At 39.1% G+C, this 72,089-nt stretch overlaps 1 protein-coding gene across 2 annotated transcripts; it reads right to left on the reverse strand.

Moving 5' to 3' along the window:
* Positions 1-10,696: 10,696 nt before the first annotated feature.
* On the reverse strand, positions 10,697-56,602 carry LOC130923871 (mucin-2). 2 transcript variants are annotated; one of them, XM_057849967.1, is made up of 4 exons: positions 56,581-56,602; positions 24,687-25,804; positions 15,706-17,717; positions 10,697-14,081 (listed from the first exon to the last, which is right to left on the reverse strand). In XM_057849967.1, exons 2-4 carry the CDS (start codon positions 24,844-24,846, stop codon positions 12,831-12,833), a joined length of 3,423 nt encoding a protein of 1,140 aa, XP_057705950.1. In that variant the 5' UTR covers positions 24,847-25,804; positions 56,581-56,602; the 3' UTR covers positions 10,697-12,830. The 2 variants fall into 2 exon arrangements, with proteins under 2 accessions (XP_057705950.1, XP_057705949.1); XM_057849966.1 differs by lacking the exon at positions 56,581-56,602 and adding an exon at positions 32,938-33,069.
* Positions 56,603-72,089: the final 15,487 nt, after the last annotated feature.

Consider the following 72,089-nt stretch of genomic DNA (forward strand, 5'->3'; position numbering starts at 1 on the left):
ATTTTAATATGCGTTCATTTCATTTCATTTGTTTATTTCAGGCCATGAGTGTCCTTGTCAAGACAGCATATGTATACAGCTCATATAAACATATAACAAAATAGCAGCAAAACTAAGTAACATAGCAACATCAACTACTACATGCCTGAAAAGAAGTGGGAAGAAGAAAATGTATTTAATCCCACCCCGTTCTCATCTAATGAAGAACAAAAAAAAAAAAAAAAAAAAAAAAAAAATCTTGCTACTTCCTTCCAAACAACGTAGACAACCAAAAATCAGTTCAAACAGTTTTGTACAATTAATTTTTGTAACAAATGTTGTCCCTTGGCATGAAGTTATCACAGGTAACATACAAACCAAAAACAATGTCATACCAACATGGTAAATGAAAGTAAAAGCTTACCAACTATGGTAAAGGCTCCATACACGGGACAAACAAATTATAAATGGCAACAATAACTATACCAACAATGGTAACGGGCAATATACCAGCAATGGTAAGAAACAACCAGCACTCATACCAAGGCAACTTATTGATGTAATTAAGACGTTATATCAGTATACTGTGACCAGACCATAAGTTTGTATAACCGTTTAAAACTGTAGATAGTTTGGCATTGCTTGTGTTGCATTCCCAGATTATTCCAAAGTTTCACTCCACACACAGACACACAAAAACTTTTACGAGTTGTTCGCATTTTTGGTATTGTGAAGTCTCCATATCTTAAGTTATGAGGTATGAGTTATTGCAATGTTCGTGGCAGAAATGTAAGTGAATGAAAGGCACCCCACTGTAAAGTTTTTGCATTGGATGCCAAGTTATAGCATTATCTGCATTTTAATATGTGTTTGCCAAAAAATTTACTAAAGTAAGAGTAGTTTTACTACAAAATAATATTAATCAAGTAAAAGTAGTCATCCCCAAAAATACTCAAATATGGGAGACTGGGCAATGTGAGATTTAAAAAAAAAATTTTTTTTACGTTTGCTCTCCTCCAAGCAAGCTAAAACAACAGAGCAGTAAAGTTTACATATTTCCCATGATTTTAGGATCTTTCCTAGCTAGCAATGGAATTCGTCAGAATGTACTCGGGATGAACAGTATTGAAAATGTAAGTAGTTAAAAAAGAAGTGGTATTGTATCTTACTTTACCCCATGTAAAGTGCAAACTGAGACAGATTAAAAAAAAATACAGGGGTAGAGTGAAAAAAGCAATGAGGGGTAAACTGATTCAGATACTTGATCCATCTTAAAGGGGAAGTTCAGAATTTTTGACATTAGGTTTAATCTTCGAGTTAGCGGGGGTTTGATTAGTCGGTGGATAAATTCCGTGCAGTTAGTTCGTTAAGTATTAGTTTCATGGCTCCGGAGTGGCTAAGCTAGCGCGAGTCAATGTGCCTGTCCTAGCATGCCAAGAAAACCACAACATACTAGTGTGCACGCATGAAAATCACCGATGGCCCATGCAATCGATAGTGTTGGCTATGTTTTAAGGACTAAGTTATTAATACTTACCATTGCATGTAAATAACTGTAGTGTGAGCACAACATTTGTTATCCAGTAGCTCTGTAGGTAACAAGCTGCAGAGCGGAGTGATATTTTTTCCACCGGTGTGTTTATGTCGTAGCCAGCAGCAAGTATCTACAGTTTGTATTGTTCCTTGTTCTTCATAGGGAATTTGTGGATTTGCCCATTTCTTCTGTTTCCACAGCCTCTAAATGCTTGTTTCACTATGTTGCCGTTCTTTAGTCAAGACTCCGTAGACTGATGCTGCATTCGAGGAATTTTCCAACCTCCGACTAGGTTTAATATCACTGGAACACCACTCAAACTGGGAGAGCCTAGCCATGAAGTCAGGAAAAAAAAGTACACCAATTTCACGGGTTGCTTCAATCAGACGTCACTTGACAAAATGCGCTGCCCGTCGAAAAGCTGGCCGTCAAGAGTAAAACTAAAGAAGGCAGCTTAGAGTGTGGTCTATTTAACTAAGCTGTCGTTTTTCCTCCACTATTTGATCGCTTACGAATAGGCAGGTTTGCTGGAGGTCAACATGTCTTTTGATGGCCCAAATAAAAAACGCTTGGAACACTTTGAAGTCGCAGCTGGTACCATCCGAGTGGGATAAGTCAAACTTCCCACCAACCTCGAATGCAACATGAGCACGAGTCGCCGAAGCACTCCTCTCTATTGCGATCGCATTACGTATCTAAAAAAATTGTCCCGCAGAAATAAATGACTTACGACAGTTTGGGGTGACATTGTTTTGGCCGCATGGGTATTTTGAACAACGATCGGCATTTTGAATTTACTTGACTATGTTAGTCTGTTAATATTTTTATTGGCGTGCTAGGAAGGGACCATTGACTCACGCAAGCTTAGCCACTCCGGAGCCCTGAAATTAATAGATAGCTAACAAACTGCACAGAATTTGTTGAAATCAACTTCACGGACTAATTAAATCCCCGCTAACTCGAAGGTTAAGCCCAAGGTAAAAAATTCTGAATTTCCGCTTTAATCTAAAAAATCATGTAAAAGCTAGAATCCTAACAGGTAGCTTGACAATAGGACAATTCAGAATGAATGTCAGAATAGTAATAGGATCCTCGGGTTTGGTCGATTAACCACATTTATTAAACATCTGAACGCAACTCAAGATCTTCTAAACCATAATAGAATAATGTCATAATATGACAAAATTACCCATGACCAGATCTATGTTTCCTGCATCAGGTCTTTCATCGTCAGAACTCATCGGGCTCGCGGGACAAGGATATCAATCTCCTTAGAGCTGCTAACTACTGTTGGAGGCAGTCTTTCAGGTCCTCCGCATGTTCGTTTTCAATTCAGGTGAGACGGCTAGGCTGCATTGCACAGTAAAAGACTGGAGGCAAGAGATCATTACTGCACAGTTTTAATTTCAGAAATTTCTGGGTGCATTCAATGACAAAACAAAAGCTGTGTAGAGAAATGCACACCAAACAGAGAGCTTGGCGTTGCTTAAATGCTGTACTTAAAAGGAGGTGTGTCTGTTTGGTGATTAACTCATCTTATAAAATAGGTCATGAGCCTTGCTGGTTGGCAGTTAAAAGTCCATGATTATCTGAGGCAAAACTAACTGTCAGCGGTTTTCTGTGAAAAACAACTCCATTTATGGACATGATTGCGTTAGGGGAGATGTATACTGACTTCACTACAATTTTATTTGGTTGTTTTCTTTTTCGGGTTGGTCTTTTCTTTGCAACTTTGCCTTTTCCCAACCAATTTCTGACTGGGATTGGGTCATCTGAGTCAGCTGACCAGGCTTACCCAGGTGGACCATGTGCAGTTACTGAATTGTCTGAAGCAAGTAGTTCATCTACTGGTGGATATTCTGCACGGGCGGGCCACCCAGATCTTCTGCAGTGGCAGGCTGCAGCTCAGGGTTTCGCCTGTCTGACACGATGGATGGTGCAAATACTTAATCAGAGAAAATTCAGTAGCTCTAAATCCAGATGTGAAGTTGTGTAGTGTCACTGCTGACATGAAGGAGTGAAGTCAGACATCTCACTTTACCCCGCACCATTTGTGTCACTTTGCCCCATCGCCAAAATTTTGTAAAAAAAAAAAAAAAACTTCTAGTAACACAGGCTAATCTTAAACTAGGATTATCACATGGTTTTATATGTTGTTAGTTCAAACTAAACCAATTTGCTTTGGCACAACATCTGATTAAGTTAACAGAAAGACAATTTACTTTTACATGCAAAAAATATATGTTTATGTGGAAAAAACATTTTTACCCCAGTAGGAGGAGGATATCTTCTTCATGGACAAAGTGAATTGGTAGGAGCTTGAAAACATGGTATTTGCATGATCACAAATGTGCTCCTTCACTTAGATACAGGGGGTGTCTCACATTACCACAGTCTTCACTACATGTAAAAAAGTACCGTATTTTGTGAAAAGAATACCCAAATAGTAAATTTTCCCCTACAACAGTGTCTGATTTATTTAGACAAGTGTACTGTATATGTATTTTCTAAGCACAACGACATCTATAGTAGTTATTATTGTACTTTACCATAACATATCACACGACCATATTAAGCCAAAAAAATCATTGAATTCCAACTAAAAAAATCTACAGAAATTAAACATCGCCCGTCCAAAAAGCATGAGTGCTCTCAAATACTCAAGTAATGAGTAACTGCTTACAATGTCAGTTTTTTTTTTTGTAGTTAATGGTTTTTCAGTCATTTTTTTTCTCAGCAAAATGTTATCTATATGGACTGTTATTATTATACTGTACGATAACCTATTACATGACCATATTAGGCTAAAAAATTACACAAAAGTGCCCTCTAGTGGAGAAAACATCACTTCCCATTAAATTAAAACGATTATATATCCGTTTTTCCATGGTGCCAAATAAAAACTGGGAGAGAGGTTGAAATACGTGCTTTCAAGTGATGTTGACAGAAGCGCTCTCTGTGACTTTTTTTTTTTTTTTTTTCAGTCGTTAAGACGCCACGTGATTGAACAGGCCGGCGTCTATATAGGACTTCCGGCTACAAGCTTGTGTGTGGTCATGCGACTGTATTGATATGTCATGTGATAATTGTTGCATAGTCTCATTGGTAGAGCTGCTGTAGCCATCTCTGGCAAAAATGGTTTAAAATCTAGTATGTAGAAAATAGGAAAAATGTAACAACTCTTGTGTAGCCCAAAGTAGCGGAGTCAGAGAAGCGTTTGATCTTTACAAATCTAATCAAGTAAAATGTATGATGTGGTAAAGCTACTCTTAGAATGACATTTTTCTCAAAAAGTTACTCAAGTAAATATAGTAACGGAGTATATGTTACACGTTACAACCCAGCTCTGTATGATGTGTATCATAGACTCTCCATTTTCAGTTGCATTTGTTGTCTTCACAGGAATTCAGAATCACTCAGATCCACAAAAACACCTATGCACAACAGTCCTACCTAAAATCAGATTTTTTTGGGCAGATGAGGCCGAGGTCAACTTGAATCTGATTGATTAGAAGATAAAATAATGGAGAAGAAAAGGAAAGTTGATGTTCCAAAGCAATGCATATATTGCATTCTGCGTAAAATACGGTTAAAGCAGTGGGTTTTCGCAGGTCCAGACAATGCATTTATTGCCAGGGAACACACTGTAGCCTGCACTAAAATTTCCAATGGTGTGTAAAGTATTAGTTTTTTTAATGGCCGTGCACTAAATGCAAGAGTTTGGGATTAATATGGTACGTTGTCCGCAACCTCAGCGTATGTCAGCAACTTAATCAAAAAATGCATGGAAGATGGTTCATTTAAGAAGTGGTTGCCCCCCTGGTGAAAATAACAACAGTGCCTGATGCAAAGTAGGGATGTGACATTATATCGAAAAGGTGATATACATATATTGGTACTTTGTAGCCCAAAAGGTTATCGATATGCTCCCACTAAGAAGCGATATATAGTTGTTAAAAGGTGTCACTGTTTAAACAAACAAAAAAATGGAACCAACAGGTTGCTACCAAAATTTTCTACTAGAATACTGTCTATGTTGGCTGACTAGCTGCCGTTGACGGCGCTAGATGCCCAATTAATTTAGACTAGATTGAACGTCTAGCGCCGTCAATGGAACTAAAGTCAGAGCATTCAGAGCCAGTCTTTGTTGGTATTTACAGGTCACTTCATGTTCATTTTAGGGCATTTACAGGTTACTCCTTATTGATTTTGAGTCCCCTCCTATTCATTTGGGGACATTCTTGAGTTCCTTGCGTTTTAGTAACCCCAAATCAACAGGAAGTGACCTGTAAATGCCTCAAAATTAACTCGTTGTCTGGAATTGGCTGCCACGGACGGCCATAAATGTCCAATCCCTTTGAAGTGGGATGATGGCACTCCCCCACTTCAAATTGGATTGGACATCTGTTAGTGATAAACTCATTCCAATTCACAGAAAAATATGAAAAGAGCTTGTTTTTCTGTTTAGTTGTTTTTATCCTAGAATGATTTCCTGACCAATAAATCGATAATTGATGTACCGCCATATCATGAGATTATTATCATGAGCCTTGTATCGCAAATCGTATGGTATTGTGAGGTAGCCAAAAGTTCCCACCCATAGTGTAAAGTCTACAAAAATACTTTTTAGTTAAAGATAATGGGTGTCAAAGCCGTCGAGTCGCACATGAGAGAAGTAAAACACCAGTTACAGTGAAATTAGTTTTTTTCTTTATCAGAAATTGTTGCAGCATGTTTTGGTATTAGGTTATATTCTTAAGGTCCTAAAAAATGTCTTTAAAAAGCATTACATTTTACTTTTAAAATGGTGCAAGAACCCTGCATTATTGGCAGTTATTGATTATGTACTGTATGTCACTGTTTACTAATTCAACAATTTGGGGGGGAGATTTTATTGCTCTACTCCATGCACATTCATCAAATGCTATCCTTCCGTTAGGAATGCACCTCACATTACAGATGACTAATAAGATAACCCCAAACATGCTGAGAAAAGATACTCCAAACCAGTGACGTGCGGTAAGGTTCATGGTTGGTGAGGCACTGACTCCTTTAGTGTCAGATTTCCAAATATATAAACCAAAAAGGGTAGCTTATTCAATTGGCTACTGGTTATTTCATATCTCATCAGCATTCTTCACAAAACACGCGCACACGGTACATATTATCGATACGTAAAAGTAAGAAAATTTGCATTTGCTCTACACCCTCAGTGTGTTGGCCGTCGCAATTCTATAATTCATGCAACATAAATGAGAGTACAGAGTGGTGTACAAAACCACAGAATTCAATTCTGACCTTTAGTGAAATATTCAGTTGTTTTTAAAACTTTTAATTCTGATACTTTAATCAATTTATTACAGATTGCTAAACAAAAAGTGTGAAAAGAAAAACAAAGGATATTTTATTTAAGTCCAAAATTTAGTTTTTAAATATTCTATTGTATTTTTCTTAATCTAAGCTCTCTCTCTCTCTTTTTTTAAATTTTTTTATGAGATTGAAATGAAAACTGTTTGTGGTCTTGCGCCTGTCCTTCACCACAAAAACCGCCGTTGCTTTGGAAGAGCATAGGTTTGGTCTCAACTTTCGTAGGGACGATATAACAGCATAACCTGCATGTAGGCAGACTTTTTGCTGGGGACGGGACATTAATAAGACCAAACAGATTGGATGAAGGGGCAAAGGGCCACATTTCTCATGTATATGAACCTAATTCATTAATAGGCAAAAATGATCAATGCAAAAATAAATCCTTATCTACTGATAATAACTTTTACGTGCATTGGTTCAGATGATACACTGTTCGATTCAAACCTTTGTTTTCAAAAAATACTAAAGAAACATTTTGAAAACTTCCTGAATAAATGTCTGGTTTTTATTAGCAAACATAAACATAATGAAAATAATTCACTTAATAATGGTAGGGTCAATTCTATCCTTACAACATATGGAACTATTGAAAGATCTAAATTCTCTATATAACTGAACATTATATCAAGCAAAAAAGGCAAGGTTGCTTAAAAGTTGGTGGGGACAATTTTAGCATCCTGAAAAGTTGGTAGTGGTATGTCCCTACCGTCCCTATGCAAACCTACGCCCTTTTTGTAAAAGTCCTCCTTATTTTCCTTTACTTTAAAAAATCTCTCCGCCTCAATGGAGAGGATTGCTTCAATTAGATCGTTCTGTGTTCTATTTGACAAGCCAGAAAACACAGTGGATGGGTCCAAATGTCTAGCTAACCTTTCATCTTTCTCAGCAAAACCATGTAATCGTTCTACATATATGCCACGTTTAGAAGAGCTTACACGCTCATCGTTACCACGAAATGTTAACTCCTGTTTAGCTAGGATGCAGGTTGCATTAATAAGGTCTTTCAAACTCTTTCGGTTTTCCTTTACCTTGGGCGTTGTGGCTGCTACCGCCGAGCTTCCGCTGTTTGTCAAAGCCAAATCGATCCTTGAGCTTCCAAAAGTTTTTAAAGCAATCAGGCTTTAAATGTGAGTGGTCGAGCTCTCATGTTTGCTTAGCCTTCGTGGTAGTTTTTTAATGTCACAATATCTCGTGTTAGTCCAGACATTGGCACAAGTTGAGAAGAAAAGGCAGGGAAAGCAGCAAGGGCGATTTTTCGAAGGACAGCCACATAGCCAGTCTTTTCGGGTGTACCACTCCGTTTGAAAACAGCGAGTTATCTTAGACTGTCCCGTAGTTTGAAGCAAACCTTTTAGCTCCGGCGTTGGTCTACCTCTGTTAATCAGGTCCACTTTTGACTGAAAGTCCAGATTTGAGAAATTTTTAAGTTTGGATATATAATCCTCTTCCATTTTGGGAGTCCGATGTAGACGTAGTAAACAATACAAAACGGCTCGCGGCAGTGCACTTGACTCGCCTGGCGCCGCCCATTACCTGTTGGCTCACGTACGCCCCCCTTCTGTGCGGCAGCGTATTATCTGCCGCAACCTGTGCCTTTTCACTGCGGTTTTATTTCCCATCAGCAAAACTAAATATGTCGCTAACAAACATTAAACTTTAAGGGTTAAAGACATTAGCCAGACTGTGGAAAATCAGGTCAAATAAACGTATCTGGAAACATTATAATGACGACATGCAGATGTACGGCAACCAGCAAGCTCCAATTCCATGTATCAACCCAGTTTGTTATGGATTGCGCAATCAGAGGTGAGGCTTTACTCGTTGTTGCCGCACCTCTCGTTTCATTTCGTTATTTGAACAGGAAATGGGGAAATTCAGCGATTTTGACTACAAAAAATGTTTGAAATGAGTCATACATTAAGAGCAATGGACAAATATTAATATAAATTTGATGCTATAATTATTTTTTTTGTCATGATGACAGGTGAGGCTCTGCCTCCCCTGCCTCCCCTGACCGCACGTCACTGCTCCAAACCTTTTGAAGGCAAAGATATGAATTATTCCTCAATGGCCAAGTCTTAAGTGAAAGAACTTGCTTCTCACACCTGAAGGCAAAAGTGAAGGAAGCAGGACTAAAAAAAATAAACAAGTGCCTGTACTAAAGGGAAAACCTCATGGATTAAATGTTAAAGTATTAGAATAATATTATTACATACGTATTTTAAGCCATCAACTTAATTTTAGTGTTAGAAAATAAAAAATGTTTTCCAACATACCAATGGATTTTGCTTTGAAATTTTGAAGAAATTTCAAAGCAAAATGAGCAAATCAAATTTATTCATTCAAGCTTCGGTTTCTCCCGTCTGCCCTTTTCTTTTCGGGTTGAATTAAATCTAAACACATATGAATGCAGTATGCTTGTTTGGATTTGTCATGCCTGAAGGGAAAATAAAGAAATAAATAACGACATTCAAACTGGTGTTTTTTTGTATTCCAAGCAGTCAAAATGATAGCTCTGTCCTGGTTTTGGCTTTTTAGACTTCAAGAGCGGCCTCTTGTGTCTCAAATGAAACTCTCACTGTCATATGACTAATTCTTTGGCGGAACAGGCGTTACAACTCCTAGTTTCGTGACACTCAGAGTGATGTAATTCTTGGGTGGGATATAAATTGCACAACTTCACTTCATTGAAATATTAAGTTGTGTATTGAGATTGAGAAATTCTTGGAACCAGAACATTAGATGTTGGTCGTGTTTAGAATTATTTTTACTAGTATAAAAAGAACTAGTATTGTTGCCTGGACACAGGTTTTCGTGTTTCAAGGGGTTTCTTTTAGTACACTAGATTTAGTGAATGTTTGTTTCCATATGCCCAGGAATGAACTAGCAACCATTCCTTGGTGTAGCCTGGGTCTCGCACAAACTCAAATGGGTTTGGTCCAGCTTGCCTATGACCCTAATGAGGAAAATTTAAGTGCAATTGAAAATGGATAGATGGGTTAATAATGCTAAGAGCTACTTGCACATTATTCCTTAGGGATTTAGAGAAGTCAATACTATTCCCCTTCAAAGGATCATAATCTGTCAAATAGATTAGTTTAACAATTAGTGTTAATATATGTCCCTGTAATGAGGTGCAGCTCAACACTAATAGAATCTACAACTATAAAAAAAACAACCATTACATTGTATATTCATCAATATCCAATTGTCAAAAAAAAATAAAATAAAATAAATCAGTGTGTATGTTGCATTTAATTATTTTATCTAAGAATGCATTTGTGTTGAGGTGAGTCATTGATGATTGGGAACTTTCATATTCATTTGAACTTCTGTCCAAAGTCCTACAGATGGCAGTCTCGGAAACTTAGATGAATGTTAATTTGGACCTTGGAGGCTGACATTTTGGCAAAGCACTTTTCACAAAGTATGTAAACAACTTTGAAATGAAAATGGACACCAGTGTGTGTGGGGTCAATTTGTAGGTACCCGTATGCGCCTGATATTCCTACTTTACTGATTGCTAGTGGCAAATTGCAGGTTTTCATCTGTATCCAATTATTCCAATGTGATTCATTAGATAATAATTTTGGGGCTATCAAAGGCCTTCAAACCTTGTAATGGGCAACGTTAAATTTAATTAACTACCTGAACTCTGCAGTCAGACACAAAAGTCTAATAAATGTATAACAGATAAACTCACCAGAATAAATTTATATGCCACTAGTTGTTGAAACTGCATTTGAATTTTTAATAGAAACTACAAACGAATAATTGATTAGAGAACCCATAGTCTTGTGGAGAGAAATAACGTTTCAAAGCTGTGTATCACCACTTTATTATTCAGTGATTTCTATACATCATGCAATCATGGAATGTTAGTTTTGTAAAAATGCATTTGCACAATCACAGGGCCCTTAAAAACTTTTGCAAAAGTCCAAATGAAGGGTGTCAGCAAAGGTTGGCCGGTCCAAAGTCCTGCTGAAACCAATCTATTGACAGTGATAGGTTTAATCCTGCTGAAGGTCAACGCCAAACAGGTGTCCATGCTTCTCAAAAGACTCGAGTCTGTGATGTGCTGTTTGCTGACACAGGAATGGGGTAAAGATAGCTTTCAGAATCAACACTCAAAGTAGAAAGAGAAAGTGTTCATTTAAAGGCCACAACCAATTATGTCCATTTTGGCATTAACTTGGATTGTACAAAACACTATTAAGACAAGACTTAAATTGGATGGTTTTGTATGGGAAATGAATGAAATAGGCAAATAAGTGCAAATATGGTTGCTTATGAAAAGAAACTTTGAGAATATAAAACTGGAACATATTTTGCATTCAAAATACACTTTCTTTTCCACAAATTAATGAATAAAAAAAGCAACATTTCAAAATGTGTTCTACATGTTTGTCAGAAATTTTCAGAAATGTGTAGCCTACTAGTTTTCCTTAACAGTATGATCAGCCAAACAAAAGACGGACATTTCTCAACATGAATATAAAAATTGTGCTTCAAAATTGAATAACTGATTGTTAAGTACTTTATTTAATTGTGTAACTTTATGTTGGTTGCACTGCTTAGCTGCAACCAGCTGTTTGCTGGTGAAGTTACATCAGTTATAAGTTGAGCTACATTCATGCATTCTTCCAATATGACAAATCCTCTAGCCAGCATTAATTTGCTTAATATGACAATTGCACAGAAAAAGGGGTCCAGAAAATTCAGAGAAATTCACTCAACCCGTTAAACTCATTAGCAAAATCCACACTTATGTCTATTATTGAAGAAATTTGGTCAAATGCCCATCCTTACTTTAAACGGAGTCATTTTTAACCTTTGATTGTGTGCCAAGGACCCCCATCTCCCTTTCCTGTGTGTAATAAAGGTTTACATTCACTTCTGCAAATGCAATATATAAAGCAACGTATATACACCATGTTACAATGAGTATTGCACTATGTATTGATTGCAATTTGCCATGAGTTAAGATAGACATCTGTGACATACTGTAAACTGCAGCCATGTGTAAAAGTGTGTTGCATAGCATTATGAGCATTAATAATCTATGTGGTCATTGATAAATGTAAGAACATTTTAAAAGTATGTCTTTTGACCAGTAAACAACGATTACCACATTCAAAAGTTGGGGTGCACCGATCACAATTTTCTGGCTGATCAGTCAGCTTATTTTTGAAAAGCCTGATCTGCTGAGGAAATTGGTAAATTCAAACTTTCTGGGGAAGAGAATTATTAAAATTATATCAGGTCTCTTAAGTCTTTCTTTTCACGCATTTTAATACCTTTTAGTATTGGAACAGTTTGAATGTGACCCAAATGTGAGATTTCACTAAACAGGTATTATTTGACTGAATTCACAACCAAAGGAAAGCCAGTGTAATGAGGACATCTGGTGGCAGCAAAACAATTACCACACAGTGACTCCAATACACATTTTACTCTTTCCCACTTTAACACAACATAGAGTGGCATACATTATAATCGTAAACCTTTATGTTGGGGTCGCGGAAGTACGGAAATACCCAACAACTTATATACTCATATAAATGATTACGAAAGTCCGCGACCAAAGGCTAGCGGACTAATGTGGCTAACTCACTCAAGACACGAGCCCCAAAAAAGATATATTTTTGGTGATCGACCGATCCCCCCAAATTAATGAAATCGACCGATCAATCGGTGCACCTTTGTTCAAACGCAATTATCAGTTCTAGCTAATAAGCTATTAAAGCCATAGTATGCTTGTTGCGATACTGTAAAGTATAACATTTGAAGTGAAGTTGAAAATCTTTGGTTAGTTTGCCCTTTTAGTGTGCCGGATGTTTACAAGATACCACATAAATCTCATAAGATATTAACTGCATTATGAACCATTTTTTGATGGTTCAAGATCTCTGTTTACAAGGCGAATGAAAGCCAAAATGTAGCATCCTCACAGGTCAGTAGAGATGGTGCTTTTCTTCACTCTAAGGCTGCCACCCCAACCACGGGGATAGCTGTTGTAAGAATGCATTCCAGGTGAACGCAGGCCCGAGTCCTCTGACTCAATGGACGCATCAGAGTCAGTCAGGGAACGTGCGTTGTAAATCCTCACGGGAGAGCAAATCCGCTGTGTTGGGGTTTGGGGAGGAATGGTGACGGTTGGCGACTGGAATGGTTTGCAGTCATAGCCATGGTGGGAATATCCCACTGGTGAGATAGGTAAGCTGTGGCTGCTCAATGCACCTGGAGACGGGCTGTTTTTACGTTTGGCTGCATTGATTATGTTCTTTGCCAGCATTCGATGGTTAGCCTTTGACTCTAAATTATTATTGATTGGGGACATGCAGCGACTGTCCTTTGGCAGGGTAACAGGAGAGGAGGCAGAGGATATAGACAGACGGTGAGCAGAGGGAAACGACAAACTAGAATGAGAAAGTGCAGGAGATTGGCAACGTGAGCCCCAAGGTGGCGAGACAGGAGACGTTGTTGTTGGTGTTTTGGAAAGTTTGGAAGAGGAAATAGTGGAAGCATGAATAGTCTGAATTACCATTGGTGATTGACACCTTGGACTCCAAGGAGGCGAACGGTGAGGTGCAGTTGTGGTTGTTTGTGAAGATCTGGAAGAAGAAAGTGAGGAGAGGGTGGAATTCTCGTTACTTATGCTCACCATAGGAGACTGGCATCTTGATCCCCAAGGTGGAGACAGTGGGGAGGTGTTTGTCAATATTTTGGATGAAACGTGTGAAGAATTGGAAGATTGTAGGTTGACTAGTGGGGATTGGCATCTTGAACCCCATGGTAGTGTACGAGAGGAATTGGATGTTTGCAATCGCAAATCATGACCTGAGCAATTGGGGGATGATCGGGTATTTTGGGCTATCATTGGGGATTGGCATCTTGAGCTCCAATTAGCAGGGCATGGTGATGTGGATGTAGAGGTCTGGGATGGCCTGGTTACGGAAGGTGATAAAACTGTGGAAAGCTGGATATTTTGGTTGGCCACAGGAGATTGGGATCTGGTAACCCTAGAAAAAGGAACAGGGGATGTGACTGATCGGCTGGAGATGGTTGCAGACGGGTGCTTTGTTTGAAGACTGGAGGTCCACGTTGAACTGGCAAGACAGTCTGGACTGCTGTACTTCCTTGTAAGGCCAGGCCGAGTCTCACTGGGAAGTTCAACTGAACAGGACTCCATTGATTTCTGTTGGACCATAACAAATATAGCTTTTTTACTGTGTAATCATTCATACAATGCAACAGATGGTGTACCTGGCAGTAGCACATACTAATCTTTATTGATTGTATTGTTCATTACTCACTTATGAAAGAGATACCTTTAAATCAACACATTTTTAAATTCAAGAACTCTGTTCCGCCTAAAGAATATTCATTAGAATCGCAATGGCATTAAGGTCAGACTAACTATGAATTTTAATCCTCTGCATGTGTTTGTGCACTATCCTGGCCAATAGTCCATGTCGACCCAGTTTTATGTGCTGTTCTCAGGTTACTATGAATATGACCGGTCTTTGCAGGGATCTGAGGTTACTTGGCAGAACAACATGTAAACATCCCCGAATAAACATCTTACTAAATATTATCTCAATGGAATAAAATTATGAACTCCTTAACTCACTTGTATAAGTTAGGTTTATTTCTTTAAACATCTTAGCCCCTTATAACCAGCAAGACCATAAATGTTTCATATTCACAATGTGTAACAGATATTCAAGACAAACACAAAATATACGGTAATGCTTCATGTTATAAAATGTTTTCTTCACCTGTTACGTGAAAGTTATGTGATGTGCTGTATGTTATTTTTTTGTGGGATCAAGTGTTTGCAGGTCCAGCAAGAAAAGCAGGGAAGTGATATATACTCCAGAAGTGAAAGTAATGCACGAGTGATAATATGAAATTAGAAAAAGGAGAAGGAGGTCACAGATGAATGAATGCATAAAGCTTTAATCAGAGAGGAAGGTATTCAGGTAAAACACAAAAAGACAATTAGAACAGAACGTGAATGAAGATATTTGAAGTGAAACAGACATGCAAACTCTGGACAGAACTTTTTTTTTTTCTGTAAACGATCAATGTTGGAATTGCTTCTTCAAAACAATATCGAAGCAGGTCCTGGAAGCAAATTTGGATGCAGTCTGCAGATGGCAAACATCAAAGAATCCAAGTAAGCACTAAATTTTTAGTTAAAAAAAAAACAAAACGTGGTGAGCAGAGCAAATTACCCTTAAGATACGTATAAAGACATAAAAGGAATTCTATGGCAGCATTTTCACGTCATTGAGAAGCATTAAATTGCAAAGTGTAGCTCATAAAACAGATGCCACATCTGTCAAAGTGCTTTGTAACAGCATCACTCTCTTCCCCAAATAACGAAAACACGAGTGTGGAAAGGGAAGCCAAGTTGTTATTCATTTTATTTACATACTCAAGACGGAGGCATTTAGCGCTTAAGTGCTTCACAGCATCTGGCATGAAAACTCATCTGATCATGTTAACACACATTTTTCTTTTGTCTCAGGTTTAAAGCCTTAGGTGTTACCTGCGGATATCAGCAACTTAAATTAAGATTAACATTTTTGTTTTCCCTCATACAAAAAAAACAGGTGTAATGTGAGACATGATTTATGTGAACATTTCACATCAGTAATTTCGATTCAACAAGCGCTTAAAGAAAGCAAAGACAGAGAAAGATGAAACAGAGAGGTGCAGGTAGAACAAAAAATGGTTTAAATGTTTGTGAAATTAAGTTTGGCAATCACTAGGTTATTACGTAAAACCTCTTAAAAGATAAAAGGCCTCCACACCTGTGTTTCAATTCCTGCTTGCTTGGCAGAAAATCTTGGCCTCGGTGCCTGAACCCCAGGCCGGTGGGATGATACACGGGCTGGAGAAAAAACAGTTGATGGCTGACCACAAGCTGGACTTGGTGGATACTCTACTCTTGTGATGCCGCTGTTAGGAATCTGAGGAGATTGACACTGGGTTTGAAAGAGAGAGGCAGGGTTTTTAGGTAAGGAATTGTGTCTAGAAAAAGACTGAGGGGGCATCTGGTTTTTGGCTTGTGGTGCTCCTTTGGGTAGAGTACTTAACGGATCCTTGACTGGTTTCAGGATGAAGAGGGACGAGTTAAGCTGGTAAGGTCGGTGTCTTGACAGGTCCATCTCTATCTTGGAGCAACCATTCTCAAGAGGAGGTGTCTCTTCAACTTGAGTTGGTTGCATTGTTTGTCTTGGTTTTGGCTTGGTGGTTTGTTGGGCTTTCATGTTTTCAGCAAGTTGAGCACACATGTCAGAGTTTTTAGCCATAGCTTTGACCCTACCTGGCATGTTTGATGGGTAAACCCAAGATGGTGGCAAAGACATTGTTGGAGAAGGAGATCGAATATGATGACCTATATTTTGATTCTCTACTACGTATTTCTCCATTCTGGATCTGCGCTTGGCGAAAAGCTCTGCACCCTTGCCTGATGCATCATTGAGGGTCTGTTCTGGTTTATGTTCTACTCTTGTATAGGTTCTAGAGCTCTTAAGACATGATGTCCACTCTGGGACTTTGGCTTCTTCAGCTCTGTCTTCCTCTTTGGTCAGAAAGTTGGATGCCTCCGCACCCAGAGCTAGTAACTCCTCCTCAGATGTGGGTTCAGGCAGAGATCTTTGCCTCATTTTCTTCTTTTCATCCACCCCTTGCACTAAAGAAAGCAGCTCGGGATTTGGAGCTACAACTTTCTTCTCTTTGAAAGTGAACATCGACTTTTTACCCGGTCGTTTGGCAGCACTATCCTCAAGCAATCCGGTCTTTATCGGTGGTGTTGACCTACTTTCCACAAAAGGCTGGGGAACAAATGTAGGCTTTGGAGCTGTTGGTGGTCCATAATGGGGTAGGGGTGAAGCAGCATTCTGAGATGTATGAATGTTAGGAGGTGGTGGAAGAGAAGTGGGAGGTGTCACAGGTGGACTGAAGTCATCCTTCTTTGGTGGCTTGTTTGTAAAGGCTGGTAGGGCAGGTGTGGGATATGTTGGAGGAGGTGGAGTTGAAACTGCAACTGGGCGGGAAGCATTGAATGCGGAACGAGTAGGGACATTGTCCATTTCAGCATTGGCCGCTTCTTGAGACTGTACCGTCAGAGGGGAGAAAAAAGGCCTGGCAGTTCGATTGATGATGGTGGTCGGCTTTGATGTAGACACAGCAATCATTGGAGGCCCATGGCAGCCATTAGCAAGATTTTCAAGGGCAGGTGGTGCTGTGTGACCCCCATTCATTGCTGCATCATTCTCCATAAGAGTCATCACAATTGGATTACTGGTTTCTCTTTCGGGCGGAAGATCATCCTTGACTTTGTCTTCAAGTTCATGGACTGTATCGCTTTCTGGCTCCTCCTGCTCATCTATTTCCTTTACAGGGAGGAAATGTCTTTCTTGGATAATTTTGTGTTCAGTGACATCCTCTTTGCCACAATGGTCACCTTGTTCCTCCATGGTGTCACCTTTTGCTTGTATACTCCTAGTAGACACGAGTAGTGGGCTGGTAGTGCAATTCTTGTGGTTCAAGTCTCGGTCCTTTTCCTCACGACTTCTCTCTGCCCATGTTAGTTTGCTACATGACACATTGGGTTTTACATTCCCGGTTATGGCCTCCTTTGACCCCCCTCTACTGCTTTCCAGTGTAAAGGCGCTGACCCTCTGCTTGCGCCGGTTGAAAAGTTGCACACCTCTGGAGCTGGAGTTGCTTGGCACAGTGAGCTGAGCTGCAATGATGTGACTTTTCAGGCGGGCCTCCTTTAGCTCCTTCTCAGATAAGCTGACGCTCCTGGTTAGATCTAGATGGGAAAGAAAATGTAACAGGGCACTCGGTTTAGTAAAAGAAAAAAAAGAGGGAAAGATTATAAACAGAGGCACTCCCTGGCATCAAGTGAATTCTGACCAGATTACTTTGAAAAAACAAATCAAAAGAAAGGTATGATCAATTGATTTTGAACCCCATTTTTACCTTTTCTGACCAAATTATATAAAAGCCAGTGGTGTCCATTTGCTTTGTAATGCTTATAAATCATAATATTCAGCATGTCTCTGCTTAAAATTATGGTTTGTTTTCCGAGCTTATGAGTTCCATTCCAAGCAGCAAAGTTATTTCCTCTGCAATCTGGTCAAGTCCCTCCCTGAGCATTCTTCTACTGTGGAGAAAACCCCCTGCTTAAACATCCAACATGCCTTATTTCTTACTGGAAAACTTAAAAGTTAAAAACTCGACCAGTTTTACCATCTGGTAATTGTTGTCTGTCAAGTGCTATAAATCAAAATGTTCACATTTTAAAAATTAAAACATGAAAAGTGTTTCAAAGTGTATGAAAGTATTATGGAAGCTGCACATTATTAAGGAACCAGCCAAATAGTATAAATAGTGCAGATTCATTTAACTACTGATCCTGGTCACATGTTATACATTATTCATCCCCTTCATGTAATTCTGGGAAGAAATTTCACGTCCCTTCAGGAGGTTTCTATGACAACTGGAACAACCACGATTCATTCTTTGTTTAAGACACTGATTTATCCAGACAGCTACATTATTTCAAGTAATTATGTGTCATTCAAAATAATTACAGATTGGTGTAACATGTCAAAAATAGCTTTCATGGTAACCCATTCAATGTGAATTTAATGTTAGCATCTGAAATTGATTCTGGAGAGTTAGGTACTTGAGATGTTTTTTTTTTTTTTTTTTTTTTTGTGTTTGTTTTTTTGGAGTTTTAGATTTAGTTGGAAGTTTTAAACTTAAAGCAGTTGCTCTTTTTTCCTGTTTTAGTCCTTGTCCCCAAAATGACTTATTTAGGCGTTAACATGAAAATAATACATAAAAAATGTTGGCCTGTGAATTAAGCAGAATAAGTCAGAGCAGTGAAGCCTGAAATGAAATGTCCTTAATGTAAAGTTGGCCTCTCTCTGGTGCCAGCTTAGTTATCAGGTAACATGCAGGTGCAAACTCAGGCTCATGACATTCACATCATTAACAGCTCTCAAAATAGATGCTAACCTCCCTAGCAACTAAAAGAGTTTTTTTTGTTTGTTTATTGTTTGAATCAAATTATTATAGTCTTTAATAATGACATTGATTATAAAGTTTGCACAGGAGTTAATATACAAATTTTAAAATCAACGACTTAACATTAAATCTATTTTTCAACATGGCAAAATTTCTGAAAATGTTACAAACCATCCTTTATTAAACACATCTTTATCTTGAACCTGAAAACATCTGAATTCAAATCTATGAATGACTTTTCTGTAGTTTCTCCTCTTACCTTTCTATCCCCTGTCAATTTCTGAGCTCCGCCATTATGTACGTCCCAAAGAGTTTTCCACTGAACTGCGTCTTCTGGCCTCACACACCCCTTTCCCTCTCTGTACTGTGGCACAAGCTTCAATTTCCTTTTCTTAGCAAGTCCAGCAGCACGCAGAGAGGGAGGGTGTCTACAGCTGGAGCTTGCGCCGCCTGTCTGCCTGCCTGCAGCTATGTTGCACTACTTCAAATATGGCTTTGTTTCTTTGAAAAAAAAAACAAAGGACAAAACTCAGCAGGGCTTATGGCTTCTGCGGAGAAACTACAAGTGTCAGCTCTGACTTTTGTTTTGACAGTTTAGGAGAAATGTCCATTCCGTGTCAAGTACTGAGCTGCTTATCTAATGTCGAGTGACAGCAGAAAAATGTCTGACCCTTGTTAGAGTCATTGGAAAGGGATATACTCCAGTTTATGTGCATATGGATTAGTGCACTGAGACCACAGAGCCCCAGTGGCTGACCCCTGCTACCCTCCCTGTCTGCGTGTGTTTATTATGCACTCTCCGTGAGTGCTTGGCCTCTTTGAACCCTCTGAGCATAAACTCCAACCTGCAAGGGCAAGGATAGGAATTTCCTGTCCTCGAGCAAAGACAAAACTTGAAGCCCCGAGCCATGATATCACATTGTCTACACCCACTTTCTCCCACCACATCAAATTTCGCGACCTCATCCCTCTGCTATCAGTTCCGTCCCTTTCAGCCTTCTCTCAATGGAATAGAATACTCCCACACAGCGGGGGGATTTTTAAGTCAGAGGCTAACCCTGCATTTTGCGTATCAAAGGTCAGATTATCCTGTCGGATGTTATCTTTCATCAGGCACTGGCTGTGAGCTGAGCTGGATGACAGCACTGGTCCCAGTGGCTGTCGTATGAAGCGGGATGGAAAAACAAGGATTAACAGAGGTCCTGGGATCTAGCGGGCTGAATGTGACCTAAACTCCAGGTGGATCCCATAGGGGATAAGAGAACAGCCAGAGGTTAAAACCAACCCTATAATATTTCTGTGTCAAAGGTCTGTGCAGAGGTGTAGCCATCTTGAAATTGCTCTTACGCGGAGTTGCATTCTGTGTTTTGTAAGTGGAGAGCCAGCTTTTACCTACTGGACAAAACACTGGAGAGAGAAATTTAATTCCTCTGATTGTCGACAATGGCCGCAGAGTATTTTCAAATGCGAAGTAATTCGCATGAGACAATGTAATAATATATTTGCTTCTGAGGCAAAAAATGCCATTATTTGTTACTGCGTTAAACTTCTGGATGCCCCTTTGGAGGGTTGGTCCTATTCTTCAACTGCAACCAAAAGTTAGAGTAAGTCCTGGCAGGTGTAATTCCACATATTACAAGATGTAATAGCTTTCCCGAAGAATGGTAGACAAGAATAAAAAATTCCAAAAGCATGCTGCCTTGTAACAATGTGAGACTGGTTGTGTCACTGTTCCATCAGAGGAAGAGGACTTGTTCATTTTTACAGATGATCCTGAGGTTTTAGAGTCTTTTAGTAGATTGTACTGCATGTGAGGTAGCAAATAATTTCACAGTGGATTGTTTCATGAAATAGACAGAATGGTTCCCTAATGTCATAGGTGTTTTATGATGACTCACTAGTTTGGTATCATTGGATTATAATATTTAAGGCAGTGTTTTTCAACCAGTGTGCCGCGGCACACTAATGTGCCGTGAGAGATCGTCAGGTGTGCCGTGAGAAATGATCCAATTTCGCTTGTAACGTCGTCGGGCGGAGTTGCAGTAGGAAGGAAGGAGTAGGTAGAAGGTTTTGGTCGTGTGCAGATGAGCAAGGTATTGCTCGTATCGCGTTCAAGAACTGCTCGGATTTCTAACCATCAGCCAACTTGCAGTCCACGACGATGTGGACCAGAGCATGCCTACAGTACATCATTTGATTAGACTCGTCAAGAGTCGATACACACGAAAGTGTCCTTTCCATTTTATCCATATGTGACGACCGTGATTCCTCCACGTGTTTTATTCCAACACACTGTCGAGGACAACAAGGTGGCTGATGGCTAGAAATCCGAGCAGTTCTTGAACGCAACATGAGGAGCTATGGTGCCAAGCAAGTTTAAACGGCTTCAAAACAAGTCGATGGACTATTTCCTTCGCCTTTGTGAAAACATAGAAAAACAGGCAACTTTTTTGAGAAAGATAGCAAAGGTAAACGAGAAAGCCCTCAAAGCCAGTTACCTTGTTGCTGAACTTATTGCTACATCCAAAAAGTCCCACACTGTGGCAGAGACAAAACTACTTGCCTGCAAACCATTGCGTGCAAGATGCTTGGCCCTGATGCGGTAAATACCTTGCTAAAATCCCCCTGTCTGATAATTCTGAGCTGTTGACGAAGATTACTGCCAGGATATCGGTTTTGTGTTCATTTAAACGGGCTCAAGTTTCACACTGAGTAAGTATAAATATTGATAAATTATATTAACATTTAGTATAATGTACAGAAAGCAATTTTGGAACATTTTTGGATTATGGTGTGCCGCGAGATTTTTTCCAATGTAAAAACAAGCCGTGACTCAGAAAAGGTTGAAAAACACTGATTTAAAGTATAGATTGTTAAAAATACAACTGCCCATGTTTGTTTGTTCATGTGTAAAATCCTTTATCTGATATGTTGATTTTGGATGTGTGTGTAAAACAGAGAAAATGTTACCAATAGGAAAATTGCCTTTGAGAAGTACAGTTGTGGTCAAAAGTTTACATACACTTGTGAAGAACATAATGTCATGGCTCTCTTGAGTTTCCAGTTATTTCTACAACTCTGATTTTTCTCTGATAGAGTGATTGGAACAGATACTTCTTTGTCACAAAAAACATTCATGAAGTTTGGTTCTTTTATGACTTTATTATTGGTGAACAGAAAAAAGTGATCAAATCTGCTGGGTCAAAAATATACATACAGCAGCGCTAATATTTGGTAACATGTCCCTTGGCCATTTTCACTGCAATTAGGCACTTTTGGTAGCCATCCACAAGCTTCTGGCAAGCTTCTGATTGAATCTTTGACCACTCCTCTTGAGAGAATTGGTGCATTTCAGTTAAATTTGATGGCTTTCTGACATTGACTTGTTTCTTCAGCATTGTCCACAAGTTCTCAATGGGGTTCAAGTCAGGGCTTTGGGAAGGCCATTCGAAAACCTTAAATCTAGCCTGATTTAGCTATTCCATTACCACTTTTGATGTGTGTTTGGGGTCATTGTCCTGTTGGAACACCCAACTGCGCCCAAGACCCAATCTTCGGGCTGATGGCTTTAGGTTATCTTGAAGAATTTGAAGGTAATCCTCCTTCTTCATTATCCCATTTACTCTCTGTAAAGCACCAGTTCCATTGCCAGCAAAACAGCCCCACAGCATAATACTACCACCACGGTGCTTGACGGTAGGCATGGTGTACTTGGAGTTAAAGGCCTCACCTTTTCTCCTCCAAACATATTGTTGGGCATTGTGGCCAAACAGCTCGATTTTTGTTTCGTCTGACCACAGAACTTTCCTCCAGAAGGTCTTATCTTTGTCCATGTGATCAGCAGCAAACTTCAGTCGAGCCTTAAGGTGCCGCTTTTGGAGCAAGGGCTTCCTTCTTGCACGGCAGCCTCTCAGTCCATGGAGATGCAAAACACGCTTGACTGTGGACACTGACACCTGTGTTCCAGCAGATTCTAATTCTTGGCAGATCTGCTTTTTGGTGATTCTCGGTTGAATCTTCACCCTCCTGACCAATTTTCTCTCAGCAGCAGATGAAAGCTTGCGTTTTCTTCCTGATCGTGGCAGTGACAAAACAGTGCCATGCACTTTATACTTACAAACAATTGTTTGCACTGTTGCTCTTAGGACCTGCAGCTGCTTTGAAATGGCTCCAAGTGACTTTCCTGACTTGTTCAAGTCAATGATTCGCTTTTTCAGATCTATGTATGTATATTTTTGACCCAGCAGATTTGTCCACTTTTTCTGTTAACCCATAATATAGTCATAAAAGAACCAAACTTCATGAATGTTTTTTGTGACAAAGAAGTATCTGTTCCAATCTCTCTATTGGAGAAAAATCAGAGTTGTAGAAATAACTGGAAACTCAAGAGAGCCATGACATTATGTTCTTCACAAGTGTATGTAAGCTTTTGACCACAACTGTATGTATTTTAGAATACAAAATAAAGTATTTTGATACCGATACAGGCTGTGCATTTTGTAGTTTACTTTGACGCAAGTACAAACTAGGTATTTTGGATTGGAATTACATTTAATGTTTTTGCCCATTCATGATACAAGTACATGATCAAGAATAATTAAATTTATGATGATGAAGTGAGTGAATGATAACATGATTCAATAAGATGAAATAACTAGCTACAATTGGATTTTATCAAGTTTCTTTTAAGTGTATTTGACAAATTATGATCCAATGTTTTCCTTTATAATTATTTTGACAACGCTAAGTTTTTCAAATGGGGACTAAAGCGGTTTAAACAGACATGGCTGACAGTTACTGTGTTGTATATTTTTATTGATTACATTTCCATTGCGGACAGGCTTTGCCTGGATTTGGACTGTATGGAAACAGATGTTTTGGAGCATTTTTCCATCTCCAGTTACACAGAAGGCGGAACCTTTTTTTCTTCTTCTGACATTTGCCTTCTAAACCCTCTTTTCAACCCCCACCATTTGCACTCAATTTAAACACGCATACTCTAGTACATTGATGACAAACTCAGTTACAGACTGCCACATCATTTTTTTGTGGCCCTCAAAAGTAAATGATGCGCATTGACTCTGTTTTTCGCAAAAATAAAAATTCCAATATTGTTTCTAATCCTCAATGAAAGATCGAGGACTACAGAAATCACAGAATGTTTACTTATTTTTCCTTGTTTTATTTTTTGAAACATTTTAAATAAATAAATAAAAGATTTTTTTTTTCTTTTTTTAAATACAAATGAGTGTTTTTACGCTTTGTTTCTAATTTAAAAGAAATAACTAAATGTTTACCGTTTCAGGTTTACTCTTCATTTTTAATGAAAACATGTAAAAAATAAATAACATTGAATGAAAACTCAAAAATTAATTTTAAAAAAGAGATCTGCATTTTCCCCTTTCATGGTTTAATAATAGAGCAAAAATGTAAAAATAAAATAAAAATATATTAAAAATTAGGAAATATTTGCATTTAAGAATAGGGAAATATGGACAATTTTTAGGTGAACAAACTTAAAATGATCAATCAACCGTCAAAATAGTTGTCGATTTATTGTGGCAGTCCTAGTTGGCAGACATGTCCCTCTAATGGACACCCAAACGACGATATGACCTGTGCCAAAAATGAGTTTGACGCCCCTACTCTAGCACCACTTTTCGTACTCTTTGTTTGCTTAGGAAACTCACATTGCTCTTGCAAGAGCTACTTAAACTAGGTGAGAAAGTGCCAGATAAACACTCACTTGTTTTGCTTCTCATCTGTTCCGTGTTGAGTCCAGTGGTTTCATGTGTTGTGCACTCCTCCACAGTGGTGGCCTGTGCTGCCTGGATAGGTTTTGCCAACCCTCCTGCGCTCCAGCTCACTCCTCTACGCAAAGACGTGTGTCCCTTGTCGATCTCCATTGTTACTCCAAGTTATAATCACTCTTCTGCAGCCAAGCAAGATCCTCAATTTCTTTTGTCCCAGTTGGATCAGGGCTCCCTCTAGATTTTTTGTCCTCACTAGTATACAGGGAGAAAAAAAGTGTCAAGGCAAGTAGCTCAATTCTTCATTTGGCTACTAACCGCCATGGCTCCGCTTTCAACACAAATCCTTCCAAGTATTTTCATGTAGTCAACTGAAAAAATGTCAAAAAGATGTTTTCTCTGGCTTGTCTTCATCAAGTTTAATTCCCTATCTAACTGGACCTCCCTCTTGTGCTAGGCAAAATTCCCCAAGATGAGTTCCATTGGACTCCTGCCACATGAAAAAAATGCACAATTTTGACATAAAAAGCTGAGAAACAGCCAAGTGTTCTCTAATACTCCTTTTTCTTTTCCCAGACGTTGCTCTTCCTCCACCGCTATTTTTGGTCACCGACACATTCTCTCTGTCTACATCCAAATCTCCAGCCCCCAGATTATTTTTCTTTCAGTGAAAATATCTGCTCTTTATCTTGCCGATCATAACTCCAGTGTGACATGAAAAAGGAGCTGCACAATATGGCACTTCTGTTGTTTGCTTCTTGTGAGGAATTGCATTTCACTATACGAAGGTCATTCTAATGAAAGCTTTACATTCAGTTATAAAGGGAGCCTTTGTCAATTTTAGCATGTCATGACCAAACACAGTGTTATACACTGTAATTACTGCTCATTTGGACTATTACTAAAAACCAGTAAATCTATCCTCTTGAATTGAGTTAGACTGGTCGGCAACTCTTTCTGGCTTCCTTCGCTTTGTTTGTTTGTATTCTACTCCCAGTTTCCAAATGTTTTAGTTTGGTGGAGCCTGTTTTGGCTTAAGACAAAGTCTTGTTGAAAGGAATCTGGGGCAACTTTATCTAATCCTTCTATGAAACCATGTCCTGTCCAGCGTAACCTGCAAAACAAGAGAGAGATGTTTAATAGCTCTGGGGGAGCCCTTGGTACAGAACTAACAAGATAAAAATGTTCTTCCATCCTTGACAAAGCATGATTTTGAAGCTACTATTAGGTTTTGAATCAGAGTATTATGAAGTATTAACAGAGATTTCATGGAATTTTCGAGACAAGTAGTTTTTTTTTTACCAATTGTCATGCTGCTTTCAAGTTGGCGTCAAAGTCTTAAAATAAAAGTATGGGATTATGAAATTACTAGTACTATTCATGTCCAGAATGGAAAGTGTCAAAAAGGATATGAGATGCCTTAGTAAAATTTAAAGTATAATAAGTCAAAGTACTGGCAGAGAAAATTATTGGGACTTCTCTTTCTTCCATTCAGGATTTTAGACAGATCACTGCTTATCCCAAGCCACAAATATCATTATGGACCCCTCGAACCCACATCATGGACTGTTTACCTTGCTGGCCTCTGGTAAGTGGTTCTGCAGCGTGCGGTGCAGGACCACCAAGTTCATAAATAGTTTTGTCCCCGTGGCTATTAGACTGTTTTATTTTACTCTCAAACACTGTGCGGTTCAAATGCAACGACATTTTGTTATGTATTCACTTGCACATACCACAATGACATAATAAAGTTTTTCTATCTATCGATCAATCGATTGATCTCTGTGGTTACAAGGACAGACATTCTACAATAATGGTTTACAGAATTTGAAGAACGTTTTTAGGAACATAAATTACACATAATTTAAGGTAAAACACGCTTAATCCTGCATAAGGCACTCATTTAAATACCGTATTTTTCGGACTATAAGTCGCACCAGCCCAAAAACGCGCAACGAAGAGGAAAAAAAACATATAAGTCGCACCGGAGTATAAGTCGCATTTTTGGGGTAAATTTACCTGATAAAATCCAACGCATAGAAAAGATATGTCATCTCGAAAGGCAATTTAAAATAGAAAATACAATAGAGAACAACATGCTGAATAAGTGTACAGTATGATAATGTTGCATGATGCATGAACAAAGAAATGCGAACATGGCCGGTATGTTAACATAACAAAGCTATTAAGAGTTATTCAGATAAATATGGAATAAAAACATGCTAACAAGTTTACCAAAACATCAGTGTCACAAAATAACATGTGAAATGATATAATAATGTGTTAATAATTTCACACATAAGTCACTCCTGAGTATAAGTCGCACCACCAGCCAAACTATGATAAATATAGTCCGAAAAAATATGGTACTATGAATTTCAAAAATCATGGGAATTCCCCAAGATCAACAAGAAGTGACCCAGAAACGCCCCCCAATTAAGAGGAAATGACCAGAATTTAACTAAAAGCAACAGGAAGTGACCCAAAATTAACAGAAAGTGACCCATAAGTGCCTCAAAATTAACAGGAAGTGAGCCACAGGGGTTTACTGTCAAGCAAAGCAAAGCATTCCGACGCAATTTGTCATTGATGTTCTAGTAAATTTATTTTTTATAAACATACAACTTGTTTTTACTTCCTAGAATAGTCACATGGTCTACAAAGGGTTATATGCTGTGCTGTTGTTAAAAGTCAAATTAAAGTTGCTAAAATCACATAAACCATAACCTATTTTGAATACATACTCCATATTATATAGTACATTCTCTTTTTATATGCTGTCATAGGTACATAACATTTTTACTTTTTGAAATGACTAGATTAAATGTAGATTGTTCTAGCATTTGACGGAAGAAACATGCACAAGATAATGTGATTTCCAGCTGTTCAACAAATTAGTAAAAAATCATATTAGAATGTTAGTCTGGCCTTAAATGTGAACTAATGTCTTCTTAATCAGACTCATTGAAGAGACTTAAAGTGCTAATGACAGCAAAAAGCATGTTTATTTCATATTTCACGCGATATTTTATGCTCCTGAATGAAATGGACCGCTTTGATATGTGTGGAAGCAATTGATTTATATATTCAATTTTTATAAGCCCGCACCATGAAAATGAGTGACTTCCTGGATTGAGGAAGAATTCAAATGTGACGTCACACTGGTCAGCATCTCACAATACAGCATTGTTTTATAGCATGCGATTTTGCGGATTAATTTGTTTATTTTTCGAATCATTCTAGCCAAATGTGCTGCAGGTTTTTGTTGCTGCACCAGGCAGTGTGGTGTGTGAGCCTTTTTGGGGTTGCAAAAAGTTCCCATTCACTGCAGAGATTGCCAACAACAAGTCTGACAACTGTGGGACCATTGGACTTCTGAGAAGGTAAGTAAACTACGTGTTTTGTGTTATGTCAAATACAGTACTGGAATCATGGCACACATTTTAGTAAGAAGGTGGCTTGCATTTTGTGGCTGACAATGCTCCTTGACCACCAAGAAGGTCACTCGGCCGACTACCGGTGGCTTGTCGCACAACCCTCGGTCCTCTCCATGTGCCCGCCGGGCGAGGGCTATACTCGGCTTATACTCGTGCAGCCCCCCGCTCTCGTCTGCGGTTCTCCATATCGTCCAGTCTTCCAGCCCCCTCTGCCTCTGTGCCTGGCAATAGAACACTATCCTGGGGTTGGGCTCGGGCAGCTACGCGCTCCTCGGACGTCGGCCGGTTTGTCCTGCGGTCATTCTCCAGCTTCTTCCCCGGAAACAAGCACTCCTGCCCGTAGCATGGGAATGACGAGTCGAAACGAGCAGGAGGCTGGCCGATTGGTAAAGGCTGTCACCCTCGCCGCCGTGTGTGACATGCGTTGGGGTAGTTTTCTGCAATTTTTCGTTGTCGGAAGGCGAAACAGATTGGTACAGCCGCTCGGCGGTCATTTTCCACTGCTTCCCCGACTACGAGCACTCCTGCCTGCAGCAAGGAAGTGACGAGCTGTAACTTGCTCGCCGCCGTGGGTTTGGCCGATCAGTGAAAACAATCGACAACCCCGCCGCCAATTATGACATGATCTGGAGTAGTTTTGTGTGATTTTTCATTTTCGAAAGGTGAGAATAAGACTTGGAAATGCCGTTCGTTTCGGGTTAGCATGTCGGCTTGCTGTCACGCCTCCTGTTTTGTTTACGCTTTCCGAAGCCGGGGCAAGGAAATGACAAAAGCCGGACTAACTCCGGTGGCATAAAATACCGTTCGGGAGGTGCAAGAAGTCGACAGTTTTGACCATTATGCAATAATTTTGCCCTGTTGTACTGAATAAATGCATTTTCAATATTTCATATTCAACTTGCCACAAGACTGTTATTTGTCATGAACATATCATTTATTTAGCCAATTGGGGAAAAATACTTAGATGAAAAGAATATACTGTAAAAATATTGGAGTAGAGCGATTGAAACAGTGACATTTTGCTGCTCTTTTTGTCGCATTTTCCTCATTCTGAATCTTCCCCCTCAATGGGCTAGATTCTAAATCAGATGTAATCGTGACCCTGCAGCTGGGGACGCTAGAGCGCCATAATGACAGTCGGGGCAGCAGATTAAAAGACTAATTTCTCATCATCTGCGCTTTGCCAAATTGTTATATATAGTCGAATCGTCTCAAAATATGATTCTAATTCACATAACAATGCTATGTAAGATTTTTTTATGCTGTTACAGGTACTTTAAAGAGCATATGACACGAGAAAAAAAGTCTAAAATGTCATTATTATGTGAATTAGAATAATATTTGGAGACGATTCGACTATATACAACAATTTAGCAAAGCACAGATGACAAGAAATTAGTCTTTTAATCTGCCGGTTAGCCACGCCTACCATTATAGGGCTTTAGCATCCCCAACAGGTGGATGACGTCAGCGGTAGACTTGGCTCATCGATTTTACTATTCAGCCCATTGAGGGGAAATTATTCAGAAAGAGGAAAACGCGACGAAGAAAGCCGCAAAATGTCATTGTTTCAGTCTCTGTACTCCAATATTTTTACAGGATATTCTTTTTACCCAAGTATTTTTCCCCAATAGCTATATAAATGGCTTGAGAAGGACCAGTCAGCCCGTTGAGGGGGAATTATTCACAACGAGGAAAACGCGACGAAGAGAGCGGCAAAATGTCATTGTTTCTGTCTCTTTACTTCAATATTTTTACAGGATACTCTTTTTATCCAAGTATTTTCCCCAATTGCTAAATAAATGGCATGGTCATGACAAATAACAGTCTTGTGCTGAATGGAATATGAAATAATAAAAATGCATTTATTCAGGACGACATGGCAAAATTACTCCATAATGGTCAAAACTGTCGACTTCACCTTTACTGTCGCACCTCCCGAACGATATTTTATGACCCCTAAATCGGACATATGTCATTTCCCTTCCCCGGCTTCGGAGAATGTAAACAAACCAGAAGGCGTGACAGCTAGCCGACATCCTAACCCGAACCGAGTGATGTTTCAAAGTCTTCAAAGCGGAAAATCACACATAGCTATCCTGGATTATTTGACATGACGACCCGGTTGTCGAATGTCTTAGCGGATCGGCAAACCGCCCGGCGGAGAGCAATTTACAGTTCGTTCCCCGGAGGAGGGTGGCTGGAACTAACGCAGCTAACGTGCTGCTGCTAATGCATTAGGAGAGCTTTTTACATGCCTATCAATGATCAAACGTAAGTAGTCCTTCATTTAAAGGAAGTTTGTAGTGTTTACTTTGTAATCGCTGTATTCGTATTTGACATAATACAAAACAAGATGTTTACTCACTTCATCGTAAGTCCAATGGTCCCACAGTAAATATCCACGGTGAATGGGAACCTTTTGAAACTCCAAAAAGGCGCATACGCCTCTCCCTCATACAGAATGATTTTTCTGCAGCCGTTTGGCTGGCGTGATGCGAAAAATAAACGTATTAATCCGCAAAATCAGCTGAATCCTTCGTCCTCATACACAACAGTACACTGTAGCGTGAAGAGGACGTCTTCTACCGTACACGTCACAGCGCCCTCCTCCTTAATGCAAGACCGAAGCCGGAAGTCACTCATTTTCCTGGCGCGGGATTCAAAAAACTAAATAAATATAGTGATCGCTTCCACACACATCCAAGCGGTCCATATCATTCAGGAGCATAAAATACCGCGTGTATTATGAAATAAACATGCTTTTTCGTGTCACAGGCACTTTAAGCATCTTTGTTTTACTTGTGACTCACTATGGTAACTGTACATACCTGTATAGATTGTTATGACTAAGTGCCTTTCTAGCGTTGCTTTGTACTTTTAAAACTATTCACCGCAAACCTTGAAGATAGCAGTGTATTACTAAGGAGAGGCTCTCAGCAATATGTTAGCAGAGTCATAACCTTGAATACAGTCAAAACAAAACGGTGCCCAGCAACGAAAAAGCTCCACAATTTCACATAGTGGCGTGATGAGGCGAGTGAGAGCAGATGAAGGCTGGTACTGTTTAGACTCTCTAACAACAGCTCTTTGAAACTCAGAGACGTGTCATGGATCTGGATATCATTGGAAGTCTGACATTGTCGCTCCTGTTTTTTCTTTTGATTGCCTTCATTACCCAACATTCTCATGTCCATCTATGCTTCCTAATCGCTGGGGTATGGCATTGCTTCAAAGCTTTCTTGAGAAATGCACACCCCACCGATTGGGCTGTTTCATACTTGACATCTGATGTCATCTACCCTCCTTTCCCTCCATCTAGCCACCAATTACCTTGAACTTCAAAAGGTGCCCACCTGTGCTGCTTGCCCACCGCTAGCTTCCTTATGCCACTCATTGACCCCCATGATCAGAGGTAAGCATATCATTTACAGTCTGAGCCCGGGAGGCCACTTTAGTGTGTAATCTCAGGGTTCCTGTTCATTGTCAGTGAATGATGCATCCACATGGAGACTGCCATATAAACTAATCAGTCTTCTAATGTCTACACATACGGGATGCATCAGTGGCCTGGTAATGGAATGTCAGAATGGTGATTCACTCACATGCTTTTATCACCGCACTGTACATGAATTTAGATATCTGATATGTATAGTCTGAAGTACTCGAAGCCTTGAAGGTGTATCACTTAACAAGCCCATAAAGAGACATCTGCACACAATTGACACCCTCAGGTGCTGTCATGTGTATGATCCATCTATCTTTCACCCGCACACTGTATACACAACCTCTTTCACTTGAATTTTTAAGTTTTGTGGAAAGCTCTTTTGCTAAAAATGCTCTCAAAAATAAAAATGTCAAATCATTTTTGGAGAGGTAATGAATTTTGGTTCCACCCTAAAACTGACATTCCTTGTTTCTAACATGCCTTAGCTTGTGCTGGTCAATGACTGACATTTAAAACATGACTCACTTCCAGTTAATGTCATGCAAGTTGCCTAAAAGTATTTTATTTTTATAATGGAGAATATTCAGCCAAGGAGAAGCTGGTTTACCACACATTCCACTCTGCTGTTCGCAGGTGGGAAAGTTCAAGCGGCAAAGATAAACACTTGAGGGGGGTGTGGGTGTAGGTGTGTGGGGGTGTGTGGGTATGTGTGTGTTCCAGTGCCAAGAGGGAGGCCCCATGACTTGAAAACTGTTAGACATAAAGGAGCAAAGCATTTTCGAAAATAAGTATTATCAGTACTGTACAAAATATTTATAACGTGTCAGAAAGAATTAGTCAAACTACAGTATATACAGTACTTAAGATACATCTTTGCTGACTACAATAATAATGGCAATTTATATTGTGAATGTTACATAGGATTGCATAATTATTTAGGAAATGTATGTATTTTTTTTTTTTTTTTCAAAAAGTAGATCATTTTTCCCCCAAAGGTTACTGAAATAGTAACCTTCACTGAAAAAGTTTTAGTGATGTAGTCAAATAATGTATTTATTAGGGTTTCTTGAAGTATTAAACCTGTGAGAGACTACATAGCAGCTCACCATTGCAATTCCGGCTTTATCAAGGTGTACACCGCATATTTGAGCCAGTGCATTTTCCGCATGTCCTCCTAATGTAACATAACTTATCATCGGACCGTTATGGACCACAGGGCCCCAGTTCTGAGACAAAGAACCCTGCAAGTGCCCAATGAGTGGAAAAACAACATTCCCAGATGTTTGCCATCCCTCCAAAGTTTCCCTCCTTTGTTTCAATTAGTCGCCTGTCCGCTCTTTCTAAACAAAGATAGCATCTTACCCCGTGAAGATAAATTGAACGGCCTGCAGGTGACAAGTCTGCAGCAGCTCCACAGCAGCAGTATTCCTTGCTGTGAGGCGTGTGCTGGTCCACTCACTGCAGCTCACCTGTGCTCTGCTGGGTTTGTCTGTGTGAGGCAGCAGCAGAGTGGACTGCCTCCTTTTTAGTTCCTATAGGGCTTTGCGCACTCACACACACACACACCTCCCCTCCACCCCCCATGAAACAGACGATGGATGGGGCGGGGTGGCGGGTCAGCTGGAACACAGAGGGCTCTTTGTCTGGGATCTTTTTCATATGGTTTCCTTCAAGCTGCATACTGAACACATTATGCTATATTATATCTTCATATTTAACACAGAGATGCTGAGCAGTTTTCCCCGCCCTCCTTCTCTGTTTTTAATTGTTGACCCACTTTACCGCCAAGCACACTGGACAGATTGGTCCAAACAGAACTACTTGTAAAATTGCATGATGAGTGTAAACAAAGTGGGGGGTGTCATAGTGTTTACGTGATTGTATGACTTTGCACAGTACACAGACAGTAAGTAAAATCGAGATCAGATATTACAACAGCGAAAAAAATACTAAATGTGGGTTTTCATCCAATGACTTTAGCCGGACTTATTATTTTATTTTATTTTTTTCCCAAACATGTACACCAAGTGTCTCCAAACATGTGGCCTGGGGGCCATATGAGGCCCGTAGGACAATGTTTTTTGGCCACTTCACCGACATAAAAATATAACATGAGTGCAGCCTTCTCGTTTTTTGTATTAATTGCCCTGGGCGTTTTCTGTTATTTCTACTCTCTTAACGACTTCCAAGCTTCAGGCTTGTGACAGTTTTGGCATTTTTTTGTTTTGTTTTGTCAACAAGTTAGCCTGAAATCAATTGGGAACATTAGTTTTTTAAAAATGTATCCTTTCACCCAGTCCCAACCGTATCTTTCAAAGGAAAGCTTGGCTACCAGCAAAGCCAATATTACATTTTATGTATATCAACGTACAGTGGTATGAAAAGGTTTCTGAACCTTTTGGAATTGCTCACATTTCTGCATAAAATCCATCAAATGTAATCTGATCTTTGTCAAAACAACACAGATGAAAAAACAGTGTCTGCTTTAACTAAAACCACCCAAACATTTAAAGGTTTTCATATTTTAATGAGAATAGCATGCAAACAACGACAGAAGGGGGAAACTAAGTAAATGAACCCTCTGCCTAAGGAGACTTAAAAAGCAATTGAAACCAATTTTTACCAAACATTTTAAGTCAGGTGTGTGCCCAATCACTGATGAGTGGTTTTAAGTTGCCCTGCCCACTATAAAACACACCAGGTAAGAATTGTAGTGATGAGAAGCATTGTCTGATGTGCATCATGGCTCGGTCAAAAGAGCTGTCTGAAGACCTGCGATCAAGGATTGTTGATTTGTATAAAGCTGGGAAAGATAAAACCATCTCTAAAAGTCTGGATGTTCATCAGTCGACAGTCAGAGAAGTTGGAGAGAGTTTGGCACTGTGTCTTCTCTCCCAAGGAGTGGCCGTCTATGATGACGCCAAAAGTTCAGCGCAGAATACTCAGAGAGGTCAAAAAGAACCCTAGAGTGTCTGCTAAAGACTTGCATAAATCACTGGCACAGTCAAATATCTCTGTGCACACATCAACTATACAGTATGTAAAACTATGGCCAAGAATGGTGTACATGGGAGGACTCCACGGAGGAAGCCACTGCTGTCTAAAAAAAACATTGTTGATCATTTAATGTTCGCAAAAAGGCAGTTGGACACTCCACAGACGTTTTGGCAAAATGTTTTGTGGACTGATTAAACCAAAGTTGAATTGTTTGTGAGTAAGACACAAAGTCATGTGTGGAGGAAAAATGGAACAGCTCACCAACATGAACACATCATCCCCACCTTGAAGCATGGTGAAGGGAGCATCATGATTTGGGGCTGTTTTGCTGCCTCAGGGCCTGGACAACTTGCAATCATTAATGGAAGAATGAATTCAAAAGTTTATCAGGATGTTTTGCAGGAAAACATGAGGCCGTCTGTCAGACAGTTGAAGCTAAAGAGGATGGATGCTGCAACTAGACAAGGATCCAAAATACATAAGTAAATCAACTTCAGAATGATTTCAGAAGAACAAAATACACGTTCTGGCGTGGCCAAGTCAAAGTCCAGACTTGAAACCCATTGAGATGCTGTGGCATGACCTAAAGACGGCAAATCATGCCAGACATCCCAGGAATCTGGCTGAACTGCAGCAGTTTTGTGGAGAAGATTAGTCCTGATCGATGTGCCAGACTCACTTGTTTTTCACCCTTCTGTCATTTTTGCATACTATCCTCATTAAAATATGAAAACCTATAAATGTTTGGGTGGTTTTAGTTAAAGCAGACACTGTTTTTTCATCTGTGTGATTTCGACAAGGATCAGATCACATTTGATGGTTATTAGGCATGGGAAACATGCAGATAAATGCGCTATATAAGTACAGTCCATTTACCATTTACCATTTTATGCAGAAATGTGAGAAATTCTAAAAGGTTCAGATACTTTTTCATACCACCATAGGAATCTGTCCAATCAAGGATGAAAACACAAGTTATCAATACTCAATAAACCATGCGAGGATTATGCAAAATACCAGACAAATGCATTGGTTAGTAGCTTCACAACTGTATTCCAAAAAGTATATATGGATGGACTCCATAGTACAGGCGCCATATGATTGAAACATAGCTAGTAACTGGTGCATGAAATTTGGAGTCGGATTATGATGTCAACATTAACCCAAAAACAGGGCAGCAACAGGGGTAATTCCAAACAGACGCGTCGTTTCATTACTGACACACGCACACAGTCTTATTGTTTACATTCTCAGTAATCTGAACAATAACTGAAAGGCTTTGAGAGTCAATTTTAACCAAAATCCATTCAATGAAAATCTTGGATTTCAATGAATATCGGTAAAAAATTAGTATCTTTAAAGTCTAAGTATTAAAACATTTGGGAAGGAGGACTCTCCTGTAGTTGTTGAGCTGTTGAACTGACACCATTAAAGACCTCGGTTGAGTTCTTTGAATGGGAGAACTGTTGTGATACAAATTTAGATTGCTTACAGTAAAGATAATAACAGTGTTTATTGATAAAAATACGTATGTGAATTACCCTCCCTTCCTATTCGATGAATCGACTTGACTGGACTCGTTTCTAATGATTGAAGTGGATGAACAGACAGATGGATGGTGAATCTGGAGGTTGAACATGTTTATTTAAGGCTTTAGCAGAAACATCTTAATTACCCCCCAGCTGCTGGATCTCCAACTTTAAAGTGCATTTAATCTTGCTTTGGTTCAACCGACCATTAAATGGAAGGTCACACAGAGTTTAGACACAAGCTATAGTAGAAATAACAGAATGTTGAATTAGTTCTTGAATAGTACAAATGGACGTATGAAAGAAACCTTTTAAGTCTACTGTAGAGTTCATGTCTGTCAAGGCATTGGGAGATCCAAGTTTTTCTTTCTTACCAATATGATTTTTATAGTACAAAATAGCGTTAACCACTGGACCTTTGTGCTGTTTGGTGAAAAACGGAAATACATCGGTGCCTCGAGATATGATCTGGACATTACTTGAGCATTTTCAACACAAATATATAGTCTTATCATTTTTGTTTGAAAGGGTGTTACATGAGATTTTTATGTCTGGACTGTTTTTTCACTTCCATTATTACTCACCTGATGGCTGGCCTCAGGAATTGACTCACACAATCCATCACCTTAGAGGCTTCTCAAGTAAATTCTCTGCTGCTGCTTCTGCTCCTGAAGATTTCCTTCCTCCTGTGCTCACTCATCCTCACTGTTTTTATCTTACCTGATCCCTTTTATCTTCTTCCCTTGCTCACATTACTGTCATCACAGCTCGTTTTCCCTTTACCCTATTATCATTTTTACCTGATGGCACAGCTGCATTTTGGTGCAGTTGTGTGTTTTGGGTTTTGAATCTTGTCGTTGGGTTTCCATTTATTACTACTTCTTTCCATATTTTAAAACCGTACATGTCTGATTAATTTATGACTTCTAATTGTCCATTATAGAGCATGTGAGTGTGATTAGCAACCAGTCCAAGGTGTACCCCACCTCCCCTCTTAAGTCAATTAGGATAGACCAGAGGTCGGCTACCCAAAATGTTGAAAGAGCCATATTGGACCAAAAGAAATAAAAAAATATATATATATATATGTCTGGAGCAGAGGTTGCGCTAGACTTTTTCGTTGTCTGTCATTTTGACTGACAGGGTCATAAAAATCCGGTCATAATCTATTTTTACCCGTCACTTAAATTTATAAAATGATGATAATGACATTGTGGTGACCCTTTGTTTGGCATAATTCACCTTCTGTACTTGTGTGTCCATTTGGCCGAGCGCGTTAGCGGCTACGACACAGTCATGTGACAGAGACACTTAAGAGCCGCGCGCGTTCCGGCTTGAATAGAGAGTTCACAGAGAGCAGCAGAGCTACAGCGGCTGGACACATCAATTCGAGCTAACAAGACTCTTAACATTGCATACCGCTTCAATATATTTAATAGTATTTAGTTTTCATTCATTTTAAATTAATATTCTGTCCGAACAAGCTTAACAGAGAATCCACACCGTGCCATCACACATCAAGAAGATGAATATGTAACTTTTTCTCCGCAGTGACAAAAACAGCTGACTGTGGCCCCAGTAGGTAGGTAGCCTACCATATGTAGCATATGGAACAATGAAATTAACAGTTCACCTGCTGTGGCCCGAACGTAGTTTCACACCTTCCTCCTGGTGCGCATGGACTTGAATCGCGTGCCCGCTTGTGCAGTCCCTGTTTTTTCACCTCTTTTATCAACACCATCGTTGTTTTGGGCCTTTTTGAAGAAACGTCCGACACTCAGTTGCCTTGACATTTTTCAGAGTAAGGCCAACGACGTCATGCATCAAGAGAGACAATAGCTAATTAATATGCTCACTCGCCACCCTGTGGTCTGGGGTGTGAATTGCAACCTGTCAAAATGACGGATGGACTTCAGTTTTTTCCGTCACCGTTTTAAAAAATCGGTCAACGACGGAAAATATTCGGTTAACGCGACCCCTGGTCTGGAGCCACAAAAAAAAAAAAAAATAAATAAATTTAAAAAAACTTAATGTGACCCTCGGGAGGAAGAAGCGGCATGGAAAATGAATGAATGAATGAATGAAAGCAATACACGCTGTATGTACTGTATATTAGCTAAGTTAGCTACTATCAAAAAGACTAAGTTGGCTACAAATACATAATGAGGCTTCATGATTAAATTTTTATTTTCCCTGAAGTGCATCCTATGGAGAATCACGCACTACATGATTACTCTGTTGTACGATGTCGCCTGAAGTTTAACTTCGTTACAATATTAATGAATTAGAAGAATGTTTGTGTCATGTTTGTCCTCCTACAGAAACCATCTTAAAACAAATGTATTTTTCCCTTCCCCACCTTTTTCCATTTTCAAACAGTTTTGAAAAAGCTCCAGGGAGCCACTAGGGTAGCGTTAAAGAGTCGCATGCGCGGGTTGCTGACCCCTGGGATAGACCCTGAAACCCTTTCATAGTCAAAACCTTGCAATCACGCTGAACTGGGATAAATTGCTTACGTCTGTTGACTCATCCAAAGCGAGAGAAAAAAACAGTGCTGCATTTATGTCCTTCATTTGCGTTGCCTCACGGTCCCAGGCTTCAACACGGTCCCAGGCTTCAACTGGGACCATGTGCTTTGGTCAGATGAGACCAAGATTGAGCTTTTTGGAACCAAACACTCTAAGTGGGTCTGTTGTGCCACGAAAGATGCGCATGCTGAAAAGCACCTCATACCCACTGTGAAGTATGGGGGTGGGTCAGTGATGCTGTGGGGCTGTTTCACTTCCAAAGGCCCTGGGAACCTTGTTAGGGTGCATGGCATCATGAATGCTTTGAAATACCAAGACATTTTAAATCAAAATATGTTGCCCTCTGTTAAAAAGCTGAAGATGGGTCGTCACTGAGTCTTTCAGCAAGACAATGACCCTAAACATATGGCCAAATCTACATAGAAATGGTTCACCAGACACAAAATCAAGCTCCTCTCACGGCCATCTCAGACCCCAGACCTTGTTTTGTTGGCAAAAGGGGTTTGTACAAAGTATTACATCAGGGGTGCTAATAATTGTGACACACATTATTTGATGTCAAATAACTATTTCTTTATGTGGGATTTTTTCCCCACTGAATAAATGCACTTGTATTGAAGGTTGGATTTTTCTCTTTTTTTCCATTAAGGTCCCATATTATTTGAATTAAAAAAAAAAAAAATTAGAATCTAAAAAACACATCTTAACCAGGGGTGCCAATAATTATGGAGGATACTGTATGATGCTTCTTGTCTTTTTTACTTTTAGCTATCTTCTCAAAAGGGTTTCTAAAATTATCTTACAATGCGGAAAACGAGGGAAGTTTACACATGCGCATATCGGCCGCTATTTTCGACAGCAAAATACGGCAACCCCATTAGAATAGTGTCTCTGCCTCATCTGTGTTGCCTATGCGATTGACCAAGATGCACCCGTCAAAAGAGCCAGATATGGCTCGCAAGCCATAGGTTCCCGACCCCTGGGCTAAAGCAACATTGCATACTCTTGTGCTTATCTCCATTGCTAATTTCAATTATTAGCAGTAGTAGTAGTATTTGTTTTATATTTATTTATTTATTTAATTAATTTTATTCGTGATTAAATGCGATTTTTTATGTATAATTTTATTTCCTATTTTGATTCTTTGTTTTCACGTTCTATTGATTTTAATGTGATTTTTATGATCTTCATGTGATATAAATCACTTTGAATTAGCTTGTGTTGAATTGTGCTATATAAATAAATTTGCCTTGCATATTCTCTTTACCAAGATAAGATAACAAATTAGTACCATGTGTTTCCAAACATGCAAGATGGAACGCAGCCTAGCTTGAAATACATTTCAAATAGCCTGGTACTCCAGACTCACCGCTGTTCCAGCTATTGAGTCTGGCCACCATTAAGCGGATAAAATTACCAGGGCGGAGCAAGCCACAGCAAACAGACAGCGGAGTGGATCAATCAGCGACGGGCGGGACGAGGGACTTGCGCGCTGAAGTAAACATACGAGAAGAGCGGAGTTTATTCAACATGGCTAGCGCGAGACAGACTGTTGTCAATGACTTGTGTCGATGTGTTTTTGGTAATTTAAAACTGATTTTACCGTGGATTGGAACATATTCTTGGCTCTCCTGTTCGCCATCTGTGTTGTTGTGGAGACGACTTCCGACGCGGAAGAGTGACGTTGCTCGTTAAGAACACATCACGCAAATAAACGAATCTGATTTGTCGATTGATTTTGTACTTGCTCGAGAGGCCGTTAATGGGCTGGGTCCCAGACTATTCTCTCAGTGTTTGAAAAACACAGGGAAAACAGTATGGCCGTGCCAGGCAACATTTTAAACTCCGGTGGGGAGAGTGAGGGAGAGGCGCAGCTAGGGTTGCCATCAGTCCCAGATTAGACGCGACAACCCGGAAGTTCTGACTGTTTCCGCTGCCGGCATCTCATTGTCGTCTCGTCAGACTGGCATTCGTCTCGTTGTGTTCTAGTCTCCAAACCATGTTTTTAGCTCCTCATCGTCATGAAAAAATTGTTCGTCGACGAAATATTTTCATCATCGTCATTGGTGATGAAAACAACTGTTATTTAACGATGGTCCTTTCCAAGTAGGTACAGGCTTTGCGCAGTGTGTGGCGGGCCTAATGAGATCAAGCAGTACATGGAAAATGGATGGCTACTTTTTTGTATTTTTTTTTTCCCCTCACAATCACCTTTTTTGTGTGTGCTGCCTCTTTTGACCCAGATTTTCCTGACATGTTTATATGTGTTAGACTCTATGCATCTGGGAGCAACCATTAGTGGCGGCGTCTGCTTTTTCTTCTTCTGCTTCCCTCCCTCAGTGCTTTACTTTTCTAGTGAAGGGCAGATGTGTGTTTGCATGTGCGTGTGTGTATTTGTGTGTGAGACCAGGGAGGTGAGGGGAAATGTTAGCACACATTCCTTTGGAAGAAGGGTTCTTGCAACAAAAAGGACAGCGTGGAATTTCTGAAGTGATCTGGTTTGCATTGCCTCACAAGTCTGATCCTTCCACACAGCTCCGACAGAAGTTATTAGACGTCGTTTCCTACGTGGCCCAGGCTTGGGTTGATTAGAATCATACACGGGCCCTGCTATGTCGACCCCGGTTATGTCCCTGTGGATGTAATGGGATATAGTGTTCAAAGGCAAAGCTTTAGTCTATATGTAAGGAAAGCAAGAAAATTCAGCATGCTTGACGATGATTAGGTGGGTGAATATTCAGCAATAATTACTGATGGTATGAGACTGCAATCAGTCTGATCTCCATGAGTCCTCTGGGAATATTAGATCGCTGTAAAAGACTAATTCAGTTAAGGCACACTCATGTTTCACTGTTTGTTGTGTTAATTTTTCACAGAAAGGACATCTGAATTTCAGATGGTAACTCCCTTATTCTAAAGAAGTTGTAAAAACAGGTTGTATGCATTAAGGGTATAGCCAGAGATGTGTCACAATATGGGATTGGACTTTCCTTTTCAGGGAAATAAATACCTCTAAAGTCTACGACAATGGCAATTCCAAAATAAAGGAGTCAATGACCAGCCTAAACAACAGTGTTAAAAGGAATTAAAGGTGAAATATACACCTGAGCTGTGTTCAGAATCACTACTTGTTCACTTTATACTGCCCTATATATTGAGTAAACCATTTTGCAGTGCTGCTGGAATGTGTAGTTAACATTGAACTATTACCCCATTTTATTGTGCCCTCGATGTCTCCCACAATCTATCTGAACAGCAGTAAACAAGGACGGTCACTAGAAATCTGCCGCAAGAAAATTGCCCCATGGTCACTGGAAATCGGCCGCAAGAATATTATCCCAGAAGCATTGTGCTCAGCATTGAGTGTTTTTTGCTTTTACTTGAAGAATGTGAAAAATTTTACTTCCTCAAGGTTGAAGTTAAGGTTTTATGTCGGCCACAGTTTTTAATATCATACTGAGGACATTTAGAAACAATGATGCCAGCCTGGCGCCTGCTAAAACATTATTGTTCCAACTAACCATCTGAATCCAATAGACTAAGCTAAATATACTCTAGAGTCGGCATAGTTTTGTGGTCTAAATTGCTTCCACAGATTGGGTAGGGTATCTAAGAATGGTTTTAAAATGGTTTGCAGGACTTGAATTGGACCCACGGACCCATAAGTGTACTGTGGCAGGCCTAGCATACTAATTCTAATGCTAACACAGAGAGACTGTTACAAACCACAAGCCACTTGGATTGTTCTGGGGAATGTGAAGTCACACATAGGGTTTATAAGTCATTAGGAAAAACTAATAATTATAATAATAAGGTTCATGCAAGGTTAGGCAGTTTAATATACTAACTTCAAGTGTACTGTTCTGACATGAAAGTATAAACCAGTGTTTCTTAACTGGGGTTTGATCAAGAGCCCTAATTTGTACGCTGTCTAACTCTAGACAAAGTGACATTTTAGACCAGGTTTTAGACTAGTTTGCCCTCCATTCACAGGCTTTATTCCAGGCCCGGATCTAGGTTTACCCACCAGAGTGGGCACTAAGAAATCTTGAGGGTGCACCCCCAATGCAGGCTTTTTTTTACCCTCTGCATTTCTCCGGGCTTGGGACCGGCGCAAGTAGGACACTGGCTTGTGTCCCGTTGAGGCTGCATTAATTTTGGGGGGGTTTATTTTACTTTTTTTATTTTTTCATTAATCTATCTACTTATTCTCGCAGTCGCCGTGATGTCACGATTACGTCATCTCGCATAGCAATGTGTCGCCATTTTGAGATGGGGCACGCACAAGTAAACATCCATAGACAAACGTTGTCTGAAATTCATATATTTCAGATGTGTTTTGCATCTTTTTTTTCATAAAAACATCTTAAACATGACTTATTATTATCATGAGTCACTGCCGACAGACGAGAGAAGGTGATACAATTTAAAATTAGCGTGTATTGGCCTGACCAACTGCCCATACAAAGTCACAGCTGATAGCTGGATAAACAATCCAAAGGAATTGCCTGCAGTGGGGTTCGGAAACATCTACAACTACCTCATAAAGTCACCCAGTAAATTTACCTTTATCAATTACGTGGAATATGTACTGTGTGGAACTAGGAAAACTGGTAGTATATACGGAGTGATTATTTCTGCCATAATCGGTAATTCACCTCCAAGCGTTTTTTAGCCGTGAACACGTCACGGCAAAATAACCAATTCCCACCAGGCCAATAATATACCGATTGACCAATTAGAGCAGTTCACGGCAAAAGAACAGTAACGCTTTGCGAGTTTTCGGTTACGGTAATAATAACCACTGCCTAGTCTATTGAATCCAAGCAGCAAATTGGGGCAAAAAAAAAAAAAAATCAATTAAAGTTTACTCGCCAGTAATAAAATGTCGGCTGCAAACGTAAATGTGCCTGGATTTAGGGTCCCACTGGCGAGAATGGTCCACGGAACCTTCTTCTTTTACTGTTCCTCGATTGATTGCTTTCAGCCATTTGCTTGTCCTTTTCTTCTCACGAGGAAGAATGAAGAACTTCAAATGCGGCTCCGAACTTTTCCTTGTGTTACAACCCGCAACACGGTAACTTTTAGTCATTCCGACGGAAAAAAAAGACCGCAAATAAGACAATAGTTCAACACGTATGTACTACAATGCACAACAGAGCAACTGCTTGTGACTCGTGTTTTGCTCCCATTTCAATATGGCGACGCTTTGTTGTGGCTGGTAACCTCATTAATGCCCGGATGTCCGACTGGGAGAATGTGTCTGGAGGAGAGAGAGGAAGCGTGCGGATAAAAAACGAGGTTGGAAAAACAGCTTGTTTTGGTGATTGCTTGTTCGCCGGTGTTGCAACCAACAGTAAACGTTAATCCTGCAATTAAAAAGTAGGTGAGACCAACTCTCTGTGCGTTCTCTGCATCCAGTGCAACGCTACAATAGATATTCCCGACATTTTGATTGGGTGGGCACGACTCACGTCTGGGTGGGCCGTGTCCACCCCCTCACCCCCCATACATCCGGCCCCGCTTTATTCCATTTCTTTCAACTGATAGCCCTCTTTTTAATGGGAGGAGGGATCGGTTTGCTCAGTGGAAGGTTGACTTGCACTTGGTATGAGGAAGTATAACAGACCTACAGACAGCGTGAGCTGCGTATATATATATATATATATATATATATATATATATATATTTTTTTTTTTTTTTTTTTTTATTGCGTCATTTTACATCATGAAAACATTATGTGATGCAAGGATGTGACAATAAAATAAGAACTTAGACATGTAACCAAAAAAAAAAAAGAAACAGTGTGAAATGAAATGAGTTTTATTTCATTTGCCCTCGTGAAAATCTAAGGGTTCGGTGAATGCACCTGTGAAACTCGTGGGGTTCGGTAACTTTAGCAAGATTAAGAACCACTAGTATAAACATTATAAAGGAAAAGTCCTCTGAGGTTGTAAAATGCAAGATTTGGTAAACGTACAGCTTTAATGCTGCACAAAACGTCAGTTTGATGCACCGTTTCTTAATTCAACATAGGACTGGGGCATCACCTCAACATAATGAATTCAGAGTTTGTTTTTTTTACAGTACATCTACAATAAAATAAAAATAATATTTCATATTTGTTATTTTATCTGTACAATTCTTAATTTTAAGATACAACTAGAAACCATTACCTGTATAGTTTGTAGAGGATTTATGACTCCTGGCAAAGTATTGAAGGGTTTGTGTGGTGGAATTGGTGGCAAAACGTGAAGGACCCAAGTACAGGGACCAACAAAAGGTACAGCAGCAAAATTAAACATACTTAACTTAAAAAAAAAAAAAAGAAAAAAAAAAAAAAAAAACTTGAAACAAAGCAATAGTGAAGACAATAGGGAAAGCATGACGGTGAAAGTTAACTGACATTTCAGAATTGGGTCTTGAGGAGACAGTTGGTGTTTTCTCAACTCTGAGCCGGTGTAGTTCTCATTACATTAAAATGCAATACATAAAACATGGTCTTATCCAGATGAAAACCACACTCATCAGTGTTCACATGCCACCGGCAGCCAAGTCAAACAAACGCCGGATGTTGCTTTTTGGCTCATTGTTTCCATGTAAGAACAGTGCAGCAACACCTAGTACATGAGCGTGGCTTCTTTAGTGTCTCCCATGGGATGTTCAGCTGTTATAATATGCGACACTGAAACCCACTGCTCATTTAGCACCAGTGTTGTCAGTAACGCGTAATGTGTTACTGTAATCTGATTACTTTCTTTCAGTAACGAGAAATCTAACGCGTTCATTTTTCCAAGTCAGTAATCTGATTAAAGACCAAATGTGAAGTAATTTCATAAAATGCCAAATAGGGTCACAATTAATGTAATTAAACATTGTCCAACAAATAAAGCATGAAAAAATAATGTATATGTTGTATATTTGACAAAATAATCGCGTTTCCGAAGTTCGAGCCTGAAAGGGGACGAACCTGGAAGTGATACGTCACACCAAGAACAGCGATGGCAGCGCTCCGTACGGCCGCCATACAAAGCCCTTCAAACAATAATTCAAACAGCGATATAAGCGATAGATCGAGCGCAAGTGAGGAGATCCAAGTTTTTGAAGAGTTGGAGGAAGAGGAGGAGGTTTGGATTTTATGTTGGACCATACATGTACTGTATTAGCCGGACGCTAATCAGGATGCAAACAATGTGCCCAGACTACCTGACATGGAATGGAGACAAGACCCATCCAGATTACAAGATTGGTAAGATATAGGCTGTTATTATTTTTGTGATTTGAAACATGTCAGGTAAATAAACCACCTACTATTGCCTGGGATAAAAGAAAAGTTATGACGAAATCCCGATCATGTTGTGTAATGAACAGTAGAAGCTAGCGACGTTAGCTTTTATTTACCTGACATGTTTCGGCGAACACCTCCGCCTTTGTGGGACGCAATGAGGAACAGACCGAGAGTAAATATCATGTTCAACTCATGCCGCTAGATTAAAAAAAAAAAAAAAAAAAACACAATCATACCTGACTGTGGCTGACAGCCACTACAAACAACGCCCAGTTGCTAGTTGCTACAAACATACGGCTACAGTAGATATCATATATATGTAGAACTAGATGCAAAATGACAGACGACGTCAGTGTTAGAACTTGTATTATTGAACAGAGATGCGAAATGACAGATTTTCCGGCGTAAGTAAACAGCCGCCATCTTAAAGCAGCAGACCTCTCTAGAATGCTCTGTTGTAGCGAACCTAATTAACTTTTTATCTAAAATAGTCCTAAATCGGCAGAATCTTGTCTTGAATCTATTTTTTAATGATGAAATAGTTTTAAAACTTTGACAAAAGTAGACAGAAGGGAAATTATGGAATAACGGGGGCAATTTTAACAACTGTAACAGTTGATTCACAAAATTAAATTAATTGAATGTAGTTTAAAGCTGCTGATACAGAATGGGGACTGGAGTTTTTTTATTTACTGTTATTTTTGTATATGTGTTTACTGTTATATGTTAACTTGATACTGAAATAGTAGTTTGGTTTAGCCTGAGAGGATTTTTGAACAATTTTGGAACTAATGTACAAAGCATTTAAAAAAAAAAAAGGAGGGGGGGTGCATCTATAATCGTTTTATAATCGAATCGGAGCCTCTGAATCGTAATCGAATCGTTAGGTTCTCAAAAGATTCCCAGCTCTAGTAATCAGTAATTAAATTACTTTCTTATGTAATCTGTGACTATTTATCACTAAAAATTCATAATTCATTAGCCCACCATGTAGTACAGTACAAGTATCCGGTTTGAACATTACCATAAAAATGACTCAAACTGTAATCCATCAAAACTTTTGTATTATGAACAAACATATGGATGATTGCTTGTGACGTTCCTTCTGCTTCTGTTTGGTTCAGATCATTCCCATGGAAATGCCTTTCTGCTGAGTAGTTGGGCCTCCAAGCAGATGGGTGGAAACAAGGCGGGAATTATTGTCCCAATTCGAGTGAGCCTCTTGTAAAGAAAGCATGCTGCAGAACTCAACCAAACTTTACCAGGAGATGGAAAAACTAAACGTTGTCATGTTACTGAGCTTTAAGACAGGCTATGCAAGGACTTCATTCATCCTGCAAGGGACATAAATACATGCTGTTAAGATCTGCTCCACTTTTCAATAGTGAAGTGCCTTAATACCGGGAGAGTAGAGGCCATAATTGTATGTTTGTCTGAGGGAGTGACATTATTTGAATGTTTACTACACTGTTTTACTCAAGAGTGACCTGGTTTTTAACAGTTAACACTTTGATTACAGATTAGTCTGACATAGTGATTCAGTAACTGCACTCAAAATACTACCCACTTCCCCATCTTGAAATCTACCCAATACAAGCACACACACTAAAGTCCTTCTACCCCCTCACTTGCACTACATCTGCAAGCAATTAAATTGATTCGTTCATACCTCCAGCCATCTGGCCCCTTTGAGTCTTTACTCTGAATTAAGAATCTACATTGGATATTTTCCATTCCGAGGGCTTCGAGTTTTTTTTTTCCAAGGACACTAGAAGCTTTGTTACGCCCTGTCGTTCTATATTTCTCAGGGCAAATAAGCCACGGGAGATGTGTTCACTCTCAACTGGGAATAACTTACAGTAATACGATTTGCTTAGAAAAGTACAAGCTAAAATGGAACATTCTTGTAAAGTGATGTTTGAGTTTGCAACAATGGAGTGCAATTAAGGTAGCAGAAGTTCGACGTGTTTCTAAAATACTAACCTGTATGTTGATAGGGAATTTTAGAAAAAGTATAAAGTTCTCCCAAATAATGTCAAGTAATATGAATTAGTTGGCTATTTAGAATCATATATAAAGCAGCTTCGCGGCGCCAGTGTTGTTTTCGTCAACGAGGATGATAACACAAATATTTTGTCAACGAACAAGTTTTTCATGATGATGTCGTCACGATGGCGCACTGAAAACGTGTCCTGGGAGACCAAGACATAATGAGATGAATGCCAGTTGTCTTCTGATGACACAGGAACGGGATGAAAATTTGCCAAACTTTCTGTCATAAATTCACAATGTGTGATATTTTCTTATTGTATATGTACTAGTTAGAATGCATTAACAGTGTTTGGTCGTGTCACTCATGTGACGTGCTGCGCCTGCCGCAGCACCACACACACGCTTACTCACCGGCCTGTGGGTAAGTCTGTGCCCATTCCAGGCTCATTTTGTGCAACTTATGTGTCAGGTGTTGCTTGGTAAGTTTTGCTTTCTTATCTTGGCTAGATACAGTATACTATGTTGCTTTAGCCTTTAAAGGTCTGTGCTGAGTCATCATAACACACTAAACTAACTTGTAGCGTTAGCATAGCGTTCGCGTTAGCATTTAGCTCGGTGTCTTCTTAAACTCTTGGAAAACATTTTACATACAGTTTTTGGCATGCAGTTGAGTTTATTTAATTGCAAATGATATGCTGTTTTCCTGCTAAGTGTGTATTATCATCATGAAAATGGTTGTAGACAGTTATGTGCTTGTCTGTCATGTTCATTCGAAATTATTGGAATTTTTTTTTTTTTTTTTTATTCATGGACTAAAACTATTGAAGTTTATAGACAAAAACATCTTGAGAATTGTCAACTAAAACTAGATGAAGACGAACACAAATGAAATGACTAAAATGTGACTAAGACTAATAAGTATTTTCGTCCAAAAGACTAAGACGAAAATTAAAATGGCTACCAAAAACAACACTGCTCGGCACTCTCCTTCTTCCGCTTTACCCTCTCTTTTCTGCCTGGGTATCCTCCCTACGGTCAGGGGCAGGTCGCTGGCTGGGGGTCCTGTTGGTCGGCCGGGTGTCACCTGTTCCAGGTGGCATCCTGTCCTGTCCCTGGCTCAGTGGGCCTTGGGGGTCCTGCTGAGTGCCGTGTCAGTTGGGGGGCTGCGGCGGTGGCTTGTGTGTTGGTGGTAAGGGTAGGCATGGGGAACGGTGGCACGTCTCCCCGTCCCCTCCCTGAAGGCCGGTTGTTGGGGGCGCAGATGGTCCAGGGGACCACCCAGGATCCTGGGGGGATGACGGCGGCCCCTTTGCTGGAGCTGCGGGAGGAGGGATGGGCTGCGCTGCCCCCCCCCCCCCTTTTCCCGATTGCTTGGGGAACGCCCATGGCCCTGGGGCGACTCCCGCAAGGCATTTTCATTCGTTTGCAGGACTGTCACATGTCTGATCGGATTCACGCATGACTAGGTGCAGTTAGACAAGTAGAGAAACTATCAGTGTCAGAATTAGCAATCAGGCAGCATAGAATAGGATGCCAACATATCCACACTCACAAGGGATTCACATAAATGCTAGGTTCTACACCTCACATGGCTGATTCGTGTACACTTCACCCCTCCCAATCACTTATTTTTCTGACTCCACCCCCACCACCCTCTTTCTCCTTGGTCATCAGGCCACCCACATGGTGTCAACCGGAAATACAACTAGCTAACAATAGCACCAACATATTCATAGTTAGTGTGGGCGTTCAATATATTTATTGTTGTTGTTTATGCTTCTCTTCTGTCTCTCTCCTTCTTTCTTTTTTTCTGTTCCCCCAAAACCCCTTCCTTTTCGCTGCTTTCTCCTAATAAACAAAACACATTGAATAATCACAATGGGAGTATGTCATACTCCTATGTGATACATTAAAAAATGTTCAGACCAATAGGATACTCAATTTCCCATTCTTTGTGTCAAGCAGCTGAACAGGACAGTTTAAAAAAGAAAGAATCATATATGCATTTAGCATTTTTTGTTCAACAGAAAAAAATTTCACTATTGATATTTGGCGAGCTTGAAAAAACATATTAAACTAGAGGAGAACTCTGAGAGAGTAGCCATCTGCCCAAATAAGAGGAGGACTCTGAGAGAGTAGCCGTCTGCCCAAGCAGCCAAATTCAAAGCATCGCCATATTTTATAGCGTGGGCACGGCTTTTAAGTATGAAAAAAGGCAAATTCCTTTTCTGACCCCTTTGACCTTTAACCTCATGACCCCAACAATAGATCACCTCTTTTGTTTCATATTAAAAAACATATCCTGCTGTCTTAATAATAATCCCTTCATTTGTTCTTGAGCTATCATGAACACAAACATACAAATTCAAATTTTGGCCTTGTGACCTTTGACCTCATGAAAAAAAACTGAACCTCATACAGACCAGGCGTGCATCTATGCTCATCTGAAGTTGCTTTATTTTTCCTGTGTATTTCCCCCGAAAAAGCAAAGCTGTCCTTGGTAAAGATGGATGTTTTGCCAAAGTAGCGGTAAAGGTTACTTCTGCTGTTTGCATTAAGGGTCTTCACAGTGTGTTCCCCTTATCGCTATCATGGGACAGGTGTAATGAGCTTGCGCTGACCTCCAGAGCATCACATTACTCGGGAGAAGAGTCAAGATACGAGAGGACACATTGTGGCCATTAAAGAGAGTCAGTGGAGGCTAACAGATGGGTCATGGAGAAGCTATGTCACTGGATGTTTTTGGGATGGTTATTAATGGCCTTTGGTTAGGAGATGAGGAAAGAAAGGCCGTTTTTAAAATCACCACTCAGAGCCATCCAACAGCTGCGTACACAAAATTGTGGAGTGACCACGTCAGTCTACTGGAATACTAATTGTGATTATATATCATTTCACGAAACCTGCTGTAAGCATAATAGGAATAAAAACTAATACGGTATAAAATTTAGGCTCGCATGACTGCTGTAGTTTAACATCATCATGACGAGATTCCAAATCCCCTGCAATTCAAACCTTAGGCAACAATTTCCACTGTTAAAGTTACTTGGATGTAAAGGAAAGTTCTGACTCATTCCCATGAGTTCTCACGCAAAGTAAATCTGTTTGCTTCCATTTACAATGTAAAGAAAGTGATTCCCAGGCGTGACAGGAATACGGTATCTGGCTGTCGAAGTTGTAGACCAGACACACACAATGACCAGGTGTTGACTGTTGTAGACATGTTGATAAATGGCAGACAGATGTTCATTTTACTTTCATTTCTTCTTTTCATTCTTAGGCACACCATAAAATAAGTGTTCCTTTGGTTGGTTTCCCATCAAATTGTGCAACAGTTTTGATTGGATATGATTTTATGGTGGAGTTACACAACATTTGTATAATTATCTAGAGCAGTGGTTCTTAACCTCGCTAAAGATACCGAACCCCATGAGTTTCACACGTGCATTAATCGAACCCTTTGGAATTAAAAATATTTTTTTTCTTTTTTCTTTCAAATTCAAAATCAATATGTAACCTAAATGAATTTCCCTTCAAATTTCTTCTCATTTAGACAGCAAGCCAAAATGTTTGTTTTTGTCTTTTTCGCTCACAGCCTGCATCATCATCAGACCACAAAACCAAGACTAGCCCAATGTGCATATCTTAGAATTTTTCATTCAAATTTGGAGGAATATATCTTAGATTGTTCATGATTAAACCTGCGTAGTTGCATTAAACCTTGACCGTGCAGTTGCTGTCATGGTTACATCTCAAGATTCTCAACCCAAAAAAATGCCACATACCAAAATCCATTATGCCACACACCAAAGAAAATGTCACATGACAAAAAGAAGGCCACATCCCAAAATCCATTCTGCCACATAGCCTATTAAAAAAATGCCGTATGCCAAAATACATTGAGCCACATGGCAAAATCAATTTTGCCGTATACCCCAAAAAATGTCACATCCCCAAAAAATGCCACATGCCAAAATACATTTTGCCACATGGCAAAAAAGTGCCACATGGCAAAAAAGTGCCACATGGCAAAATCAATTTTGCCACATACCAAAAAAAAAGATCCACATACCCAAAAAAAATGCCACATGCCAAAATCCATTTTGCCACATACCAAAACATGCCACATGGCAAAAAAAATGCCATATGGCAAAATTAAATACCGAATATCGTGTTGGCCCGAATATAAGACGGTGTTTTTTGCATTGAAATAAGAGTGAAAAAGTGGGGGTTGTCTTACATTCGCCGTCTAGACATTATACCCATTTACGACGATTTATGGCGCCAGATATCATTGAAGCGATGTTCTGTCATGACAGATCTCAGCTACTCGCAAGTTTAACCAGTTTGCAATGTTTTATTGCAATGTTTTTCCTTATTCAGATTTGTTTCAAGACAACAGTTAGTTAGATTTCACTTTGATGGTTATTGCAGTTATTGCAATTTTGTTGTTTTATCTCAATAGATTGGTTTATTTACATTTCAAAAACCAGAAGCCATTCATTTACGAATGTTATTGCACTTTAGTTCACATGTTACTTTGCTATCAAAAGCTCTATTTGTCTTGTTGTTTATGTTATTTTGTGAAAGGAAAACATTATTCAGATGTTTGGGATGTCACAAAAGCGAAAAATAGCTGTGTTAAAGTCAAAGTTATGTTCGAAATGTATGCTTTTACAAAATGCTCAATTTCTCTGGTTTTTCATCGGAAATTGGAGAATTGCTCAAACTAAGCTATTTTCTAATGCTGATTTCTAAAGAATGGAAAAAAATATGAACTTACTTTTTTTCCTGCTGAGAGAAGAGAGTCTAATCTTTCTTTTCGTGGGTTCGCTGTTTATATAGCAATAGAACAGAATTTTTTGTGGGCCTTGCAAAATCAGTCAAAATCCAGTAAAACGGCCGGGAGTGAAGGGGGTTGCACCGGTGAAAACGGCCACTGATCACTGACCACTGATCTAGAGTGATGGCACAAAATGATTTTCCTGTAGCTACCTCAATCCAGTCGGTCATCATTATTACTTATGGCCAGAGGTGAGTCGGGTAGCCAAAGATTTTACTCAAGTAAGAGTAGTGTTACTTCAAAATAGTATTACTTAAGTAAAAGTAAAAGTAGTCATCCAAAAAATGTGCTCAAGTAAAATTAATGAAGTATTCAGTGAAAATAATACTCAAATTATGAGTAACTGTTAACAATGTCAAATTTTTTTCGACAATGGTATTTTTTCCAGCAAATCATCTATATGGAGTGTTATTATTATACTGTACTGTAACCTATTATATGACCATATCAGGCGTAAAAAAATACACAAAACTCATCAAATTTCGACTAGAAAATTATGCAGGAATAAAACATCACTGTTCCAAAGAGCATGAGTGCCCTCTAATGGAGAAAACATATTTCCTACCATGAAATCAAAACAATCATATCGCCACTTTTCCATGGTTTATCGGAGCCAACTAGAAACTGAGAGCGAGAGGGTGAAATACGCGCTGCAAGTAATGTTGGCAGCCATGCTCTATGCGAAATATTACGGCACATTAAAGACACCACGTGATTGAACAGGCCGGCATGATTACAGGACCTCTGACTGCAAACTTGTCTGTAGTCATGTGACCGGGGAGTTACATGATAGGCATAATGGAGTCATGTGATTATTGTTGCGACGTGCCATTGGTGAAACTGGTCGAGCCAGTGTGGGAATCTGGCAAAAATAATGTAAAATCTCATGTGTAGAATAAAGGGGAAAATTAAAACGCCTCTAGTGTAGCCTACATTATCGGAGTAAGAGTAGCATTTCTTAACAAATCTACTCAAGTAAAAGTAATAAGTATGTATAGTAATTTCATCTATATTTCTACTCTAAAATTCAGATAATTTTCAATTAACAATCGTAAATTTAAAGTTTTGACTCCCCCGCCCCCAACACTGACAACTACTTTGTACATTGTATGACTTCTCAGTAGGCACCATTTACTTTTAAAGGGGAAGTGCCATGGAAAATTGACTTTTTAATTGCTTGTGTGCAAATAGTTGAATCTCTAGAGTGGCTCCCATCAAGCGTCACCCACCAAGTGTGAAATTAACAATCAAGTAAACACTTTATCTTCCTGTTTCTGAAAATGTGTAAGTGAGCTGTTGTGACATTCGTCCACACCGTTTTGCAACAGTGCTTAATGTTGATGTCATTAAGATACATCGGAAGTGTTTTAAATTATATGAAAAAGAAAGAAGAACATCTGTGTATGGCTCCTATAATTGTTCTTGTGTTCACTGACCTTTTGCATGGACTGCCAACTTTTTTTTTTTTTTTTTGCCAAAAAAACTGATTTATGATTGTTTGAATGGTAAAATGCAAAACATGTTTTAAATATATTTTTCACTCCGACTATATGTGCTTTCAGCCTCTTAATACATAGTAATAACTACACAAACTCACACTTTGTCATGCGATAAATTGAATAACTGGTTGCTAGATTTCATTTTTTGGAGGAAAGAAAACGCAAAAACAAACAGCAGAAAAACTTAAAATTAGACAATGGCAAATCACTTTAAAACATTACTGACCATAAAACAATCAATTGAAACCAGGCATTTACATAGGCTGTATAAAAAGTCATATTTTAGTGGGGTTTTTTGTTTTGTTTTTTGTTGTCACATTCAGCTGCTGGTAATTGTTCTCATTACAGAGTGGGCAGTGTTCCCTGGACACAGGTGTGTCCATATCACCAGCGGCGTATTTAAACGCAAGCAACCCAAAGAATAGTTACCGTGATAGTCTTGCTGGTCGCCATCAGACGGTTTTGCACTCTCGAGCCTCTTATTCGTATTTAGCTAGTTTTGCTACTGCCTCGGTTTGCTTGTTCTGCCGCCCGCGTTTTATATACTCTACCTTGTGCAGGTGGTTTGTTACCTTATTGGCTTACTTCCCAACCACCTTAGTTTACCCTCTGGTTAGTTTTTGTGATCTCTGTCGACTTATACGACCATTTCGACTTACAATCAAGGTCCTGGAACGAATTAACTTAGTATGTAAAGGTACCACTGTATTTGTTTGACACCAGAATAAGGAGTAACGGATTTTTAGGCAATTTTCTTGATAGTCAGTAGTGTACATACACTAAGAATACCGATCGTACTGCGATCAATCGCTTCTAGCCTCTCCCTGTCAAAATGGATTGAACATCTAGCACTGTTAATGTCATCCAATGAGTTAAAGGAACACATGGTAACTTTTCAGTTATGTTCGATTTTAGCGACGCCGGTGGACAAAATCGTTAGTGTTTTGCCTTAAGGAAGACTGTGTTTCTCATTAGGACCAGCTCTGCATTTCCCATGAGGACCAGCGCACACTCGTACAGTGTCATAAAATCATCAATCAATTAAAAAAAATCAAGCTAGATTAAACAACATTTCTGTTTCCAGCGGCTGTGTGAATGATGAATAGTAATAAGGTAATGAATCCAGTTGTGGCTAAACAATAGCATATGACAGTTAGCAAATGTGTGGCTTCGTGTGGACAACCCCCTCACCCCACCCGGCTCGTCAACGCTGATGAGTTCGGTTGGGGGGGCACCCGCCAGCGAGTGAAAGCCGCACCAATGTTTATTTTGTATACCCTAGTAGCCTGCCGTTTTTTTTCCTGCTCAGACAAAACTTTTTGTCTCTTTTGTTGCTCTGCCATCTTTGCAGAATGTGCGCTAAGGCGTTCGCATTGACTTCGGTCTTTATAATGAATAGGGAAAGGGGGAAGTGACGTATGCCGTAAAGCAGTCAGCACATTTGTAGTTTTTTTTGTGTGTGGCAGGGTTCCTGTTACCCTCCTCAAAGTTAATTAGTGCCGGTGAAAGCGATACAGACCCCCTCAAAATATAAAAGACGTGTCATTCAACTAGTTGTCAGTCGACATATTATCACGAATGTTATGAAAATATTTTATAAAGGTTGAAAAGTTACCTAGTGTTGCTTTAAATGAGTGCCCTATAAAGAGTTGCTTTTTGTAGGCCAGACAATACTAAGCAAAAAGTACACATTTTACTCCTCTTTAAACATGATGTTCACCACCGAGTCAGTTTTACACCACTCAATCTCGTGTCTCACCTCAAACTCACCTTAAAATGTCAATGTTTTATATTACATTATCCCTCTGAAGAGGACATTGTAACTATATGCCCATAACATAAGCCCGACGCGTGTGGTTGTTCAATGAGCCTCAGGTGTATTCAGTCACTGACAACAGACATACGGCCTCAGCAGGAAGTGTGAAGGATACGCTTTAGCTTAGACACGGTCATCCTCGCCTCTCAAATAGCCGGCATTTTTGTCACGTCTGCCGGTGCGTGAAACCACTCAGGCGCTTAGTAAGACAAGACAATGTGGAATGATTATTCACACAGTATTGCATGGTAAGTGTCCTTTCCCATTTAAAGTGAACTTCTTGTTATTGCTAAGAGGTTACTCCGGAGGCCACCTGAGTTGTCTATCTGTCGTTGCGTGTTGGGTTGAATCGCATCTGTTTAGCATATGGAGTTGAGCTTACAAAGGGCTTTTTGCTGCGTGAAAGAACCAATTAAGGAAACATGCTTGTCCACCTGATACAATTTGTTATGGAAAACCTGTGTACTCTCAGTAAACCCTTTAATCCACTACCATTACCACGCAGCCACCCACCTCGGTGGACACCAGCGGGGAACTTTCTTCGCTTCCAAAGCAGACAACAGAGGCTCTTTGAGGCCGCCTACAAGCTTCCTTGCAATCTTTTGCCAGTGCGCTGGAATGACAGAAAAAATGAAGGGAATCTTCAGTTCATGGAAATGCTGAATATACATTGCCTCTCTTGTGTAGATACAGTAGCCTGCAGCTGTCTTCGTTATTTCTCTTTCAGTCAAATTAAAGCATTTCAAGCTGTAGTGACTATTGAAAAAAGAAGCAACAGGCTTCAGCTGGCTTTAAAAATACTCCCTTATTTGTAATGTCCTTATTCTGTACAGTCTTAGGACAGGGGTGTTGAAAGTGGATAGAATTGCTTGACAGAACTCCCTGACATGAAGGTTGCCACGGAACCAGATTTTTTTGGGGGGTCAAACCTCGTAAAACCACTGAAATGCAGAGAAAACTGCTTTTGGCACAGTTATACCTATAACACATACACACGCAAAAAAACAGGTTTTACACATATATGAGGCTACCAGGGGTGAAAGTGGACCAGAACGGTCAGGAACGCAGTTCTGGTATAAGATTCAGGGCCAGAACGCAGTTCCGGTACACGTTGCTTTGATTCCAAAAATATGACGGCAACTGTCCTCGTTGACCCCCCGGTCTCATCTGGCTATATGGACCTCCTCTTGTTCCCTCACTCTATTGCATCTCTACTAACTGTAACTCTGTCTGCTAATTCCCATTAGCAGTCCCGGTGCATCTTGTCTATCCGTCCTGGGAGTGGATCTCTCCTGACTGTGGTTCTCCCCAAGGTTTCTCATTTTTTCCAAAGGGCTTTTGGAGTTTTTCCATGCCGACATGGAGGGTCTAAGGATGAGGGATGCCCAGGACTTGGGACTTGAACTTTATTTAATACATTTACTGTTTCTGACTGTGTATCATATTGCCTCTGCAAAGCCCTTTGAGACAACCTTGTTTTGATATAGAGCTATACAATAACATTGAACTGAACTGTCAAAACGCTATATCAAAAAAAAAAAAAAAAAAATGCTAAGCTGCCACACATGCATTTCATCTCCAAGAAGAAAACAATCTACCAACATCAGATTTACATACACAAGTGTTAAGAACAAGCACAATAAAGTGCTTGTGTAGCGTAATCCGTTTCCACCGATGTTTATTATTTATTTTATTCCACGGACAGCATGGAGGTTTCCCCAGCTGCTGCAGTTATCCGAGTCTGACGATGATGAGTCACATCAATGTGCGAATGCACGGAGCAAAGCAAAACGCCTGGAGTCATTTATCCGTTCAATTGGCTGACATACTGACATGAGATACAGTAGTTATCTCTGATTGGTTCAAATGTGCATGTTTTCTGGAACAGAAAAAAAATGCAATGCAACATAAAATGGATCAAATCTTTAAGAGCAACGAAAGAGTTGGGGAGGCTTTTTTTTTTTTTAATCATATTTAGTTTTCTTTGCTCTGACGGGGAGGTTCAGAACATCTTAGCTGTCAGTGTGCACTTTGGACTTTTATTTGTTCATTTATGTTAGGCTAGTTATTCATTTCCTTATGATTTAAAAAAGTCAATATTTGCGCGATCTTCAAAATATATTCCATTTCACTCTGCATAATATAAGTCATTTGTACTTATTTTACTGAATGTATATGATACTTATATATTTATTATTTAAAAAAAAAAAAAAAAAAAAAAGTAAATATATTAAGTTCAATTTTAATATACATCCTTTGTTCTGAAGTAGTTAAAATTGAGATTTGGAATTTAGTATGTGAGGACCTGAGGGAAAATAAAAATTAGGAGATGGAGGGTGGGTTTATAGCCGTTTTTGTTAACTTTTATTTTGCAAATCATTGAAAAAATAATTTTTTAAATGAAAATCAGTTTTTGTATGTAAATAAATCTGCTAAAAAAGTTTTCTTTGCATTTCAGTAGTTTAAGAGGTTTGACCCCCGCCCCCCCCCCCCCCCCCCCAAAAAAAAAGAAAGAAAAAAAAAAGTAAAAATAAATAAATTTTCTGGCTCCGTGGCAACCTTCAAGTCGGGGAGTTCCGGCAAGAAATACTAGCCACTTTCACCCCTGGAGGCTACCGAAGAATATATTTGATTATTTTGCTGGCCATTTTATATTACGCTAACAAAATGCAACGATATAGAATGTTGATGCCAGAATTCCCAGTATGACTTGCGTTAGCATTTGTTAAGAGTTAATGATCGTAAAATGTTTCATTGCTTTTTTTAAGTGGCTATTTCTTCTCAATGTAATAGTAGTCACTATGTGTGTTCACCATTTCATAATTGTGTTACTGTATATTCATGAGCATAAGGTGCACCTAAAAGTAAAAAAAAAATCTCCAAAATGGACAGTGTGTCTAATAATGTGGTGCGCTTATTGTGTGGACTGAGTACCAGAATGTGTCTGTTAGACTGAGCAATTTTTGAAAAGGCGGATGGAAGTGAGAGCCGCATGAGAACCTTAAAGGGAGAAGGGTGCGTGTATTCGGGGGTGTGCCCTCAGTAGCTGTAACGTTCGAGTGTGTGCGTTAGGCTAAACAACATTGGTTTGGCAAAAGACCCTCGAGGACTGATACTGCTACTGCGAAGAGACACGTTTACGAAGCCCTGTTCAAACTCATGGCTATCACCAGTGTTGTTAATAACGGCGTAAGAATATAAAGGTGTTACTAACGGCGTTACTTTTTTTCAATAGTGAGTAATCTAATTAATTACTTTTCTCATCTTGGCAACACTGTTACCGTTACTGAGGGGGGAAGGCGTACGTTACTATGCGTTACGATGTTGTTTGAATGACGCGAGAAAAGTCTGAGAGAGACAGACTCACGGAGACGAGAGAGCAGAGCAGGAGTGTGGAGGAGGCAAGGGAGTTGTGACGGCGTTCTAAACGCGATGCTAGGTTGCGCCAATAATACCTGACTGTAGCCGATAGCCTACAAACTACGCCCACATGATGCTACGGTAGATATAACATAATATAGAACTAGATGCAAATGACAGACATGGCGACATTAGCAACATGTATAGAGAAGTAGATGCGTTAGTAAACAGCCGCCATCTTAAAGCAGTAGACCTCTCAGAAGGGCTCTGTTGTGGAGAAACGTCCTAGCGAACCTAAGTGTTTTTATCTAAAATGCTCCTAAATCAGCAAAATCTTGACTTAAATATATCTTTAAATGATGAAACAGTTTTAAAACTTACACATATCGAAAGTAGACAAAAGGGAACTAATGCAATAACGGGAGCAATTTTAACAACTTTTAACGGTTGATTCAGGGTAAAGGGTAAATTAGGGTAAAGAATTGGGCTAGGGCCAATTGTCCCAAAAACCTTTTACCCTTCACATAGTGTGACCTAAGTTGTTGTTGTCGTCATTTTTTTTTTTTTTGTGGAAAAAACAAAACAAAACATGAAAATTATCACCAGTTACTTTGCCAAGTAACTAATTACTCTTACATTCAGGTAACTGAATTACTAACGCAATTACTTTTTGAGAGAAGTAATTTGTAACTATAAATAATTACTTTTTTAAAGTAAGATTAACAACACTGGCTATCACCTACGCAAAATAAAAAGAAACTGCCACCTGTGGTGATTTTTAAGAGGAAGACGCTGCTTAAAAAAAAGTTGAGCTGCTGTGTTTGATGGAGACCTAGCCCAGTTGTTCAATTCGGATACGAAACATGAGGACTTTAAGATTGATGTGAGTACTTTGTTCTTTCTTTAATAAAGTACTATCAAACTCAGTTTTGCTCCCGCTTCTTTAAAAAAAAAAAAACGCTAGCACACATCCTAGTAGCATGCTAGCACACATGCGAACGTTCATGCTAGCGTATGTTTTTCCTGTGCCCAATAATGTGGTGCGCCTTGTGGCCTTGTGTGTGTGTTAAATATAAAAATATCACCCGAAAATGAGCCTGCACCTTTTAATACGGTGCGCCATAAGGTCGTGAAAATAGGGTAATTGTCATTAATTGTTTTATTCATGCATCATGTTTGGGTTGTGGGGATGATTTATCACATGTCTGGTTTAATTTACATCTGGTGACATGCATCATTGATTTTAAAAATGTAAGCATTTTAAAGTCAAGTATATTTATAATACGATGATGAAGATGAAATAAATTTATGACAAGACATAATTTACTATTGTTTTAGTGATATATATTGTCATATTGTCCAGCACTACTGGTAGTATTTTAGTCAATCAGATGCGAGTATCCCAGATTGCCTGCCCTTCATCGTGACGTTATGAATACCCATTATCAGATGCACCTTTGCTCGTTTCTATTAGTGTGTATGTGTGTGGATATAAATGATGCCACAAAATGGCCGCGCTCGTAAACAATCATTTTGTCATGTTTAAACTAGGGAAGACCCGATCATATATTTTTGCAACCGAGTCCGATCACCTGATTTTGAGAATCTGCCGATACCCAGTCCGGATCCGATGCCGAGAAATTTTTGTTGTTGTTTTTATTTGAACAAGAGTCCCAGACATTACAATACTGTACTTTTTACAGTACTTCCACCCCCTTTTCTGCAAATATTGCGGAGTATAAAACGTATATATTTTTGTGTATTTCGGCAATGCCGTTTCATATCTGGATTTTTTTTTTTTTTTTTTTTACTTTTTAGCCCTTAAAATTCTAAATACATAAATAAATAAAATTAGGCCTGAATGATATTGGAAAAAAATAACATTAATCACTCTCCATAACATTCATATAATTAATTAATTTATTAATCTCCTGAACCGCTTATCCTCACGAGAGTCACGGGGGTGCTGGAGCCTACACAGTTAACTCCAGGCAGAAGGTGGAGTACACCCTGAACAGGTTGCCAGCCAGTCGCAGGGCACATACAACACACACAACCATTCTCACACACACACTCACACCTACGGACAATTTGGAGTGTTCAATGAGCATACCATGCACGTTTTTTGGGGGATGTGGCAGGAACCTGTAGAAAACCCACACCTATTTTTCAACAAGAATAAGGTAGAAAAATGTTTGTCTTTATTCAATTCTTCATTAAGTGAGTCCACTACAATTCACTCACGCTGCCGAGAGCAATGACAATGAAGATTGACTAAATGATGATTAACACATTTGTGTCTTTTGCACCAGATTAGCAAACTACAAACCTGTCAATCATCGTTAACTTTTACTCATTTGCAAAAACGTATAAATACATTCTATTTTTAATTGTTTCAGTGTCCCAAAGACGTATTTTTACGTCTTTTACGTTTTTGTTTTTTTACACACGAGACGTCTCTAGGTTCTGATGCAACTTACCTCCAAAGCACAATGCTGAAAAACATTTTAAAGCAACAAAACTGGCCACTGGAGGGCAGTAGCGTATTTGGTAAGACTCGCAACCTTCAATTCAACGGAACGAACGGCCAGGCCGCATGGCTGGGGCGCCGACCGAAAGGACGTCCCGGATGCCAGGCGGTGGACGACCGAGCAGAACAACCGGGAGGATGTCCGGCATGCCAGGCGCTGGACGACCGGGCAGAACGACTGGGACCACCAGTTCAGCGGAGGATGCCGTTGAGTCCGTGCTGCTCGCCGAGCAGAGCCCGCGCCGCAGTGCTCAGCCGCTCGCGTCCCCCGCACCCTCCAGTGTCCCGCGACTCAGCCGGAAGTGCGCACGGCCAAACAAGTTCCACCCAAGAAACACAAGTTCCCCAGGCAAACTCCTCATCTTGGTGGGAGGCGGCGATGAGGGTAAAGTTTACCCTGGCTATCACGGCCACAACAGCGTCATCTCTCAGTTCAATAGTTATGTGTAAATTAGGGCTGTCAAAATTATCACGTTAACGGGCGGTAATTAATTTTTTAAATTAATCACGTTAAAATATTCAATGCATTTAAAGCACAGGCCCCGCTCAAACAGATTAAAATGACAGCACAGTGTCATATCCACTTGTTACTTGTGTTTTTTTGTGTTTTGTCGCCCTCTGGTGGCGCTTGGGTGCGACTGATTTTATGGGTTTCAGCACCTTGAGCATTCTGTAATTATTTACATCAACAATGGCGAGCTAGTAGTTTATTTTTTGTTTGAAAATTTTACAAATTTTATTAAAACGAAAACGTTAAGAGAAGTTTTAATATAAAATTTCTATAACTTGTACTAACATTTATCTTTTAAGAACTACAAGTCTTTTTATCCATGGATCGCTTTAACATAATGTTAATAATGTTAATGCCATCTTGTTGATTTATTGTTATAATAAACAAATACAGTATTTATGTACAGTATGTTGAATGTACATATCCATCTTGTGTCTTATCTTTCCATTCCAACAATAATTTACAGAAAAATATAGCATATTTTAGAGATGGTTTGAATTGTGATTAATTATGATTAATTAATTTCTAAGCTGTGATTAACTCGATTAATTTTTTTAATCGTTTGACAGCCCTATTGTAAGTAAATTGTTACTTTGCTAACAAAAGCCCTATTTGTTTATGTTATTTTGTAGAAGGAAAACATTATTCAGATGTTTTGGATGTCACAAAGCAAAAAATAGCTGTTTTAAAGTCAAAGTTATATTTGAAATGTATGCTTTTACAAAAAGCTCAATTTCTCTGTTTTTTCATCAGAAATTGGAAAATTGCTCAAACTAAGCTATTTTCTAATGCTGATTTCTAAAGAATGGTAAAAGCTATGCTTATATAACAATAGAACAGAATTTTCTGTGGGCCTTGAAAAATAAGTCAAAATCCAGTAAAATGGCCGGGAGCGAAGGAGGTTGCACCGGTGAAAATGGCTGGGAGTGAATGAGTTAAGTACCAAACGCCAACTGCACTGGTGAGCAAGAAAAGCAGCAGGAGATAGGGTGAGAAGTTGTATGAGCAGAGTTTTTGGAAGTGAAGCTGAAATGGTGAAAATGGTCGCATACTTTTTCAACGTGTAAGAATTTCATTCGGTCCCATCTGTGAGAGTTCATACAGTTGCTGTCTTTAACAGACACTGTTTTAGATCTTGTGGTTGAAAGTCACCCTCTTTTTCACGCTTCCATTGTTACCACATTGAGCGTACGCGGACTGCTTTAGGCTTGCACGCGTACCACTGATGCACACATGGTTCTGTTCACGTTACATTTTAGGGTTTACGTCGATATAAGCAAGTTGGTCCATACATCCCTTTCCGTTAACACACAGGGATTCATATTTAGAAATGTTGTTTTAGGAGGACAAACTTCCCATTTTGGGGAAAATTTACTTGGTATTCAATGGAGTTGCCGTCTTTTTCTGTACATGTGTCTTAAATCCCATTTCCCCTCCAAATGTCCTCATTACTAGCAAAACGTCAGCTTTAGTGTACGCACTAAAAGAAGTTCATTCAGAAAATGTAGAGGAATTAGAATGTCAGACGCTAATCCTTGAAGTTGTGGATAATATTCCTTAATTCCTTCCCAAAGCATTTCACAGCATGGACGCAGTGACTTTTTTTTTTTTTTTAGGGGAAGTAAAATCACAGCTGGCGGAGATGTGCGGTTTCTGCTCCTGTGAGCGTCACCGCATTGAGAAAGGGAGGCAAACCAAAGAGGATCATCACAGTATACAAAGGCATTTCTTATTTGTGGCTGTATATGTCCTCTGTATATATACAGTGATGTATATAATATACATTAAATGTTCTAGTATGTTTTGAGTCGCTGTGTGTGGTGGCATGTGGTTTTGCATTAGAGGCTTGCTGGTCTCGACGCCGGTCTGTTTAGTCTACAGGGTGATGAAAGTTTTGTCAGGATAAATAGATCACTTTGTGACCACCTATAATCAAATGACATTGTTACTTCCACTTACGTTTTATTGACCAGCTTGTGGTTTGTATGTTGTGGGTATTCTCACATGCCTACTACGGTAGGCAAGATGCTTGAGTGGGCGATATGTGTGTTTGTGTGCAAACACTGTGATAGGAATATACTCATATTGTTTGGGTTATTTCAGCCCCAAAAAACTGTAGTCTGCTTAGTTGGTTTTAATGAGTTATTGTGCGATTAACAAGTTGAATAGGTCATGTAAATCAAATATATAATTTTCGAAATGCTAATAGTTTTCCGGATTTCCGCAGGACAGTCTTTCATTTAAATGCCTCGTCTGGTGTCCTGCACAGCCTTGGGCACTTATTTTTCCTCTCTTTTGGATTGCAAATGAACGTGAAACACTCCAGTGTGCAAGTGCTTGCATCATTGAGAGTAGTTACAGGTAGTCAGTGTTAAAAACTGAGCTATTTTACATCAACATCTGAATTGCTCTCAACTCATCTTGGAGGCGGCACTACCACAGATGGATCTTTTTTTTTTTTTTTTTTTGCCGAACACTTGTTAAGGAGGGTTACATATGAATTTTACTTTCATGAGCTTTTCATTATGTTGTACGGTTATTTCCTGGTTAAAAACAGAGTAGGAGTGGTTTTCTAAACCATTCAGATAAGTTTGAGAAATCATCAAGTATCTTCTGTTTGCTAGCAGGGGCTGCTGAAACGCTCGCTGGTTCCTACCTCCACGCAATGAATGTAGAAGCCTTCTGCCTTTGTACAAGGGCTGGTTACAGCTTAGCACAGCAGTTTTGCTTATTGACCGTTAGATGTCTTCAAACTAAGATCCTTAGGATTTGTTTTGTGAGCATTATTAGAATTCTAAAATAAAATCTATCTAGCTATCATTATTAAAGTATCCAGTGGAGCATCACAATACAATTAGCCATAATATGTTAAAGGGCAGGTAAAGACAATTCATGAGCGTTTTACTCGGTTAAATTGTATTGAATGCATCATACGCTGTCTCAAAACTTATGGAGGTAGATTTGTGTCTTTATTATTCAATCAAAAAAAAGTTGCTTCAATCAAATAAAAAGTTGCTTCAATCAAAACATATATTTTCAACTGAAGAAAACGTCACTTCAATTGAAAAAATGTGTTTGAATGCAAAAATAAATTTGAAACTCAAAAAAATATATTTGAAAACTATTTTCTTAGATTTAATTTTTTTTTTTTTTTGATCTAAGTCAATTTTTTTTTTTTTTTTTTTTTTTTTATTGAAACACCATTTTTGATTGAAGTCATGTAATTTTGCGTTTGGACCACATTTTGGCCAGGACATTTGTGTCTTTATTATTCAATCAAAAAATAAGTTGCTTCAAACAAGAAAATATATATTTTCAAAAGAAAAATCACTTCAATCAATTTTTTTTTTTTTAATTCAATCGTATTTGAATGTGAAAAAATATTTGAGACTCAGAAATTCACATTTGAACACTTTATTTTTCATTCAAACTGTTTTCTTTGATTGAAGCAATCCTTTTTGTGTTTGAGCCATATTAGGGGTAGGACATTTGTGTCTAAATCATTCAATCGCAATAAAAGTTGCTTTAATCCAAAAACTATTTTTAATCAAAAAACTATTTTTAATCAAAGAAAAAAATCATTTGCAAAAATATATTTTTTTTAAATATATTTTTTATTTGAAATATCTATTTTTTTTGTATCGAAGTGTCCCTTTTTTTGAAAAGCAAAAAGTTTTAAACTCTTTTTTTCAAAGTGGAAAAAGTTTTGAAGGCACTTTTTTTCGATTGAATCATTTTGACACAAAGATTCAAATTCAACGCTAGTTCCGGTGTGTTTGAGTGGCAGGTGATTACGCCAATGGCATAAAAGTATGAAGCAAGAATAATGGCCACCAGGGCGCCATCCAGCCATAGGAGTCTCCTGGAGTCCAAGCCGAATATAGAGCACCGGTACGGGGGTGTGACATCGGTCATACATGTTTGAAACCCTCGTTTTCAAACATGTATGGATTAATTGTCGATAATCTTTCCTGGGATCCTTTGCCATTGTTAGTGTCATGAAAGAGAGATCCTGAATGGTTACTTTCGGTAGAAATATCACTGATATCGTTGCTGCTGCTGTGCTCGCTGTGGACAGTCTTCTGTTGCATTCGGGAATTTACGACACACTTCCAGGTTTAGGAATGCAGTATTGACGGAGTGCTAAAAACTTAAAAAACGCAAATTATTCTCGCAGTGACGTGTTATAAATGCTACTTTTTTTTTGTGGGACGAACTCATCCAAAGTTTATATTCGTAACATTACACCAAAATCATAAAAGCTTTTCACCTGCCCTTAACAACATGCATCCATCCATCCGTCCATCCATCCATCCATCCATCCATCCATCCATCCATCCATCCATCATTTACAGCTTAATCCGGGGCCCCTAAAGTCTACGATAGTTTATATTGGTATTGGTTTGCTATCAGTATTGGATTTTTGGAGAAAATATAGGGATATCGGTTAAAAAGTAATTGTCAGACAACTCTAATTGTGGGGAGTACCCTTGATATGGATGTTGTGTTTTTTTCTTCTCTCAGTAAATATCACAAAGTGTTCTCCTTTTTGATGTTTTGGAAATGGCCACCCTACAGTGTCAGAGGAGAGCGGAATAACAAAGATCCCAAGATTTGCCCATCTTTTTTTACCTGTCAAATTTATCTTTCTCGAACAGAGGGATCTACAACGTCCAACATAATTCATACCAGGTGTGGCCCATCCATCCATTTTATGTACTGCTTGTCTTTATCACAGTTGAACGTTACAGCCAACCTGGACTGGTTGCCAGCCTATCAAAGGGCAAATTTAGACAAGCAACCATTCACGCTGACATTTACAGAAACAATGGCAACTTGCTGATGAAATGCTGCCTGCATTAACAATGTCAGTCGGATGTAAGTGTGCTGGGTGGAGATGGACATGGTTAAAGTTGATAGTAGTGGCTGTATCAAACGTAGATTACCATTATAACAGCGTTACATCATGCATTACATGTGCAAGATAATATGCTTTCATATCAAAGGAGATAAGATGAATAACATAATAGATTTTTGTGGTATTTTGATGAAAAGCATGTGGCAGATGGTATTCATACTGAGCCGTTTTCTAAAAAAAAATACATCTTTAAACACAACTGACCAAGCATGTACTCCATTCTTAGAAGAAATGATGTCAAGGGACACTTGTTCCACTTTAAAATGCTCCCAAATGGCTTTGTTAATGGGGAATTCTGTCTTTCTTAAACAGCAAAGAGGCACATTAGCCTACAAACTGCTGGTTTTTATTACATTAGTATTATTATCCCCGTCTCGTTCAATGAATAACCTTTTAAGGGGCTTTGTCATATTGTAAAACTCACTAAACCTGGCAGGCATGCATCTGCTGTGAAAATTCATGCATTTTAGAGGATCAAGGCAAAGTCGAGAATGATTTGCTAGCACCCCCTGGAAAGTTCATTAGAAAAAATAATAGACACCAGTTTGAAATATGGAGATAGATATTTTTTTAATTTCGTCTATACCACTTACATAATAGATAGTGTTACAACAGGGCACTTCACATCTAAAAGCTGCCTGACAAACACTCTATTTTCTTGTTACTCACAACACAACATCATAAATTTAACAGCAGGCTGCGACTAAATTCTCAACGGGGTAGAATCAACGTGAAGCCAACAGTGTATTTGTTAGTTCACTGACTGAGTCTAAAGAACTGTAATTTGTTACTGTTATCACATTTCCTGCATTTCTTTTTTGCTTGGCCTCCTCAACAATTCCCACCATTTTCCTTTGATTAGATGCACATCTGACTCCCATTAAAACTTCCACAAGCACGTCCAAAGGCTGCCTCTGAGTTGGTTGGAAGTTTTTTTTTCTCTCCCCTTTTTTTAGCGGCCAAGGCCAAGTTAAGCCCTGAAGAATATCTGACCCACGGAAAACTTGTCTGCTGAGAAGACGTAGATAATGTTTTCTCATCAACACAACTCGGTTAATGTCACTCATTTCCCTTTTTATTCACTCCCAGTTGAACTTTCCAGTACACGCAAGTGTTTTATTCATGAATTTAAAAAGCAGGAATACTCTTTTGACATGAGGTCTGTATCTGGCTAGAAGACGAGCAAACATCGCTCAGCGTCTAGGAATGATGTTATAATGAAAATTCCATCTTTGCTTTTATAGTTCCAAGCAGTTTTGTAGCCAGAGCAACAATTTTAATCAAAGGATAGAGGAAAAAGTTGAGAGGAATTTGAAAGAAACAACAATTTCTCAAAATAAGATTTTAGAGATTTTTAATTTTTTTAAAATCCTTTTTTTTATTGTTGAGATATATTTTCTCACAATTGTCACTATATGTCTCACACAAATAAAGAAAAACCACAAAATAATAATAATAAAACAATAATAATAATAATTGCAAATTAAAGAGATAGAACCATGAGCAACTATGACTTTACCTCACCTTTAAAAAAAATATGAAGACCTAGCAACAGTACAAAAACTGCAACTCATGATGATATATGAACTGCTCAATGATTTTAGAAAATGATCTCACAACTTTTACCAGCAGACATTGCATTAGTTTTTGGCCGTAATATAAAATAAATTGATTTTAAAGGGAACCTCGGACCTCAAGACTGATACACTGCTGGCCAAAAGTATTGGCACCCCTGCAATTCTGTCAGATAATGGTAAATGGTGTTATACTTGCATGCTCAATGTCTCAGAGAAAACGATTAAAATTACAAATGCTTTGGTAGTAATATCTTCATTTATTTTGCTTGCAATGAAACAACACAAAAGACAATGAAAAAAAAAAATCATTATCATTTTACTAGGGCTGTCAAAATGAGATGAACGGGCGGTAAATATTTTTTTAAATTAATCACGTTATAAAATATTTGACGCATTTAACGCACATGCCCCGCTCAAACAGATTACAATGACAGCACAGTGTAATGTCCACTTGTTACTTGTGTTTTTTGGTGTTTTGTCGCCCTCTGCTGGTGCATGGGTGCCACTGATTTTATGGGTTTCAGCACCATGAGCATTGTGTAATTATTGACATCAACAATGGCGAGCTACTAGTATATTTTTGGATTTAAAATTTTACAAATTTTATTAAAACGAAAATATTAAGAGGGGTTTTAATATAAAATTTCTATAACTTGTATTAACATTTATCTTTTAAGAACTACAAGTCTTTCTATCCACGGATCACTTTAACAGAATGTTAATAATGTTAAAGCCATCTTGTTGGTTTATTGTTATAATAAACAAATACAGTACTTATGTACCGTATGTTGAATGTATATATCCGTATTGTGTCTTATCTTTCCATTCCAACAATAATTTACATAAAAATATGGCATATTTTAGAGATGGTTTGAATTGCGTTTAATTATGATTAATTAATTTTAAAGCTGTAATTAAATCGATTAAAAATTTTAATCGTTTGACAGCCCTACATTTTACACAAAATCCAAAAATGGGCCAGACAAAAGTATTGGCACCCTCAGCCTAATACTTGTTGGTAGTCTTCAGACTTCATAATGCCATGCACACGGTAGAGCAGTCTAGTGCCAGAGGCAGCAAAGCAACCACAAAACATCAGGGAATCTCCGCCATGTTTGACTGTGGTGACCGTGTTATTTTCTTTGAAGGCTTCATTTTCGTCCTGTAAACTCTATGTTGATGCCTTTTCCCGGAAAGCTCTACTTTTGCCTCATCTGACCAGAGAACATTCTTCTAAAACGTTTTGGCAAACTCCAGCCTGGCTTTTTTATGTCTCTGGGTCAGAAGTGGGGTCTTCCTGGGTATCCTACCATAGAGTTCCTTTTCATTCAGATGCTGGTGGATAGTATGGGTTGACACTGTTGTACCCTCGGATTGCAGGACAGCTTGAACTTGTTTGGATGTTAGTCAAGGTTCTTTATCCACCATCCGCACAATCTTTAATTGGAATCTCTCATTAATTTTTCTTTTCTGTCCACATTTCGGGAGGGTAGCCACAGTGCCATGGGCTTTACACTTATTGATGACACTGCGCACGGTAGACACGGGAACATTCAAGTCTTTGGAGATGGACTTGTAGCCTTGAGATTGCCCATGGTTCCTCACAATTTTGCTATCAAGTCCTCAGACAGTTCTTTGGTCTTCTTTCTATTCTTCATGCTCAATGTGGTACACACAAGGATACAGGACAGAGGTTGAGTAAACTTTAATGCATTTTAACTGCAAGTGTGATTTAGTTATTGCCATCACCTGTTATGTGCCACGGGTAAGTAACAGGTGCTCTTAATTACACAAAGCATCACATGATTTTTCAAAGGGTGCCAATACTTTTGTCCTTTTTGACCTTTTTGTAAATGATAATGATTCATTCATTCATTTTCTTTGCCGCTTTTCCTCACGAGGGTTGGGAGGTGCTGGAGCCTATCCCAGCTAACTATGGGCAGTAGGCAGGGTACACCCTGAACTGGTTGCCAGCCAATCGCAGGGCACAAGGAGACATACAACCATTCACGCACCCACTCATATTTAGAGTGTTCAATCAGGCTACCATGCAGGTTTTGGGGATGTGGGAGGAAACCAGAGTTCCCGGAGAAAACCCACGCAGGCACGGGAGAACATGCAAACTCCACACAGGAAGGCAAAAACCCAGGATTGAACCCTTGATCTCAGAACTGTGAGGCAGATGTGCTAACCACTCAGCCACTGTGCCGCCACTAAATGATAATGATTATATTTTATTTTTTTACCATTCTCTTTAGTCTTTTTTCATTGCAAGAAAAATAAATGAAAATATTACGACCAAAGCATTTGTAATTGCAATCATTTTGGGAGACATTGAGCATTATTTGACATAATTGCATGGGTGCCATTACTTTTGGCCAGCAGCGTAGGCTCTAATAGGCCACAATTGTTGTATATTACTAAAATATTTTATTAGAAACACATGGAATTTTGACATTGATTTAAAAATCTATAATGTTAAGTACATGTTTTCACCCACGGAGGGCGCCATGTTTTATGCACGCAATGGAGGCTTGGGGTGATAAAGTAGATTGTCACTGTCAGAACACCGTTTTTTTTTCGTACTCTTGTCTCGTCTCATCCCGTCTATCCTGTTCATTTTGCTTTTGCTGCTCATTTTATGAAATATCGACAGTGCTGTTATGCTCATTTAGGTTCCTCTCGGGTTCAAATTGAAAGGGTTGAACAGATGACATGTTTATGTCACTAGAGTCAAACTCTGGAAGCCCGGCAGCGTAACCATGTATCATCACCGCCCTGCGACATCAACAACAATGGCGACCAACTAATTAAACTAATTTTACGAATTGTATAAAACCAAAAACATCAACAGAGGTTTCAATATCAAATTACATTAACTCATAATAACGTTTTATCTTTTAAGAACTACAAGCCTTTCTATCTGTGGTTCCTTTTAAAGTTGCACCAAAATACATTTTAATCTGAAAATGACTTTTGACCTTTTTCACCACTACTACCACCTGCACTAACCTTCTTGGGACCCATGTTGATTTCTCTCACAAGAAAATCTGACGTGCTGCAGTCTTACAGGAAAACAATGAAATTGTGACTCTGTGGTGAATCGTCATATTTCGAACATGTCCT

Source organism: Corythoichthys intestinalis, chromosome 11 (assembly GCF_030265065.1).
Source record: "Corythoichthys intestinalis isolate RoL2023-P3 chromosome 11, ASM3026506v1, whole genome shotgun sequence".
NCBI classification, from domain to species: domain Eukaryota; kingdom Metazoa; phylum Chordata; class Actinopteri; order Syngnathiformes; family Syngnathidae; genus Corythoichthys; species Corythoichthys intestinalis.

Excerpts from the sequence above, each read along its gene's own strand:
- LOC130923871 (XM_057849967.1), bottom strand. The coding sequence starts at position 24,846 with ATGGAGATCGACAAGGGACACACGTCTTTGCGTAGAGGAGTGAGCTGG. Across the intron at positions 17,718-24,686 it reads ACAGATGAGAAGCAAAACAA|ATCTAACCAGGAGCGTCAGC; the intron begins GTGAGTGTTTAT and ends TTTCCCATCTAG. Across the intron at positions 14,082-15,705 it reads AAGCAGGAATTGAAACACAG|AAATCAATGGAGTCCTGTTC; the intron begins GTGTGGAGGCCT and ends ATGGTCCAACAG.